Source organism: Lepidochelys kempii, chromosome 12 (assembly GCF_965140265.1).
Source record: "Lepidochelys kempii isolate rLepKem1 chromosome 12, rLepKem1.hap2, whole genome shotgun sequence".
In the NCBI taxonomy this organism is placed as follows: domain Eukaryota; kingdom Metazoa; phylum Chordata; order Testudines; family Cheloniidae; genus Lepidochelys; species Lepidochelys kempii.
The window spans coordinates 6,977,598-7,039,109 of record NC_133267.1 but is presented as its reverse complement, the minus strand read 5'-3'; the positions used below and the strand labels follow the sequence as shown (position 1 = coordinate 7,039,109).

General features: G+C 54.8%; 1 protein-coding gene across 3 annotated transcripts; it reads right to left on the bottom strand.

Annotated features, from left to right (window-relative positions):
- Nucleotides 1-2,322: 2,322 nt before the first annotated feature.
- Nucleotides 2,323-51,155, bottom strand: CCDC102A (coiled-coil domain containing 102A). 3 transcript variants are annotated; one of them, XM_073307414.1, is made up of 9 exons: nucleotides 51,043-51,155; nucleotides 30,022-31,041; nucleotides 24,381-24,598; nucleotides 23,140-23,248; nucleotides 22,344-22,460; nucleotides 17,773-17,982; nucleotides 15,785-15,955; nucleotides 13,577-13,680; nucleotides 2,323-3,742 (listed from the first exon to the last, which is right to left on the bottom strand). In XM_073307414.1, the coding sequence occupies exons 2-9, from the start codon at nucleotides 30,619-30,621 to the stop codon at nucleotides 3,616-3,618; spliced, it is 1,656 nt and encodes a 551-aa protein (XP_073163515.1). In that variant the 5' UTR covers nucleotides 30,622-31,041; nucleotides 51,043-51,155; the 3' UTR covers nucleotides 2,323-3,615. The 3 variants fall into 3 exon arrangements, with proteins under 3 accessions (XP_073163515.1, XP_073163516.1, XP_073163517.1); XM_073307415.1 differs by lacking the exon at nucleotides 51,043-51,155 and adding an exon at nucleotides 32,196-32,274; XM_073307416.1 differs by lacking the exons at nucleotides 23,140-23,248; nucleotides 24,381-24,598.
- Between the last annotated feature and the right edge of the window lie 10,357 nt (nucleotides 51,156-61,512).

Genomic DNA, 61,512 nt, shown 5'->3' with positions numbered 1-61,512 from the left:
CCCCAGAGCAGCACAAACACCCGCCCGCTCTGAAGCTGTGAGGGCGGAGGCTGGATCTATCCTCACTCAGCCAAGCACCATGGTGCTGGAATATTTGGGGGGAAGAGGGGGTGGGGCGGATGCACCCACTGAGGGTTCCCACCCTGGAGGGAAGGAGGACGAGGGAGGGGGCAGAGTTAAGGTTGATGGGGGAATCTGAGTTGTACATTCCTGCGAACAGGCTTCAGAGATGTTAGCGGGTTACAAAGAAGACAGGAACACACTGCTCTCCATGGCCACTGAAAGTAGGACAGCAGGTCAGCGGCCTAACCGGCAGCAAGGGACATTTCGGCTAGGGATTAGAAAAAGCTTTCTAACTATCGGACAGTTAATAGGATTCCCAGAGCTGGTGGAAGGAATGCCCATCATCAGAGGTTTCTAAGAACAGGTTGGAAAAAACCCCTGTCAGGGATGGCCTCGGGGTGCATCGCTGGTTTTGGCTGCGTACAGGGGGCTGGACGAGCTGACCTCTCCCGTCCCTTCCAGCCTTCGCCTTCTACGATTCTCCGAGATCATGACATGTAGGGATTTCCCCTATTGTTTCAAAAGGGCAATGGAGTCTCAGACTGAACTCTGCCATCCCTTCCCTTAGGAGTAATTTGGCTTCCTCAGACCCACTCACACCCTTCTCCCTAAACAGCGTCTCTCTCCTCCCTTCCTCTGCTCTCCCATCTCCAGGTGACAAGCGGGATTCCTCAGCGCTGAGCTGGCCCTCTGCAAACAGGGGCCGCAGGAAGACCCAAGCGCTGTAATTACCCTGCTTGCACAGACGCTATCTTGTTTTCGGTGCCAATGAGTCTGGAGCAAAATACCCTTTCATTCTGACTATGTCTGCTGTGTGTCTGAGAAGGGCCGGGCTGGGGAGGGGAGTTGCCTGAATGCAGGATGGTGGTGCAGGGGCTTTGAAGATTATGGGCTAGATTAATCCTGGAGGGACTGGGATCAGATTCAGTGGGTTTAGCATGTCCTGGAGGGGAGGGAGAAAACCTGGGGCAACCCGCAAAAGGCAGCTGGAGTTGTCTTTTCTCCAGTTTCAACTTCCCCTTTGAAAACAATCGGGGGGAGAGTTTTAAGGAGCGCCCCCAAACCAGAGCTGCTGCCCCACTCCCAGAGCACCCCCTGCTGGGAGAAGCTGGGAGTTGCCCCGCTCTGGGTGCTCGTGCAACATTCCCTCCCGGGATTCCTGGAAGCAGCCGACTCTGGAGGAAGTGAGCTCCTTGCCGTTACATCACACTCTGTTATGGGGGAAATAAACCCCAGGCTCCCTATAAAATTGTTATCACAGGCCATTACTGTTTAGGGTTTTTTTTACTAGCGTTTTAGGCCCCAAGCCAAGGCCCTTTTCAGCTGCCCTGCAGACTCTGGGTGTCATGGGAATGGTGAGAGCAGTAGTTTATTCATGGGGTGATCCAAAAGGAAAACAACATGGCCCCCACCAGGGCCTGTTAACAGCGATGTCACCCACCACAAGACACGGCGGAGGGGCCCTCAGCCCTCCAGTCATATCCCTCTAGCATCCCACCCGTACTAAGAGCAAGCCAAGAGGTCTTCTGCCCCACCCAGCCTCTCACTTCAGGGCCAGGCTTTTCAGCAAGTAGCATCAAACAAAGCCACCACCTTGCTCCCCCTCCTACGACTCTGAGATACCAGTCTCTCCTCTCATTCCTCTTCTCTCTTCCCATTGCCCTCTGCCCTCCCGTCAGGACACTGACCCACAGGGCCATGTCCCTCAATTCCTCACCCCTCCCTGGGAGCCACCAGAGGAGTGAAACCTGGCTCCTGCAGCTTCATCTCTCTTCTGCTTATGGCTGGGTTGGTCTTCTGCCTGACCACCCAACTCCCCCGCCCTGACTTATGGAAACTGCCCCAGCTGGGCCTGCTCCTCAATTGAGCCTGACATGCCCATGGGCTCTCAGGCACCCATTAACCCCAGTGTGGAGTTTATACTTCCCACCGAGGCAAGCCTCGCCTCTGGGCATCCCAGCATATAACACCTCTAGACACACACTTGGGTTTATCATAAATTCAGGTGATTACAATCCTCCCCCCGCCAGCGGTCAGACGGTCTGTAAACGTTCCCTGCCCAAGAAGCCACCTGCTTCCTGATCTCCTGTCTCCACCAGCCTCTGTTTCCACACCACCGGCCGGCACAGCAACAGATTGACTGGCCAGGGACAACCAGCCCAGCCCCAGCAGACGGGGCGCAGTACAGAATAGAGCAGAGCATTAACACCAAAGGGGTTAGGTGTGGGGGGAAGGACTGCACCATACCAACCACAGGGATCGCCTGGGCCCATAGCTCTATGTTTATAATATAAACCATATACAAATACATACATATATATAAAATCCGTATACAAAATAGAAGGGTTTGCTCCTGTGTACTTGGCTTCTGCTGTCAGTGCTCCAGGGGCCGGGCTCATCTGGGTTAGCTAAGCCTTGGATGCTCTCCGGTGTATTGTTGCAATGTCTGGTTATGCTGTGAGGTGCATGTGTTCATAGAATATCAAGGTTAGAAGGGACCTCAGGAGGCCATCTAGTGTACCCCCCCTGCTCAAAGCAGGACCAATCCCCAATTTTTGCCCCAGATCCCTAAATGGCCCCCTCAAGGACTGAACTCTCAACCCTGGGTTTAGCAGGCCAATACTCAAACCACTGAGCTATCCCTCCCACCAAACAGGGGTGAGGGAGAGGGGCTGTTGGTGGACAGGACACATGGGGAGGAAGCAAGACCTAGTGCCAGAGGTGCAGGCCTTGGAGGTCCATGATCCTGGGTAAGTCACTGCCCTGCTCTGTGCCTCGGTTTCCCCATCAGTAAAAGGGAGGTCATTGGTTGCGAGGCTCAGTTCATTCATGTGTGATGCTGAGGTGCAAACTGTTCCCAGGTTAGGCTGGAACCGAGGAAGGCATCCGAGATGGGGCCTGTCAGGCGAAAGCCATGTGCCAGGAGAGAGCTGGGGAGGGAGGGACTGGGCAGGCCAACTGCAGGGCGTGTGCAGGAGGCTGGAATTGCAGAGGGCATTCCGGGCAGGCATGGCGAGGCGGGGCGGAAGGGGCAGCGACTGCCCTGCGTACCATCCAGTGCACTGGCCTTCACGACCCCTCAGCTGTTGGCATCATTTATACAGAATTGGCCCCAATGCCATTGTTCTGCCAGGGTGGCTAATTCAGGCTCCGCAGCCTGGCCCCTCGCCCCTCCCCCCTCCTCTCGTTATCGTCTGGTAACAGCCACCTGGGGATTTCTCTTCATCCCACTCTTTGGCGCTTTAGCTCCCTGTGTGTACGAAACCCACTGGGGTAGAACCAATCCTGCCCCCTGGGATGGGCCCTTGGCCACGGGGTTTCCCCCTAGCACCCCCCATGACTGGTGGTGACACAGGCCAGCAGGGCCAGAGGCTCTATCCGCACGCATCCTCTGCCGGCTCTTGGCTTGTCTGACTGCCGATGCTGAGGCCTGGGACAGGGAGCGTGTGCGGCCCATGGAGCAGGCTCCTGCCAGTATTATCCTCCCCAAGCGTCCAGCCTGCCACTTCCGTCTCCTCCAGCCACAGTCTCATTGGCCCTGCGCGCCAGGCACTAAGGAACCTGGATCTGTAGATCTTCGTCTTCATCCAGGTCACTGGTCCCGTCGTCAGGGTCGTCGGGGCCAAACCGGGAGCTCCGGATCTTCCCAAAGAGTGGCGCGTTCTGCTGTCTGCGGAGCCTGGGCCGAGAAAAACCAGAGCAAAGGCAAACATAGCAGAGAGGGGGACCCAGAGACGCCCGCGAGCTCCCTGCCGCGCTGTCTCTATCTAGCCCCAGATGTAGACCTCTCTATACACCTATCGCCACACGTTCCCCTTTCCCTCTCTGTCTGGTTAGGCTCTTGTACGACATCCATCAACACGGCATTGGGGTCCACTCCCCCTGCCCCCAGACCTTTCTATTTTCCCCTCTCCATACCCCTCACGCCTGCCGGGGCCCCAGTGCAAGGCAGGGCCCCAGGGGAACAGCATGTGACAATCTAAATGCTGCGGGCTGTGCCCTGCCGCTCTAGGGTGGGTGCTGCTGTGTGCAACCTCGTCTGCGCTTTGCTGTTTCTCCCAGGCCAGGGTGAAAGCCAGGCACCAAGCGGTTGGTGTGGGGCAGACATGGGGCTGACGGGAGAGGCACTGGACAGGCAAGTCCCTTTGGCCTCGCCCTCATTATAGACCCAACCTCCCCCAGTCCCACAAAGACCTGCCAGAGCCACCCTTCTACAGACCCGCTCTCGGCCCCACCTTTCCTGGCCAGATTCCCCAGGCAGCCCCAGAATCTGGCAACGGAGTGAAACCTGGGAAGAATCACTGGCACTAGAGGTCAGTGCCCATCCAGAATGGATGCCAAGGCACAGCCCCTGGGGGAAGACCTGGCACTGGATTTCAGTGCCTGCAGTTTGATCCTGCGATCCACCCCCGGGGGTCCAGGGTCTGCAGATAGCTGTTACAAACAGCTGGAACCTGGCCATTCCCAGGGAGGGCTGGGCCTGGGAGAAGAACACAGAGCTGTCTTCTCTCCCCGCTAAGTGGGTGTTACTTGCTGATAAAGCCAAATCCGAACAGCCTTTCCCACAATGGCTCCAAGCAACACTTAATGGACTTTTGATTAAAGCAACCAAGTTCACTTAAAGCCTTTTTCAGATCCCGGGTACTTAACAGCAGCACATTATTGTCTGGAGCCATTTATCAGAGGGCAGAGGGGAGGGGAGTGAGGGCTCAAAGCTGTCATGACCTCCGCCTGCCTCCACCTGATTATCATCATCCAGCCTGGGCAGCACAGAGGTCTGGGTGTAACTAAGACCGAAATGGAGCCTGCATTGACACTGCTGGGAAAAAGGGTCTCCCAGCACTTCCCTGATCAACTGGGATGTCTCGTTGCAGCTCCCGAGTTGGATCGCTGGACCCCAGCCCCTGCCAGTCCCAGGGGAAGCTCAGATCCAGCTCCCAATTCCACAAGCCCAGGGCCCATCTCTAGGCCACGATTCCGGCTCATTGGGGGTGGCTTTGCATTTGGTTCTGACATTGGTTTGGCAGCGCTGCGTGTTAGTTAAAGTTGCACCCAGAGCAGTCAGAGTTTGGCTATTTTCTGAGATTTTTGTTTGTTTGGTAACAAACAAAACCAATCCCCGCAATCACAGTGCGTCAACTTCTCAGCAGCCTCCAGCTTCGGCTGATTCTAGGGCCAGTTCTCTGCAGGCTCCAGCCCCAGCATAGAGAGCAACTCATATCGCCCCCCACTGGCTGGGGATTGCAGCCGTCTCCTCTCCCTGGTCCTAGACGGGGAAGTGATATACATTGACTCACCACCCCCTGTGCTCTCCTAGGCCTGGGGAATCCCTGGCTGGGGAGATCTGGGTGCTTTACACCCCTTTGAGCTGCCTGAGCAGAGCTGATCACAGCAGCATCACATGGCCCATTAATATTAAAAACAGAGACTTTCTGGAGGAGGGGAATCCCTTGGATTCCCCGCCCCCCCCCCCCCCCCAGGTCAGACGTCAGGGCGAGCCCTGGAAAGCTGCTTCAAATCAGGCAGTGAGGCCAGGTGGTCCCTGCCATTCCTCCCCCGATGCCCTCTCAGCCTCGGGAGCCAGCGACTGAGCCCCATCCCAAACTGGATCTCCCAGGACTGCCCCCTAGAAGTTTCCAATGTGCCCTGGGCAGCAGTACGTGGTCTCCCAAGAGGTTTCTAACCCCTCCCTGGGTGGCAATAAAATATCCCTGCGTGGGCAGCGCCACTTAGGGCATGTCTTCCTGCGGAGTTAGCCCAGGGGATCGGTGCCTGGGTTAGGCTAGCCCAAGTGTCAGCAGCCACACTGCAGAACCCTGCCTGGGTTACTGGATCCTCACGGGTGCTGCACCCACCCGTGTGTGGCACTGGGATTTCTGGGGGCACATCCCATGGGTCTTTATGCTGCAATGTGCTGAGCCACTCTGTGAGTCTTTCCCAGTGAACTGTGGGAGAACTTCTCTCCCTTTCAGGGCACACGGTGGGGGGAATGTAGGAGGGCACTAGAGGACTATCCGCGCTCGAGAGCTTTGTCCTGTGTCCTCACTGCAGAGCAGGTGGGTTACCAGCCCAAGGGACAGTTGAACCCGGGATCCAGCCTCTATCCCCAGCTGGGCCCGTGAGTCTGGGTTGAAAGCACCATCAAACTCAGGTGAGAGGGTTTTGTGTGAGAATGGGAGAGTGGCTAGGGGCAACGCCAGGTAAGAGTCTGGGTTAACTCTGCAGTGAAGACAACCCTTCGTCACCGCCGTGATGGCACAGGGGATCGAAGGCGGGGAGGGGAGGGGTCGAATGTTCCCCACAAGGCGGCCCAAGGAAGCTAGAGGTTCAAAGTGCTGGAATTATTTCGACAAGAACCGGTTTTCCCCCGACAAAAATAGGTTTTATCCGAAACTGGCTGTTTTTTAGCAGGGAAATAAATCAGCTCTACTGGGAGAGGCTTCAGAGAAGCGTGTAGAGGGCGATGATGCCTTCTGAACCATCTCAGCGCATCCACAGGGGAGAATGGAGCACACCCTTGACTGAGGGAGTGCGGCAGCTGGAGCGGGGAGGAGGGTAAGGGCCGAGGTCTGTTATTGGAGCGATAGGAGGGAGGCCCAGAGCTGACTGGACATGGAGAACACAGTCTCATTGTGTGGCCTCCCACAGTATGGCCTAGTAGACAGAGCACTGGACTGGGACGCTGGAGATCTGCATGATATCCCAGTTCTGCCAGCAGGATTATATTACTGCTCCGTGCCTCAGTTTCCCCATCTGTAAAATGGGGATAATGCTCCTGACCTCCTTTGTAAAGTGCCTTGAGATCTACTGATGAAAAGCCCTGGGTAAGAGCAAGGGACGGATAGTAGAACAGTGGGTGGGAAGCCCATGACTGCTCTCACTGGTGACTCTCTCCAGGAGACAGGACCAAGGGGGCCTGTACCCAGCACTGCTCCTCAGAGATGGCTTCAATGCCCACTGAGGTCAAAGGGAGGCTGTCCATTGGCATCAGGGGGCTTTGGATTGGGCCCGTGTTCTCCTTGTCAATGGGAATCTCTTTGTATTCGTATCAACTCACTCTCCGGAGCATTCTCCTTCATCAGCTAAATTTATGAGTCAAATTCCAAGTCCAAGCCCCGAGAACGTGATGGAAGCAGCTCTCCCATCATCCTCCGGGCGAAAAGCACGACTTTGCTGCCTTTTACTGGAAAGCATGAATTATTTAAAGAGGGGGCTGGGGAGGCGGGAAGAGCTGAAGCCTCCATTATTCCTGTATGATTTAATGGAGATGTCCCAGGAAAATAAAATCAGATTAAAAAAAGGCCAAGCTGCCTCTCAGAGGCACTTTGGATGGTGCAGAATCGATTTGTCATGCGTCCATTTCAGTGTTTTATTGCTGGAGGAATGTACCCCCCGCCCACCTCCCCTCCCCCGCTGTCCCCCCCCCCCCCCAAAAAAAAAAAACTTTTTAAGAGCAATAAAACCAGAGCATCTTTAAGAGGACAATGCATTTCTCTGGCCCTGTGTCGTCCCCCCACCCCTTTCAGCCCTTCAGTCATATCACACACAGCACGCTCTGTCTCTCTGTCGAGATCCCCTGCTCATCCGGAGCTTGGTTTGTTTTCTGCTGCGTGCTCCTGTGCCTTCGTGTGGAATCCTCTCTCCGCAGCACAGTCTGGGGGGACTCCAAATTGCATGGAGGGAGGGTGAAGGGTCCAAGAACCTGGGAGCTGGTTGCCTGGCTGGGCACAGGATGGGATGGGTACTGCTAGATGGACCCTTTTAAGCCAGTCTAGTAAGAGTTGCTCTCTAGACCGGAACATCCTTCCGTGCTGCGAGCTAATGTCGCGGGCTAGTGAAGGTTCTTCCAGCTGTCCCAGGCTTGGCAGATTATAATCAGGTTAAAATAATAATTCTGAGCACTTCCATTGCCTAGTGCAGCCATAGATCTCACCCTGATTTGCACAGCAGGGTCAGTATAATTATCCTCATTCTTCAGACGGGGAAAGATGAACAGAGAGTCATGCCTCAAAGAGCAGAGCGGAGCCAAGGCCACGATTTTCCACCAGGACCAGCGATTTTGGGGGCCTGACCCGCTATAACGGAGTCTGGCTTCCAGAGGGCAGGTGCTTGGCGCTTTCTGAAAATCATGCTCCTTTAACGTGTCTCACGTTGGGCACCGATAGCTGAGGCACCCAAAAGCACTAGCCATTTCTGTTGATGTTGGCTAAACGCCTTGACTCCTGGCTTCGTGCCCAGGCCCTCACATCACACGTGTCCTCTCCCCAGGTCTGCCTCTGCTGGCTCAACACGGCTCCAGAGCTTGAAAGCTTCACTCCCTACAGGCCCTAAGCAGGGACTTTCTAGGTGCCCCGCAGCCCTCTGGCCTCGGAGGGGTTTGAAATCTGAACCCAGCTCTGAACAACGCACAATCTTCCCCATGGGCCAAGCCCGAACCCCGGAGCTGAACAGCCCAAAGCCGGGGACACGTTGGATCCATGGTTCTGATTTGGGCCAGTGTAAGGACAGGAGCCATTTGTGAAACCCTCCTCTGGGCCGATCCTCATTTACATAGCTCAAGTTGCGTAAAGGGGCCTTAGAGTAGGTGCAAATAATAGTTTATTCCCCTTTGAAGGCCCCTTTATGGTGCAAGAATGGGTGAGAATCAGGCCCATCACTTCCACTGAATTACCATCCTCCTGTGCAATTCCCATCGTCCAATGTCTCGCTCCTGTTACTAATCATAGGCCTTTCCATGCAGAAAATTAGTGCAGTTTCAGGGATCGCTCACCTGATGGAGCTCATACTACAGGCTGGTCAACACACCTGCTGTGGTCTCCCATTCGCCAGCTCCCCATAAGAGCTAGCCTGACCCCAGCATGGCCTGCCCTCGGCCCTACGCCTGGGCCAAGAGACAGGTGTAGATGAGTATCAGTGCTCGTCCCTGCCGTGTTCCATCCAGGCGTCAAACTGAGGAGGTACTCCAGGAGAACAGAGACAACCAAGTAAATAATGAATGACTCGCTCGACCCCTAGAAGTGACCCCTTGCAGGTTATGGCAACGGGGAAGATTGCTTCTCAGGGAACATGGATCAGCCTCGCTCATTACACTTCCTCCTCGGGCACTGCAGGTCTATCCCAGGAATGCCGGATCAATGGAGGAAGTACCCATGTGCTTTATATCATAATCACTTGCATTTCCGTCAGGCCAAACCCTCTGTTGACTGGTGCCTTCCAAATGCCAGTGATGGGTTAGAGACAACATCCTCCAAAACCACTGCGCGGCCTAAAATCCAAGACCTGCCACTGCAACCCTGCCTCTCCTGGGTGCAAAGATGCAGCTGCTGAAAAGTGCACAGCACCCTACCCAATGGCTCAGGGCAGGAAACGAGGAGCAAACGGACCAATGGAAGCAGTAGGGGAAATTTAGGCTAAGTCTAACTCCCCCAAGTGACTTTGGCCAGGACACTGGGGCTAGCAGCTCGGGAATCTCTCTCGACTACTCATTAGCAAGGCCTCATTTTGACATGTTGTCCATAAGACAGCATCTCCAGCAGCAGCCGGGTTCAGAGGGAAGAGCGTCCCCCTACTGAAGCCCCAGCACTACTTCCTGTCACACCAGGGTGCTCCTTGGAAGTCTCCCAGCCCATTTGGACCCTGCTGAACTTGGGGGTGCTGATGGGATCACAAGCCAGGTGGATTCAGTTGTAGACCACATGGGTAGTTCTAGGGGTTTATGCAAGAGACTCTTTTCTCTCCTTGGCTTGTGCTATTCAGTGGAGCTTGCTCCCAAGAGCACAATGGAGAGTCTGCTCAGGGTGTCCCAGGTGGCGGCTCTTGTGAAGCCAAGAGGAGAGCTAGATCTTGCCTAGAAAACCTGCCTGGTGGAGGGGAGAATTGGATCCTGCTTCGGAAAACCCTTGTGACAGGATGGCCGTCCCCAGCACCTCCTCCAGCGATGAACAGAGACATCCTTTCCCTTCGGGAAGCTGGTACCAAACTCCAGGCACTGGTAGCTGAGGACTTATTAGTGCCTTTCAGAGAAGGGAATCTGGGGGCTGGGAACCAAAGCCAGACTGAATACAACTGGAGCCTCACCTACACTCAGGGGTCAGGCCTGGGGCAGCCGAATCAAGGCTATGCACACAAGGCCTGGGCCCGGGCTAGGTGGTGTTGGCTAACACTTCCTTCGGCTGCTACCTGCATTCAGCCCACTGGCGGTGGCAGCAGAGAGAGGGTGCTGGTGTCTGGATTCCATGACCCAGCCTGTGGGGTTAGACTCAACCTGCTACAGCACCCTGAGGGGCTTGGCAGAGGAACAGCAGCCAGAGTCGAGTGGAAGTGTCACACCCACCTTGCTGGCCCCAACTTCAGGTCAAATGCTGCTCCTGATGGTGCCGGACACATGCAGCCACGGGGGCAGTGGGGAGCCACAGGGGGATGTGCCTTCCCCCCACCTTTCACTGGCCTGGCCCTACTCAATACAGCTGCAGGGTTCATGCCTTTTCACCTCGCCAACTCGTCTCATGTGTCTTCACCTCTGCAGCTACGGGAATCCTGAAGCAAGTGAGCAAGGACCCTCCCCTGCATGTGCTTCTCCCCCTCCCCAGCTCACAGCTATAACCTAGCAGCTACCAGGTTACATACAGTGCAGACCCATCCACATTGTGACCAGGTGTCATCTGGCCTGTGTGAACTGCGCCAGACCCATCTAATGCAGAGGTGGGCAAACTGTGGCCTGCAGGCCACATGCGGCCCGCGGGACCCTTCTGCCTGGCCCCTGAGCTCCTTGGACACTCAGATGTGGGTAGGTAGAGGTGAAGCTCAGCCACATGGGACATCATTATTGGGGTCCTCCAGAGATTTGGGCCAAGGTCCCCCAGCAGAGGGAGAGTGGGGAGGGTCCTGTTCCTAGTATAAAAATAGGAAGTCAAATGATTTGTAAAACCCTGGGACAGTCTCTGCAGAGGACAGTGCAGCTGCAGACCCAGCCGCGTGGTCTGACACTGCCAGGGCAGCAGGAAGACGCCGGAAGGTGTGGGTGTTGCTGCCCTTGGCTTTCCAAGCTGCCAGGACTGAGGGAGGCTTCCTCTGGTTTTAGCTTCCAGGCCTTTCTTGAATGAACGTGACAGAGAGAGGGAGAGAGCACTACCCTTGCAGATCCGTCACTACACACCGGCACTGGCCCTGCATTCCCATCATGACCCTCCCCTCTCCTCCCATCAGGAGCTGACAGGCATCCCCTGGGGGGACACTAAATGGATTAGCCCACTTTGGAAAGCAATTTATCACTGGCAGGAGAATTCTCTCCTGCTCCACTTGATAAATAATTCAGGGCAGATTCCGCCCCCATCTATGCACCCTGCCCTTCTTCGGTAAAATCCTCCTCCTTGTCCCCCACCATTTCCAGCAGACGGGCTCAGACCAGCATTAGTCCAGGGAGATTTGTCCAGAGTCCCAATTAACCCTCCCTTAGCAGCACTTAGTTATAGCGTCTGTGCCCATCTGTGGTCTAGACGCCACCTTAAGTGACTATGGGGAACGTGAGGTAGGTGGGATGAACGCTCCGGCCAAGCACCATGGAAAACAAAGAGGCAGAAGCCCTGGCTTGGCAGCTGTTCGCCTGAGCCTCCATCCCTTCTGCATAACACAGTTTAGCTGGGCAAACCTGAGTGCCTCCCAGTTTGGGATTTCTGACAATGCAAGTACGGTGACTAGTCGTCCTGCTTAATCAGTGGTCCTGATTTTTCACACTTGCTATCCTAGGTGCAGGATCACAGCCAGCGACGGTGGGGTGAAAGGAAACCCAAACCAACCCTGTTTCTCAGTGGCATCCCTTACGAAAGGGTAGCTGCCTTTCTACTACTGATTAGCTGCAGTGTGGCACCGATTTAATGGGAGGGGTGATTTTATTCCAGTGTAGTTAAACTGGTGCAAAAGGCGGTGTGGATGCTCTTATTTCGGTTTGGTTTAAATCGATTAGGAACAGAGTTATGCTGAACCGAAATAAGCCCCTCTTAAACTGAAACAAGAGTGTCCACAGAGAAGTTTAACTAACCTGGGGCATATTTGTATGTAAACAAAGCCCTAACTAAACTGGTGCAAGTCTGTGAGTAGACCACCCCTGAGTCTGCCATTTAGACTAATCACTGGGAATCCCAACTCCTGCTCCCTCACCATAGGCCAGTACCCTGGCCTATCCTCCCTTCCCGCTCATCCTCTCTTCTCCTTCCTTCCTTTCTGCTACTTCCCTTCGTCCACCCACTTCATACCTTTGTGATGCTGGCAAACCAGGTGCCAGCTCATGCCAAGGCCACTAGGTCTCAACTGAGCACTGACAAATACACAGTGGGAACCAGTCTGGCTCCTCCATGGATTAGTATCGTGAAAATAGGAATTAGAATTATAAAACTGTGTTTAGTGATTAGACTTTATGAAATGCCTGTAAACTGCCTCATGTATCAATCTCACTTATAACATCTGTAGCCCACGTGAGAAAGTAATATTTAAGTGTTTGCTCTGTAACTGTAAATCACCAGCGGAGAGAAGCATTACCAGGTGTGAAATACTAGCTTCCAACAGGAGATGTCTTCTGCCCAACAAAGGAGGCCCATGAACATCAGACCAACTCTTGTGGAACATCAGAGGACAAAAGACTTTGTTGATTCCCTCCCACCTCCACCCCATGAAGAGGAGATGAGCAAGTGAACTGCTCCCCACAGCTGAATTTGCAACTCGAAGCAGAAACCGGGGAAGGAACAAAAAGCCCTAACAAGGAGGAACTGTATCTTTCATGCTGCTTGGACTCTGAGGGCAGGGATTGCTAAGAATAAGCAAAAGATTCCCTGTGTTTGGCCTGGGTTAGCCCTAAAGGACATATAGAGCTTGCTTATTATAGAAGCTTCTAGTCCTTTTGGAAACTTAAAATTGGAACTCTGTGTGTGTGTGTGTGTGTGTTTACTTGCATTAACCTTGGAAATAACTCTCTTATTTCCTTCTCCTAGTTAATAAATCTTCAGATGGTTTATCATAGAATTGGCTACAAGTGTTGTCTTTGGTGTGAGATCTAAGGTGCAGTCAACTTGGGGTAAGTGACTGGCCCTTTGGGACGGGGATCAACCTGAATATTACTGTGATTTTTGGTGCAAGGGACCACCTATCACAAAGACAAACTGAGCTGGGCAGCCAGACAGATCGGAGCCCCCACGAGGACTGTCGGACTCCATGTTACGGCTGTTACAGTGCTTGAGGAGTTTACACTTGAGAATTAGTTGGTGAACTCTAAGTATAAAACTCAGTTAATTCGGGATTTGTGCCCTGCTTCCTAACAGTCTGCCGTGAGGTTAGTAACCGCGCTCTTGAGCCACTCCAGGTCAGCTTGACAGCTTCACCTTTCAGTCTTTCCACCCCAGCTTCCAACTTCATCTTGCCCATCTTTATTTCTGTCCTTCCTGTCCTCCCACGTTCCAATCTCTGTCCCTCCTCAGGTCTTGTCAACAGGGACTCCGTCCTCCCCAGCCCTGCTTCTCCTCACCTGGATTGCAGGTGCTCCAGCTGCACTTGGAGATTCTCGCTTTGTTCTGTTTGCTCATCCAGGGACCTCTGCAGTTTCCGTGCCTGGTTATGGGCTTCATCAAGCTGCAAGGCCAACAGAAACACAGCTGTCTTCGCCGTGTGCAGTACCCATCGTCCCCGGTCACTGCCACCCCCAGGGTTTGTAGGACAGCCCAGTGATCTGAGACGAGAGGATCAGATGTAGGGCATAACTGAACAGGATGGAGGCAGCTCTGCATTTCCTGGATTCTGTGGGTTGGTGTCTGAACATATGTGTCTTTTCTGCCATTCCCGCCTGACTGTTATGGCGGTGCTGACACGAGACTGGCCGTGAGCACAGACCATCTCTAGATCATTGGTTCAAATCTGACCCAGACTCAAAGCCATTACTCTTTGATGGCGGCCGGTGACAGGCCCATGTGACAAACTTTGCCTATACCACGTCAGCAGCAAAGCCAAGCTACCCTCTCACCCCTAGAAGTGGCCGCACCAGGCCAGCACTGCGGTGCACTGGCTGTTCATTCACAGAACAGGCCAGTATGGCCAGTGGCAATGGATACACAATGGGGGACTGCTCTGGGGGTGAGCAGGCAATTCATTCTTTATACCAACCCTTGCTAGCAGGAGAGGCAGGTAGCGACATGGACACTGAGTGACTCACTAGGAACTGGGCTGAGCTCCATCAAACTTGTTTCACACAAGGCCATCATCCATCCGATAGTAACTTGCAGTCACTTCCGACCTAGGCAGGAGATGAGCTGGCACCAGAGGTGGGAAAGGCTCTTTACCTCGTTAGCCTATCTCCTGAGCCACTCAGTCCATCACATTAATACTTAATCGTCTTTTCTGGTTCCATCTTAGCACCTTTGAAACGTTGCCAGGGACATGACTAAGTGCTTGGCCTGCCCTTTCAGTAGGCCAGGACCTCCCTGCGGTGTGTTTAGATGTCCCTGATCTTACTTGCAGGGGAGCTGCTGTGACAGTGCTATGGGAATGGGTTCCTCTCATTGGGAAAAGGAAATGCTGATAGTTTGAGAGGTTCTGATCGTTGGGCATCTATATGTCTCTCTGTGGGAGGCAGTGTGGCCTAGTGGATAAAGCACTAGACTGGGATTCAGGAGACCTGGGATTCTATCCCCAGGTCTGCCCGGGCCTGCTGGGTGATGTTGGGCAAGTCTCCGTGCCTCAGTTTCCCCATCTGTAAAATGGAGATAATGATCCTGACCTTCCTTGTAAAGCGCTTTGAGCACGACTCGTGAAAAGTGCTTGATAACAGCTAGGTGTTAGGCTGCCTACCTGTGGTTTCATAAAACCCTCTCACTGTGGCATTGCAGACATTATAAATTTATGAAGATGACAGGACAAGAAGTAATGGTCTCAAGTTGTAGTGGGAGAGGTTTAGGTTTGATATTAGGAAAAACTTTTTCACTAAGAGGGTGGTGAAACACTGGAATGCATTACCTAGGGAGGTGGTAGAATCTCCTTCCTTAGAAGTTTTTAAGGTCAGGCTTGACAAAGCCCTGGCTGGGATGATTTAATTGGGGATTGGTCCTGCTTTGAGCAGGGGGTTGGACTAGATGACCTCCTGATGTCCCTTCCAACCCTGATATTCTAGGATTCTATGAATTTTACCCTCCCAGCCCCTCTGGGCTGTGACCGACTATCAATATCCCCATCACTGGTCGGGGGATGCAAGAAATTAAGTGCCATGCTCAAGGTGACCCAGGAACCCAGCTCTCCCCCAGGGAAGCGGCGATTCCGCATCTCCAGACTGGCTGCCTTTCTGGGAGAGATGCTTTAGCCATGCGCAAGTTGCTGGGCTCCACACAGGGGTAAGCTAAGTGAAACTGAATGGCTTGTGAGACACAGGTCTGAGGAGATGGTCTGATAGTCCTTCCTTAACCTCTCTGAAACGACGTCTCTCCTGAGTCCCAGCTCAGTGCCTTTGTGCCGTTGCCACGACAGAGTCGCCGCATGCCAGCAACGGCCTCGCCATATTACCTGGGCTACTGCTCCATTTCCCTCTGCTCAGAGCAAGGAGCCCCCTGCAGCATCCGCTGGTCGATGGTGACATTTCAACGGCTGCCCTCCTCCGATTTTGGGCTGGGTGCTAAAAACCCTCCCCTTGTCCTGGAGGCCAGGGAGTGGACGGGCCGGGGGGGTGTGTGTGTGTGTGCCCCAGACTTGCCTCATCCTCAGCCTGGCCCAACTCCTTCTTCAGCTCCTCCACCCGCAGACGCAGCTTCTTCACCTCCCCCTCGTGCTGCTCCACCCGGCGGTTGGCATGCGCCAGCTCGGCCGCCTTCTCCTGGCACTGCTTCTTCAGCTTGCTGTGGATGTGCTTCAGGTCGGCCAGCTCCTGGAAGGGTCGTGGGAGGGAGTTAGGGTACGGGTAGGCTGGGGCACAGGTCATTCAGGGTGGGCTAGCCAGCCAGTATATTAATAATCCGCCCTGCTCTGGCCTCTTTAGCCAAGGAGCTGAAAGCACGGAACCAACACTAGTGCCTTAAGGCTCCTATCAGCCCTGCTAGAGGGTCAAGTATCGTCTCCCCTCTTTTACAGATGGGGGAAGTGAGGCAGAGAGAGGGGAAGTGACTTACTCAGGGTCACACAGCAGGGAATAGAACCCAGGAGTCCTGAGTCACAGTCCCCTACCTGAACCACTGCCCCTCCTCCATACTTCCTCTGAAAAACGTATTACCCCAGGACTCTCCAAGTTGGGGGGCGTGAACAGGTTTCAGCGGGTCGCAAGCACTAGGGAGAGAGGTTATTAGAGAGGGGCAGAGAATCATTAATATAAGGGCTTTCTTTATGGCTAGAGGAGAGGGGCACCCCAAAACTCTGTCTGGAAGAGGCCCAAACCCAATGTTCTCTAGTAAAGGGTACAGATAGGAGTGAGCAGAGCTCCCAACGGTGCTACTGCGGGTGATCGACCTACTACTGTTTTACACTGCCAGACTTGTCACTGAGGGGTTAGACTGAACCTTCACCCGCATCTCAAACCAAACTCAAACATTGATTTTTGAGATTCCTATGTTCAGGAGACTTCCCCTCCCACAAGCCCTCGTGTCTCTGCATTTCCCAATTGCTCTCCAAATACCAACGTAACATAAACTCCAGGATTTCCACCCAGCTGAAGCCAGAAAATGCTGATGTCCAGTCCCTTATCTTCACCAGAAAGGTTTGGGAGAATGGTCGTTCCAGGGGAATTGCTAGTGGGGGTCACAGCTACACCTGGACAAAGCCACCTTCGTTCCTTTCCCATCTGCCCACCCACAGGGCTGGAAATATGACTGACTCTCCAGGTGAGGAGGCACACGATGATGGGTGAACCTCAGACAACAGGGGATTTTGCTTCAGTCATGCACCCCGAAAGGTGCATCCAGAGCTTATCTGAGTTGCTGCTTATAAACCTCTCTGGCTGGAAACCTCAGGACTCGATCGTCTTGTATTTCAGCAGCTCCTCTCCAGAGGCAGCCAGGACCAGGTCATGCAGAAACACATGGACCTTGACCACTAATGGGGGAAAGGTTAATGGAGCTGTCTCACACTTCACAGCAGCAAAAGCCAGGGTGGATTTTTATTTACTTGGATCTAGTTCTTCCATCCCTAAAACCATGTAGGTTTTACATCCAAGGTAGCAGCCTCCTTTCCTCCCTCCCCCAGCAATGACACTGGGTGCCCAAGCCCAAGACGCACGTAAAGCAATGCCCAGAAACCCCCCATGATCACTGTGTCTACACCTAGCCTGACTCTGGGCAACGACCGGAGGTGTCACGGTGTCTCTCACTGGATGCAGGTGGCTAGGTTCCTCTGATCCCCTTCCCACCTCTCCCCGTTGTCCTCTTGGTGAGATCCCAAAGAAGCGGAGAAGCCCACAAACACCGTCTGGCCTCCTGAGCTTGACCTAGAACCTGGGCACCCTGCCCTGAGGTCTCTAAGGAGGACACGGAGGTTGGGATGGAGCATGGAGACGGGTTTTAATGGCCAGCAGCCTAGAGCCAACTGGGGTGTGACTGGGAGCATTCCTGGCCCCAGATGCTCTCGAATATCAAAGAGCCCAATTCATCCCTGATCAATGGGGTTTCCCGAGGCAGGAATTTCCCTCCAAGGCTTTCCCACCGCGGTTGCTTGCTGGGCCCCCACTGTTACTGACGCTCTGCCCATCAGCCTCACCTTGTTCTTCTCAAAGAGCTCGGCCTGGATGGTTTTGAGGTCAGTGTCCAGCGCGCTGGCCGTCTGCCGGCGCTTCCGGGCTAGCACCTCCTCCAGGTCCTCAATCTGCGCCCGCAGCTTCTTGTTCTCCCGCTCCAGGTTAAGCTTCTCTGTCTCCAGACGCTCGCGCTTCCCCCACTCCGCCGCGTTCTCCGCTTGCAGCCGCTCCATCTGGGTGATGGGGTGGGGACACACACACCATGTCAAACCAGGCGATTGCCGTGTGTCAGGTACCAAAGGGCATCGTGGGGAGCCCACAGCTATCCCCTGTCTGAGGGTGATGTCCCCCATGCCACCACGGCTCATCAGCAAGGCTAGAATCCAGGGTCTGCAATGCACTCCTTAGCTGAAGTGGCAGAGGCCTGATTCCCTTGGCTGGTGGCAGTAGTAGACTCTTTTCTCTGTGGGCCAGCCGGTAGAGGGAGATATGCCCACACCTCTTAGTCAGTGGTTAACGTAACATCCCGCATGGAGTAGCACAACTCCAGTCAGAGCTGGCCTCGGGGAAACTCACCAGGGGTTCCCCATTGAACTGGGTGTATGGGCGAGAGTGAGTAGACCCAGCCGGCTGCTGGTCCCCTGGGTACTGGTGTCAGTACCCAAAGGGTGGACGGGACTCAAGACATCTCAGTTTGGACACTGACACGGATGAAGCTCCTCGTCTCCACCCTGCTACGCCGCAGCACACAGGGCAGTCCCAATCAGAACCAACACCAAAGCAAAGCCCCCTTTCTCCCAGTGCCGGGCCCCTCCATACAGCTCCACCAGGGGTCCTCACTCCTGACTTGCCTCAATCACTGCGGGTCTAAGCCTCTGCACCCAGCTCTACCAAAGCCCCTCCATGCTGACCCACAGCCCTCTCTGCTAGCCCAGCCTGGTGGCTCCAACGCAGCTCTGCTGATGGATCCAGTCCTGACCTGCAGCTCCCCCTACTGTTCCAGCCTTGGGCCCGCACATTACTCTGCCAGCACCTGAGTCCTGGCTACACCAACCCCCATGGGGTTGCCAATGCATCTCAGTCTTGACCTGCAGCGCCTCCTGCTGGCCCAGTGCTCTGCCTCTTTCAGGAAGATACGGCCAACTAATCTATTCAGTGGTGGCTTTGTGATGTGCAGACTAGGGTGGGGATCAGCTCCTTTTGTTCCGTAAATTCAGCCAAGCTTCGCACCTCACTGCACTATGTGTCTCCCTCCCTCAGCTCTGTGCCTTTCTCCACACTCCTCAAATGCCTGGAATCCTTTCTGCCATACGCCAAGCACGCCCTGTCTCTTCCAAGAAACTATCAAAGCATTCAAACCCCACTGGAGAGATCCTGCTCTGAGCAGCTTGCCCTTGTCTCGTCCTGTTGGTGTTCATTGGTGCCTTTACATCATGCAGCCGTTGGGGTGGGGACCTGGGGGGAGGGATACCTCAGGGGTTTGAGCATTAGCCTGCTAAACCCAGGGTTGTGAGTGCAATCCTTGAGGGGGCCATTTAGGGATCCGGGGCAAAAATTGGGGATTGGTCCTGCTTTGAACAGGGGGTTGGACTAGATGACCTCGTGAGGTCCCTTCCAATCCTGAGATTCTAATAACTGGCACTGATCTGCTACTGCCCGACACATATAGGAGGCTCTAAAAATGATTGGTAGGAAGAGACCCAAAGCAGAAAGAAAGGATGTCCCAGTGGCTGGGCACCAAGCGGGCACTCAGGTGATCCAAGTTCAAGACCCTGCTCTGCCATAGACTTCTTGCGTCTCTTAGTCTGTCTGTACAATGGGGTAAGAGCCCGGCCCTATATTAAATGCCTTGGGGTGCTCAGACAGTGGAGGGCTGTATAAGTATTTGGGCATTTGACTGGTCCCAAAATAATTGGTCAATTGAGCAGCCAAACAATGTAAAAAATGGCAGAACGATGATGTATTTTATGAGAGATAAGGCATGTGAAAGGTCATTGAAAAGGTTATGATTTGCTGAATATGGTTATCCAGTTTGTATGCATGTATCGTTCTGGCATCTGAAGTTAGGAATATTGTCTCTGCATCTATTACAAATGTGTTTACACCTGGGGAACACCCACTAGGCAGAATGCAATCAGTCTAGATGGCTGGCTGGGAAGGGCCATTAGGGACATAGGTGCCAGCTTCTACTGGGGCTGGTGGGTGCTCGACCCCTGTCTGCCCCCGGCCCTGCCCTGACTCCACTCCTGCCCCGCCCCCTCCGCCCCCATTCCAACCCCTTCCTCAAAGTCCCCGCCCCAACTCCACCCCCTCCCTGCCCCTATTCCGACTCCTTCCCCAAATCCCCGCCCCGCCCCCCGCCTCTTCCCCGCCTCCTCCCCTGTGCGCGCCACGTTCCCACTCCTCCCCACTCCCTCCTAGAGCTTGCCACAGCTGTTTGGCAGCGGCAAGCTCTGGCAGGAGCGGGGACACGGCACGCTCAGGGGAGGAGGAGGTGATGTGAGGTGGGGCGGAGCGGGGCGAGGAGCTTGGCTGCCAGTGGGTGCAGAGCTCCCACTAATATTTCCCTGTGGGTGCTCCAGCCCCGGAGCACCCAAGGAGTTGGCACCTATGATTAGGGAGAACAATAGGTCTTAGAAGATGCTAATCTCCCACCAGGAAACCTTCCTGGGGAGCCTTCCCGAGGATGCTCCAAACAGCCTCTGACTCATGGCTGCTACGGCCCTACAGAGACATGTGACCTGGTACTGGACTCCATCATAGAATTTCCACTGAAAGGCATGGGAACTAAAGTAGAGACAAAGGATTCCCGCCATATGCAAAAGGTATTTTAGGCAGGGGAGTGACATCATTGTTGTTCTCCTTCACTGACTCCCTGTCCAAGATGACTGCTGGAAAAACCTGAGAAACAAGGACTGAACTGGGGGAGAAGTGCTGAACCCAGGCTAGAGGGAATTCTAGCCTGTGAAAGGAATACCTGGGGTTTTAAGAGCAAGCAAGTGAAGCTTGCCCTCAAGAATCTCTGCAAACTGCCTAAATGAACAATTAGGGTGAGAATTTGCTATTCATATTCAATTTCTTGAGTATGTCAATCTTAGATTGTGTTTTTGTTTTATTTGCTAGGTAATCTGCTTTGATCTGTTTGCTATCCCTTATAATCACTTAACACTGATCTTTTATAGTTAATAAATTTGTTTTTATTTTGTCTAAAACCAGTGTGTGGAAATCATAACTTGGGGCAGAAAGCTGTGTATATCCCTCTCCACACTGAGGGGGTGAATTTCATGAGCTTGCGCTGTCCAGTTCTCTCTGCAGCACAAGACAGTATAATTTTGGGTTTACCTTTCAAAGGGGGGTGTGCACTTGGGTAACTGGGCAGTTCTTTAGCTGAGCCTTCCCATACAGAGCGGATCTCAGCATCTGTGTGTGTGGCTGCAACTGATGTGTTCCTACCTGCATGTGTGCTGGTAAAGTGCAGTCTGAAGCCTGGGAAAGGGCTTGGCAGGTTTGCCACCGCAGTACAGTGTATAGGGAGCCCAGGCTGGTGGGTCGGGGGGGCTCAGTGGTACCCCATTTCCAGGTGGCACCCAGGGGGGGAACCCGTCACAGCCGCCTAAGGGATGTGGCTGCCTGTGACAAAGTGCTGGGAATCAGCAACTGAACCAGCACTCATGCCTCTGTTTAACCAATGAGGATTTCGGGAGGGAAAGATTAAGGAGAGGAGTTCCTGATTACCAGATCAAATTGCGGCTAGGTAGCTAGTGAGCTAATTAGCCCCTTAACAAGGAGACTGGATAAAAAGAGCACAGGAGGAAAGTGCAAGTGGGGAGAAGCACAAGAGAGGGAATGGCTAGGAGGGCCTGAAAAAAGGGAGTTCTCTGGGAAGAGACACCTTTTCAGAAGGGGTAATAAAGCCAGATAACACTGTGACAGCACTAGTGTGTACAAGGTGGTGGAGTGTGACCCTGTAAATCAGGGGTGGCCAACCGGAGCCTGAGAAGGAGCCAGAATTTACCAATGTACATTGCCAAAGAGCCACAGTAATACATCAGCAGCCCCCCAGCAGCTACCCCCACCCCCAGTGTCTCCCACCTGCCAGCAGCGCCGCTGATCAGCCCTAACCCTCCTGCCCACTGCAATCAGCTGTTTTGTGGTGTGGAGGAGGCTCGCGGGGATGGGGAGGGGTAGGAAGAGGAGCAAGGGCGCAGCAGACTCAGGGGAAGGGGCGGGGGCCTTGGGGGAAGGAGTGGGGCTGGGCCTGGGGCAGAGCTAGGGGTTGAGCAGTGAGCACCCTGGAGCTGGTGCCTATCCAAGGAGCCGCATCTTAACCACTGAGGAGCCGCATGTGGCTTCGGAACCACAGACTGGCCACCCCTGGTGTAAACAGACGACACAGTGGTATCTGCATGAGGAAAGATCTCAGAGCGCTCTGTGCAGAGCCAAGAAGACGGGAGCCACGGGTACCCCGTCACAATGCCCAATTCTCATTCATCTTCCTGCAAACTGGGCTTCCAGAGATCTTCCGGAAGCTTTGAAAATCTCAGCCATATCTGGGAGAGGCTGCATTCCTCCCGCACACCCCGCTCGCTCTCACCTCCGTGCGCAGCTCCGCCAGCTTCTTGTCCATGCTTGAGCGAGCCCCCAGCTCGTCCTCCAGGTCCTCCGAAATCCGCCCTAGTTCATCCTGGTGGAGCTCCTTCAGGATGTTTAGCTGTGGGGAGACAGACGCAGAGCGGTCACCACAGCCCCGGGGCTGTGAACCAAGCTGGCACCAAGTGGTGGGCTCACACAGAGCAGGAAACAGGAAGCAGCTTGGGACTGATTTAGACCCAGAAGGGGGCAAGGGGTTAGTTGTACCCAACGGCATTCAAATCCACTTCTCAACGGGACCCACCTGTGATGCGACAACCCGTGCTGGCAACCCTCCCTCTCCCACACATCTGCCATGGCCTTGCGCAAATAGCGTATGCTGGTCATTGGCACCTCAGACTGGGCTCAGAGTCACTGCACATGGCAGCCAGGAACGTCCACTGCACTAACCCCGTCTGTCCCGCCCCGTGCCTTGCGGCTCAGATACTATGGGCATGGCCGGCTACATGCCTGGCCAGATTGATGGTGAGAATTCACTAGGGCAGAGCATCCTTGCAGCACGAGGAGGTTTTCCTGGAGCAGGGGCTCCCCCTAGTGGATATCAAGTACTAACGGTCGCAGGGCACGCAAGACGGAATGAAGGGTGTGATGGAAACAGCCCCCCACCACCTCGCAGCCCGGGCTGAGTTTTCGGCCGTGTCGACGGGGCGGGCCTGTGCGCGATCGCTACACACGAGCGCCCTTCGGGGCGTAAGGGGCCCCCCGCTCCTCTCCAGGGTCACAGAGCCGAGCTCGCCCACCTGCTTCAGCACTTCCTGCTTGTTTTTGTTCAGCTCCTCGTACTTGATCTTCCACTGGCTGAGCTCGCCCTCCAGCTTCTCGATGTTCTTGCTGAGCGACAGCTTGTCCCTGGAAGAGACAACAGGGAGCGGGCTCTAGCAGGGCTGAGGCAAGGACAGGCTCCAGCCGCGGGAGTGTCCAGTCCATTCCTGGAGGGGAGGGGAGGCATCTTTTGGAGGACACCTTAAAACCACAGCTCTGGCCTCTGGTGGCCACGAAAGGCTGCACTTGCCACCACAGGGTGATTCCACTGCTGCTCAGTGACTTGGGGGGGAGAGACCATTTTCTCCCACAGGCCCCAGAAAGCTTTCAGCTACATGGGCTGAGTGCTGGAGAAATCCTTTGGCTCTTAAAGCATTCAGGTAAGATCCTCAGCTGGCATAAGTCAGCCAAACTCCATTGATTTCAGTGGAGCTAGGTGGCTTGAGAGCAGCTGAGGACCTGTGTTCTGAAACTGAGCTGGGGCATCGGACAGGTGGGAGGGCCATGAGGACGAGTGACCGGGGAGGGGAGGGGTGTTTACGCAGAGAGGAGAGAGCAGGGGACAGAGTCTTGGAGGGAAGAGGTGGGGCGGGAGCAAGGCTTCGGGGGAAGAGATGACACAGGGGTGGGGCCTCATGGGGAAGGGAAGGGACGGTGCGTGGGTGGGACCTCGGGGAGAAGAGAAGGGAAGGGACGGTGCAGTGGTGGGACCTCGGGTGAAGGGAAGGGGTGGCGCGGGGGCGGGACCTTGGGGAGAAAGGGTGACAGGCAGGGCCACGGTTCTGGCGCTGGTGACCGCCCCACTTTTAGGGAGCTTCCACCGCTCTCATACTGAGTGCACTGCAGTCCAGGTGACGGGGTTAATATTTTTCCCAGACGCCTGCTTCGATGCTGGGTTTGGTTTGCACAAACCTGCCCTTTGGGTTGATCCATGTGGATTCACACCCTTTGCGTTTTGGGTGCAAATGGCTGCCCCAGTTCAAAGCAAGACTCTGGAAAGCACCAAGCGTCCCCTGATCTCAGGCTGAGACCATGGACTGGGCAGCCGGGCCACGTGGGGATGGTTTGAAGCTGGACTCAGATCCTCTCAAGAGGTTCACAAACTGTAGGGAACCTGAGGCAGGTTCCAAGTCCAGTGCTTAGCTGCCAAGGCTAAATATGAGCCCCCCCGGCCTGCCCTGGGTGAGCGGGCAGGAAGTGATGTAAGAGGAGCACTCACTCCCGCTCCTTGAGCAACACTTTCTGGGACTCATCCAGCCTCAGCTTCAGTGCAGTCACTTTGGTGGCATCTTCCTCAATGACGCTCATGTCCTCCCAGAGCAGCCGGTTCCTCTCCGGGCGGGTGAAGGACGTCCGGATGCTGACTGAGCTCCGCTGGTCCCAGCACTCGGGCCCGTCCTGTTTGCTCTTCAGGAGGTTTTCCATCAGCTCGAACTCCTGGAACGATGCGGAGGGAGAAGGAGGATCGTCAACAGCACGACCACGCTCCCGAGTCGTTCGGGTTTTCAAACATCCAGGATAGATCCTGCGATAGACACAGCCACCCAGGCACTTCCTTCCCACCTCCCCAATAGTCTGTCTCCTCGGGCCACCTTAGCCCAGCTCCTACCCGTCTGGCCCTGGCAAGCCCCTTTTCTGAAAGAATTGGCCCACCAAGGTCCTTGCTCAACTGGGTCAATGCCTCCCGCAGTGTAGGAAACCCAAGGCCAAAGGAATATGGGCACCAGGCTGCAGGGGGACATGTGGGCTGTGCTAATACCAGGGATATAAATAGTGCTTTGGGGGCCAGATCCTCAGCAGGTGGAAATGGGGGCGGCTCCACTGAAGTCAGTTGAGCGACATCAGTTTACACCAGCTGAGGATCTGGCTCCATTTCTTCAAAGCACCAGTGATCGCATGAATCCTCCCAACCACCCGGGCCAGGTAAGTCCCATCCCTGGTTTATAGCTGGGGTCCACAGATGTCACCTCTGGGACTTACCCAAGGCCAGTGAGGGAGTCAAGTGTCCAAGGAGGGGGTCAGCACTCAGGAGTTCCTGCTCCTACACTCCAGCAACTGGGCCACACCACGAGGAAACACTTTCATCCTTGCCTGCTATACGTAGTGGCCTATAACCCTTTCCCCCCCACCTCCCCCCAAATCTTTTGGGCTGACATTTTGTCATGCTTCCCCTGCCAAGAGATGGACTTCTTTTCTTCTTAGAAAGGTTAAAAAAACAGTTTTTAAAGTATCTGACCATGAAACACGAGAGTTCTTCAGCAATCAAGAAACATCTCAGAAGCATTTTCTGTGCTCGGGTAACCCGCAAGGTTTGGAACGAATACTTCAGACGTGGCACGCATGTAGCCTTCAGCTAAGGGGCAAAGGCCTGGTCTACGCACAAAGCTGTCCCGAGATACCCAAGGGGTGATTTTATATGTTGTTAAAACGGGGCAGCTGTGTGTGTGGACATGCCGATGTCAGCTTGAACCTTCTGGCTTCTATTGGTTTATCACGGGAACAAACTCCACAGGGTGCGTTTAAGAGAGCAGGCTGGGTCGGATGTGGAGCTGCTCTGTAATAAGTTACGAACACCGTACACGGTGTTGCCAATCTCAAGGGAACAAAACCCAGGAGTCAGATCCCCCCGAATCATGAGATTGGCCCCACAAATCATTAGACTTTTATATTATCATCAAACCATGTTTCTTCAGGCTGTCTTTTGACTGTTTAATTCCCCTCTACTCCGCCGGCTACGTGTGTCAGGTAATATCAGACTGAGAAGTCAACGCACAATTCACACCTCTCCCTGCCTGCTCATTTACCCTCTCCTCACCCAAGCTAGGGGAACTGCCATCCGTTTCCTATTACTGTCCTGACTCCCCCATGGCTTGTCCCCTTCCCCAGACCCAGCAGCACCAACTCCCTGTCTCCCCCTCTCTCCTGCCCCCCAGGCTTCTCCTCTGCCCAGATCCCGAGTCGAGACGTCCCAAGGCAGCGGGAGCCAGGGACGTGTTGTGACGGGGACCAGGCCGCTGGACCCAGCAGCAACTTTTCCCCCCATGCCTCCCTCGACTGCCTCCTGCTGCCCCAGGACCCTCTCTTTGCTTTGGGGTCATGCATGAAGACTGGGCTCAGCTGCAGGGCAGGTCTGTGTCCTCTGCCCCAAGCCCTGAAAATCAGAGGAGCTTCTTGTGCCTTCACAACAGCTCCCGCTGCAGGGCACCAAACTCTCAACATTTATATTTTGAGCACTTGTAATCCTGGAACACTGTCTTCCCCTGGCTGCTCGAAGGGACGCCTTTTCCCCACTGCTCCCCCCAGCCTGGGGGAGTGGCCATCTTATCTCCTCCATCTCCCACCCCAATCCTCCGCAACCCCCCCAACCTCCCTTCCGGCCCCCCACATCCTGCTCAGCCTTGCCTTCGCACCCCACCCCCTACCTCCCCCGCTTCCCTGCACCCCGAGCTTCCCTTCTGGCCCCACATTCTCCTGTCCCCAGCCTCAGAAGGGACTGTTTATGATCATCTAGTCTGAGCTCTTGTACCAGCTTCTCCTCGCAAGCTGCCCCTATTCTAAAGTCCCCCTTGAATCTCGCCTCAACCCATCTTAATAATGGCATCGTAAGGGCCCCAGGCTGCAGGCACCATCCATTCCTTTCCCGGGGGCATGATAGACACCCAAGCAGCTCTGGCAGCCACTCCGCTGGCCTCCAGCCCTGCACACTCTATGGAGCACCCCTGCTCCTTGAGCTCACAGCCCCAGCGCCTGGGAAACCTGAATGGAAAGTGCCCAAACACGGGCATTTCTTTAACGACGCCAGCCCCGCCTAAGCCCATCTGTAGAGCTCCAAGCGCTTTACAAAGGAGGTTAGCTTCATTATCCCCATTTTACAGCTGGGAAAACTGGGGCACAGGAAGGGGAAATGACTTGCCCGAAGTGGCCAAGCAGAGAGTAGAACCCTGGTCTCCTGAGTCCCAGCCCAGTGCTCTAACCCCTAGGGCTAGTAGTTTTCAAAAAAAATTTCTGGCGACCCAGTTGAAGAAAATTGTTGATGCCCGCGACCCAGTGGAGCTGGGGCCGGGGGTCAGGGTGCGGAAGGGGGTCAGGGCTCTGGGCTGGGCATGCAGGCTCTGGGGTGGGGCTGGGGATGAGGGGTTTCGGGTGCAGGAAGGGGCTCTGGATTTGAGGGGAGGGTCTCAGGTCTGGGGCAGGGGATTGGGGCACAGGGTTGGGGGCATGAGGTTACCTCTGGTGGCTCCCAGTCAGCGGCGCAGCTGGGGAGCAGAGGCAGGCTTCCCACCTGTCCTGGCACCGCGGACCGCTCTGCGCCCTGGAAGCGGCCAGCAGCAGGTCTGGCTCCTAGGCGGAGGCACGCAAGCGGCTCTGTGTGGCTCTCGCCCGCAGGCACTGCATCTGCCCACCTCCCAGCTCCTAGGAGCGCAGAGCCGGTGCTCAGGGCGGGGGCAGCGCGCGGAGCCCTCTGGCCCCACCACCTAGGAGCCGGACCGGCTGCTGGCCACTTCCAGGGCACAGCGTGGTGTCAGAACAGGCAGGGACTAGCCTGCCTTCGCCAGGCAGCACTGCCGACGGGACTTTTAATGGCCCGGTTGGTGTTGCTGACCAGAGCCGCCGTGACCCAGTGCCTTCCATTCTGTGACCCAGTTCTGGGTCACGACCCGCAGTTTGAAAACCACTGCACTAGGCCACATTGCCTAAAATGCATATTTTTGGATCCTGCACTGTTTGACTGTACAGAGTCCAATCAACGTATTGGCTTCACACTGTTTGAACATAAGGAAATTAAATGCAAAAACCTACGTTAACCACACGTCACGCTTGAGATTTTACATACCCAGGTGTCAGGCGATTCTAAGTTACGGTCGCCACACCCTTTGCATCTCTTGTCACATCACTCAGATCCAGAAAGGCATTCAAATGAACACCCCACCCCATACAGAATTGGAGGGGGAACGCCGGGGCAAGTTACAGTTGCTGTGGGAACTATATCGTTGAATGTTGATTTTTGCGGCTGTGCAATCATCAGCTCAACGATCCATTCAAACAGGCCTTTGCGTCTAATTCACAGCACCCTGCAAGTGCATCTCTTTTGATCCAGGCCATCTGGCCCTTTGAAGAGGGACAATCCCTATTAATTTTCTTGAGCAAAATATCTATTATTTTTCACTCTGCTTCAGCAGGAAACAATCCCAACTGAGTGCATTTCAGAGGAGTGGTAATGATTTTGTTTTTTACCCCGGATACCACTATGAATAGCTTCCAAACGTTGGCAGATGAAACCCGGCAACCCACGCATTCGTGGCAGGGGACAGCAACTGGAGATTTGCCATCCGCTATCAGTATCACAGCCCGAGGCTGCAGCACAAAAGAGGAGACAGCAATCTGACAAGCAGGACACACAGCTGGACAGCTGACCTGATCCATTTTTGTAGATCCCTCCCTGGTCTCTGGAGGAGGAAGGAACCGGGGCGGGCGGGGAGGCGGGGGTGTCTGGTAGACTAAGCAGGATGGTGGGATTAATCTAAACTCAAAGCAAGGGAGCATGCTGAGCTGTCCTGCCCCTAACTGGCCACGTGCTCTCTGTCTGCCCAAGGGTGGAAGAGAAGAACAGCCAGGATCTGTTTTGCAGAGGCACAAAACTCCAGCCTGGGGTTTCTCCTCTGGCTGCCCTTCCAGATCTCAAGATACTGTGGCCGTTTGTGTCAGCCTCCAGCTTGGAGTGGCCTCCCTTATGGGCGAGTGGGTTATGTGGATGAAGGGGGATAGTTTGGATCAGGTGTCTGCCCCCCCACCCCCGGGGACGGGCTCAGCGATACAGCCCCTGGCAGAAGGAAAACCCGGACTGGAGGTCTTGCTCATTTCGGAAGGGACTCGGGGCACAGCATTGCCTCTGGGAGAACTTCATTTCTACCCCCACCTGGAATAGGGTTTATGTTTCAGGGCTGAGACAGCACGGTGCCAGGTGCTATGAAAAATGCTAGGTGCACCTGCCATGGTGCAGACGAACCTGGAGCAGGCTCCGGGTAAAACCATTAGGAGACCTAGTCCAACACAGATTTCCTCGCCACGTGTGAGTGGACTCAGAATAATCCCCAGCCGGTGAGGATCCTGAATTTGGTCTCTCTGGCCAGCTGGGTAGAGAGGAGAATCTCAGGTGGGTCTTCTTAGCGTAGACGTGGGGCACAGACATCAAACCACCAGCTCCTCTAGCAGGGCCAGGGCTGGTCCCTGATGACCACAATGAAAATACATTTGTTCCTCGACTGGAAATGTTACAGCTTGTAAAATCCCTGCTGGTCCCACCCCAGAGCCCCCCAGCTAGCCAGGGAGGAGAGGGTCCTAGCACAGGGCTGAGCAAGGGGGAGACTGGGAGGGGAAACAGGGGACAGAACCACCAGGGCGCGCATGAGTCTAGCCTGCTTTGAAAACAAACATGCCCAGTTCTGAGAGCGAACGTCACTCTGAAGGCCTGTGGAAGCTGTTTGGGGGGCGGGGGGTTAGTAGCCAAGGAGAAGGGGCTGGTTAACTAACTGGTGATGCTGTGTTCCACACCCCCATCGCTGGCAAGGCAAAGCTTGTACACGGCTCTGTCCACAGATCTCAGGGTGCTTTACCCACAAGCTGATCATACAGACCCTCCTAGTCACAGATGGGGAAACTGAGGCACGGAGTATGGCACGGACTTGTCCAAGACCACCCAGCTGGCCAGGGCCTGAGCCCACAACAGAGCTCTGGTTCCCAGTCCAGTGCCTTGTCCACTGGATCATGCTGGGTCAACCTGCGAGCGCATCCATTTGCACATGAAGGTGCCCTGCATGCGTTGGGGGGTGATGGAAACCTGTTCCCTTCTCCCCCCTCACCTTGTTTTTACTCAGCTTATCGGAGCCCACATCCCGCACGGGTTCCTGTTCCTGGGAGCCCTCGTTCTCCTTCTCTGAGGCCACCCTGTTGTCCAGCTCCTTCTCCCGCTCCTCCTCGCCCTCCCCTTTCAGCCGCGCCACCTCCTTGCCGAGCTGCTCGTTCTCGTTCAGCACCTCCTGCCGCTCCCGCTTGAGGCTGGTCAGCTCCTTGGTCAGGGTCTCCAGCTTCTGCCGCAGCTGGCGCACCTCCTCCCGGGCCTTGTTGCGCTCCGCCCGCACCTTGCTCCACTTCTCCCGCCAGTTGGCGGTGCAGTCCGACCACCAGCGCATGGTCTTCTCCATCTGGGCCGCCCGGGCCCGCGCCTCTTCCAGCTCCCGCAGCCGGAGCTCCTCCCGGCTCTCCCAGTCCCCGTCCAGACACACGGCGCCCAGCAGGGGGAGCTGGGGCGGCCCCGGCGAGGGCGTGCCACTCTTCGGGGTGGGGGGCATGGAGTCCGGCAGGCTCATCGTCTCGGGCTGGGGGCTGCCGAGGATGTTGAGGAGGCTGGCCCTGGAGAGCTGAGGGGAGTCTGCCAGGCGCGAGCTGGTGCTTTGACTCATGGCGGCCTAAGGGCAAGCCCACCTCTCAGATTTTGGGTTACAACAAATTCTCTCTCATCTACTGCCGCTGGGCAAGCGGTGGGGACCCAGACTCGCTGTGCACAGACATGCAATGGGGAGCAGTTACAGCGTTGGATCAAGGGGAGCCCTATCTATCCCAGGTCAGAAACAGGCCAGGCATGACGGGCTGAGCAGCCAGACCCCCTCCAAAAGGTGCCTCAGACGAAGAAGGGCAGACATGATCCAGCCTCTGCTGCCTAGCCCCTGAGAGGCACAGCAGACGGCACCCCAGCGGAAGGGAAACGGCCTGCTATCTCCTCACTGAGAGGCAGCTGAGGCCCGTCATGAGCTTGCTTTCTTGCGTGGGAGACACTTTTCTTGCTGGGCTAGTTTCTCAGGCGACGAGATGATCCTGGAGCCCTGAAAGGAGGAGGAGAAAGATGAGACGTACAAACAGCTGCTTGTTCCTCAACCCAACCCAGGACTCTGCACTTCTCATCTCACACCTCAAGCTCCGGAAGCAACATCCCCAATGCCTAGCTTTGGATTGACTGAAACGGGGGCCTATTGAGGGGAAGGGCAAGACGCCACCTAGCACCAAACTGGGCATCATGGAAGAGAGGACAACTGGGAAGGGACACACTGGTGCTTTGCTGCTTCTGTATTATTAGGGTTGGAAGGGACCTCAGGAGGCATCTAGTCCAACCCCCGGCTCAGAGCAGGACCCATCCCCAACTAAATCAGCAACTAGTCACTGCTTCGGGTCTGATCCCGGCTAGCTGTTCACTAAGACCCCAGGCCAGAAGTAACTGGTGATTCTGGTTGCCTCAGGTTTTTGGAGCCCCAACTTGAGACATCTTGAAGGAGGCTGATTTCCAGAGGGTGGGTGCTCGGCCCTTTCTGAAATTATGCCCCTTTTGGGAATCTCAAACAGGGCATTCCTGATTGCTGGTCATATTTGAAAACCACATTTTCAAGCGGCTACTAAATTTGGATATCCAAAATGAGATAACTAGGGCATCATTGCGAGGAGGTTCTGAGCAACCACAACTCTGGTGGAAGCCAGTGGGAGTTGTGGGGACTCAGCTCCGCTGAACACCAGCCCCCAGGGGTCTCCAGCTGGACACCGAAGAGAGGCCCCCCAAATTGGGAGCCCCCTGGTGAACGCGTTGATCTAAACTCTCCTGGGGTTCTAATAGTATGGAATGGAATTTGGTTTTGTCTCACACTCTTCACCCCAAAGGTCTCCTGCAGCAATTTCCATAGGGATGATACCACGGTCTAGGTAAACTTTATGCTGCTTCAGCCCCGGGGCTGGCCTAGATGACCTCTTGAAGGCTCTTCACCCTATGTTTCTATGATTCTATACAGGACAACGTGACAGTATTAACATTTGCTCTCTCAGTAATTTCCGGTGTACACGTTAAAATGTGCCAACCCTGCCCACTCTGCCTGGAATCTAGACACCCAGCTGTCTCCTTTCTACCCCTTCCACCATCAACAGTAAAGATTCTCCAGTCAGAACTGAGCCTGCAATTCTACTGATGTGCAAACCAGAATAGAACCTTACTCACCTTCCCAGGCTAAGAAGAGTAAAAGTTTATGTCAATAGAGTAGACACAAAGGGAGATGATCAGTCGTAGATTTCAAGGCGGGAAGGGATCATTTTGATGATCTATTCTAGTCTGACCTCCTGCATTACACAGGCCAGAGAATTTCCCCCAGCGATTCCTGCAATGGAGGGAATTATTCTTCTCTCCAGCAACTTGTGGTTAAGCTAGAACATGTCTTGTCGAAAAGCATCCCACCTTGATTTAAAGACTCAAGTGATGGAGCATCTGCCCCACACCTTGGCGAGCTCTCTCACTACATTGCAAAAGATTTCCAATTTGAATTTGTCTCTCTTCCAGCCGTGGGATCGTGTTTTGCCTTTATCTGCTCCCTAATATCATAGATTTTTATAGATCACCATCAAGTCGCCTCTTGGCCTCCTTCTTGTTAAGCTGCTGCGTAAAGAGGTGTCTTTTCTGCACAGTCCCTTTTCTGACCCTAGCTGGAATCTCACAGTTTGCACCCATCTGCCAGAGCTTGGCCACCGAGCTGCAAAAGTTTCTTAGAAACGCCTTCGCAGAGCTTCCAGCGGCACGTGTGTTCAAGTGGAGTCGTACTACATTCCACTGTGCAGCCAGGACTGGGGGCCCAGGCCGGGAGCTGGATCGAGCTCCAGGGGGCGCAGGGAAAGGAGCACTTCGGCGAAGAATTCTCAGGGCGTGCACACGCGCACACACAGCGGGCTGGGCGAGTGAAGGCAGACGGATATAAATAGAGCAAGCGAGAGAAGCACACATGTACAGGAGGAATTGGCAACACCAAGGTGCAGTTTGGGTCTAGCAAGCCTGTCATTAGAGGCAGCCTTACAGCATCTCTGCTGGCAGGGGTGAGGCAGGGACAGAGACCTTGCTCTTTAAGGCAAGGTGGGCTGCAGCTGGCTGGCCGTGACGTGTCTCTGGAGGGTTGGGTAGCCTAGCCCATCTGGGGGCGAAAGCCTAGCTAACATGCTGGAAAGTGGATTGCTGCAGGGGGCCCCCACCAAGCAGAGATCTGTGCTTCTCTCTCTCTCTGTGGCTGGGCCCCAGGACCGGTGCGTGTATGCATGTGTGATGGGGAAGGGGGACAGGCTAACCGCAGCGAACGGAGGGGCCTTTGGAAATGGGAGTGGGGGAGGGAGGCTGGATTCACGGCCAGTTTGGAAGCATCACTCCAGCCAAATGCCGGAATCTCCCCTGACCTGGTGTGGGGGGACGCAGTTCAACATGCATGAGTGAGGCAGGGCAGGGGTCGGTGGGGCTCAGCCAGGACGCTGATCATGAACTCTCTTGCCTTCCCTCCCTCTTCACCTCTCCCAGCCGACCCCAGCCATAGTCTGGCATTGCTCTGTTTCACTGTGACCGGGCCACGGATGAAAGCAGCCCCCTTTTCCCTGGCACCGCAGGGACAGGAGCTCTCCGCGCCAACCCCCTGACGTAGGCCTGCACCCCTTTACCAAGATGCCGTGTCTCCTGCTCCCCATCTCTGGTGGCTGCCCAGGTGTAAGTTGAAAAGCTCATGGCTTCAAAGGGCCCAGAGGCCATAAACGGTCCCACCCCAGGGCCATACAGCGACCGCGCAGGGTGCCACGATCCCTTTGCAGTGCGCTGGTGCAGCAGGAAGGTCACCGGAGCGTGATCACAGGTTTGCGCCCACCGGAGGGTTGTGGAAGGGTGTCTCCTTAGGGGGGTGTCCTGCTGCGATGGGGAGGCTGGGGTCTGCCTGGGGAGAAGCCACCTGTGCGCTGAGCGACTGCTCTCGTGCAGGTCATCCTCACCCGCCCGAGGGGGCCATTTCTGCACTGCAAACCTAGGGGTAAGTGATGGGGATTGTGGTGGCTTTGTGAGCCCGCTATGAAGGGAAACAAGGATGCTAATTCCCACTACAACAGTCAATGGGCCTCACCCCTGCTCGGCCTGCTCATCCCCAGCCAATAAGTGCCCTTCACCCGGACCGCTCCACCCAGCTCACCCACTGAAAAGCTGGGGATGCCATGGGAAAACCCAGCAGCCTGCTCCAGAGAACTTGGGTCTCTCCTCATGGCTCCATCGCAGTGCGCTGCCCCCACCCAGATTCCTCATGGGGGGCACAGCTGTTGCGCAAACCTGCCCTTCCTGCAACGAGTGTACCCTTATGCTGCTCCTCACGCCCAGTTCTCCACTCTGTGCGACTCCCCAGCAAAGCCCAAGATGTGTGGTCCATGTGGCCAAGCCCTGAGGATGCCACCCATTAGCCATATTTGATCCCCTTACTATGTCCCCCGCCCCAATGTGCCCGCCGAACAGCACAGGACGGGACCCCAAGGAAGTCACTGTTCAGCAATGCCAAGTGCTGCCCCCCACCACAGTGCCCTTAGGCCGGAGCGCTCCATCTCCACAGCATCCCAGCCCTGGCCCACCCTTTATAGGGAGCAGAGTCCTCAGAGCCCCCGGGGCCACACGCTCTCTGCTCTTCCCGTAACCACCACCGCTGCCCCTCTAGGCCCCAGTCCAGCACAACCATCCCCCTGGCTGAGAAGAGATGGCCAGGAGCAAGCTTCTGTGCCATTCAGGCGAGGGGAGGGATCCAGGCTCACCCGCCCTGGGCACTGAGAGAGATGTAGTATTTATGTAGCTCTCTCAAACCCCCAGGGCAGCCTCCCTTATATTCCAGGCCCCCCCCAGCCGCCAGTTACACATGCCATTGAGGAAATCCAGCAGCAACCCCACACACCGTAAGGGCAGCTGAAGGGAGCAGAGGAAGCTCCTTGCCCTCCCTGGACAGCACTTTGTGACCCAAAGACCCTCCAGGCCACCAGGACCGAGCTCTTCCAGACCGGAACAGGGGAGGGGAGAGCGTTCCAAAGGGAAGGGGTCTTCATGGAGAATCCTAGTGTCGGCACCCCAGCTGATCTCAGCGTGCTGGGGTAACGGGCAGCCTCTCAAGCAGGGAGACCTAAGCCTCTCAGCGCTCTACAGGTCGGAGCCAACATCTTGAAGCCACCCAGAAGCCAACAGCCAGAGCAGGTCACAGAGCACTGGTCTACATACTTGCAGCAGGACAGTGCTTCCCACGTGGGCAGCGGCGCTCTGCACTAGCTCGAGTGGCTTCAAGGCACATCCCCAGGCAGAGCACATGACCGGGGCCTAGTCTCCAGGTGCCAGACAGAAGCAAGGAGCAGTTCCAGGCTCCTAGCCAGCCAGAGACAATCGCCGCCAAACTTGGCTGCAGCTCCGGGCACATGACCCCTCTCTGATCCTTGAAGCCACTTCCACTGGCTCCTCACCCCTACTTACTGAGAAAACCACAGCTGCTTCCCGCTGCCCTCAGGAATCTTGCTTCGCGTTTACAGCCAGGCCCGGAGACCAACACGCTGGAGTTTGCTGCAGAGTCCCTGGCTCCTCATCCCTCCCCGTAGCTCACGGCACAGGCCACCGGGCCATTGCTGCGGCAACACGAGGACAGGCAGAGTCAGAGCATCGCAGCCCGGCTCCATCCGCCAGGGTCCCTCTGGTCACAGGAGGCTGGCTGCGCACATGCCCTCAGCTTGTCCTACAGCATCTTCTGGGCCAAATCCTGGCCCCAGGGGAGTCGGTGGGAATCTTGCCATTGACTGCAATGGGCGTCCATGGCATTTCCCTCAACACTAACTCACTCCTTTGCTAGCCCCACCTCCACAACTTGTTTCCATGCCCTGGCAGCACCTCACCTCCAACACAACCGCTTCTTCCTCTCCGCCCGCCCTGGCTCCCGGCGATCTGTCCAAACCACGGCTGACCAGATCCGCTTTCCCCAGGTCAGCCCGCGGAATCTCTGCACTGGCTTCCCTTCCTCTTCCTGCGCTTTGGAAAGCCGTCAGGGCTCTTCTCTCAGGTCCCCCTTTGTCACCTCCCACGCCCCAGGTCCCAGCTGCGCCCCTCTCCTCGCTGCTCCCAGCGTCTCCTTCTCCCATGCTTGACTTCGTGCCTCCATCCCAAGGCCAGCAGGAACAGGCCAGATCCTCAGCCAGTGTAAATTGGATTGGCCCCAGTGAAGTCTACAGAGGGAAGCGAAGTCAACAGGTTCACACCACCTGAGGGTCGATGCCGATGGTCTGTGCTGTACGTCTGTGCTCCCTTACCTGCAGCATCCAGTTCCGGCGCCAGATGACTAATGACCATCGGCTTTCCCCAGCATCTTCTTTCCTTTACCTCCCTGCCTTTCTCCCCAGTTTGCTCTTCCCCTCTATTCCCCTCTCTCACCCCCTTCTATTCTGCATACTGCCTCATCACCATGGCATCTGAGCCCCCTTCCCCGCCCCCTTCTACTTTCACCATCTCTTTGCTCACGCCTTGGCCATAAAGTTCTTTTACAGAGTTCAGCTGAACCAGGCTCTTGTATGTGGCTTTCACCCTGCCCCCCGCTCCCTCTCTCCCCCTCCCCGTCTTCCACCGCCCCCAGGATGCCATGGGAGGGGCTGCTAGGGAAGGGTGCCCTTGTTAAGTCTGAGGGCATAAATCACTAGAGGTAATAGAGCAAGGAAGGGGCAGCCGGAGGGCGAATAGGCCTCATTCAGAGAGTGGAGATGGCAGCAGATGGCTGCGGAGGGAATTGCAATAAAAATGAAGCCATATTCTCCCTAACAGGAATGTGCCCGAGGAACATCAAAGCCAGGGATCTCCTCAGAGCAGGGAACGTGGCTCGCCAGGGCACTCACGCAGGGAATGCTGAGGGGAGCCAATCTGGGCTTACTAGCCTGTGGGTTCAGAGGCTGGGAGAGCGACTTCTGGCATGAGTGGATCTTCGACACTCAGATGTTGGGCACACGGATCCAGACGCTACATCCAGACTCGGGGGCTGAGTGCGAATCCTGCCACTAGTGGCCCAGGGGATGGATACGCCTGCTCACAGCATCTGGATACCGGTGCTCCAGTGTGGATCCCTCACCAAGCATTTACAAACCAGGCTATTGCTGACATGCCCCAAGCTGCTCTAGCTGGCGGTTACACAGTAATGCTCAGAACAGCCAAAGGTTCATCTGTCTCCACCTCCCTCCCTCGCTGCCCCTGGCAGGCCCTCTGATCTCTGTCATCCCTAGGCAGAGTGGGCTGCACTCCCCTGCCAGCCCAGCGGCCAGGCACACCGAGCACCTGACTGTGCTCACACCGCAGAGCCGGTCCCAGTCCCGGGCTGGGGGCTGGCGAGCTGTTTGAGGGGTGAGACACCACCTGCAGGACACCCCAAATGCTGGCCACAGTGCCTCGTCCAGGGAGAGGAACCCGCAACTTACCTGCAGGAGCTCTGCTCCAGCCTACCCCCTCTCCCCTTCTCACCCACTTCAAACACTTCAGTAAGTTACTAATTAATTCATTAACTCCTCCCTCTCCCCAGCTCTCCAGAACAGCTGTCACAGTACGGTCTGCCTTTGTCCAAAGAACAAACCCAGATAAACTCTCCTAACCTCTGACCCCCGCTCTCCCCACCCCATTAAAGCCGGGCATCTGGCCACTCCCACAGCAACCATCCCCAAACTAACTCTATGCCCTCACCTATGACTCGTGCAATGAGCTTGGGGGTTCTCTGCTCAGCTTCTCCCCCAAGGTCCTGTCCTGCTCCCCCTGAGACCAATGGGGCTTCTGCCTTCAGTGGGAGAACGGGATGAAAGCCCAAAGGCAAGGGCACAAGGATAAGGCTTTTCCTTATTTATAACAGGTACATTGCCTTGTCATTCAAGGATCTCAAAGCGCTTTGCACATCCCCTGAGGGACAGCTAAGGTCACCAAGCCCCACAAGGTCTAGGGAGATTATCTGCCTAGTGCATCCTAATTATCGGATCTCTGGATTGCCCCATCATCCTTGGTGTTGCCCAGATAGCTCACACAAGTTGATGCTACATCTTTATCCCTATTCTACAGCTGGGGAAGCAGAGGGTGAGGATGATTTGCCCTGGACAACCCAGCAGGTGAGTGGCAGAGCCAGGAGAGCCAGCACATATGGCACCTGTCACTGCAGCGTCTGAGTGCATCTCACAGAATGTAGGCCAAGAGCCTCACACATCCCCCAAACTAGGAAGAGAACCCAGGAGTTCGGTCTCTTGGGGCCTGCTCTGTGATTGATGACGGAGCGGGAAATAATGATCTCGGAAACATGTACAGCCTCATCCCACCCTGAGGAGCGCAAAGCCCATTACAGATGATAAGGAACCACGTTTCCCTACCCGCTGATGCATTGGGCATTATGATCCCTATCGTAATGGGGAGGAAATAGAGGCACAGAAGGGGGGAAATGACAGCCGAGGGTGACGTGAAGATACCGTGCAGCTTGTGCAGGGAGAGGACACGGGGTTTAAATCAAACATCCCGTTTCCTGCCCCACGTCAGCGCAAACATTCAGCTCGCTAACTAAATCCAACATGCCAGCAGCAGATGGGAGTTTGTGGTAATGCCCTATGAAGGGATGAGCGTCTGCTGTAGATTAATGCTTAGGACTGTAGTCAAACAATGGAGGGCGCAGGAGGAACATGCGTGTGTCTATGGCATATTATCCTAATTGTACAGTGGGGGAAACTGAGGCAGAGAAAGGCAAAAAAACGGGCCCAGGGTGAGGCAGGGAGTCAGTGGCAGGGTCAGGAAAAGAACCCAGGTCTCGTGAATCCCCCCGAGACAACGCAACCTGTCTCATGAGGGCATGTAAGTGAGCATGCGTTGCATGGCGGAGGGGAGCAGACGAGTACTCCAGGAGGAAGCCAGGCAGGAGAGGGAGCTGGAGAAGGTTCGAGGTAGAAGCTCTGTAGTGAAGCTGAGACTGGGAGACAGCGGAGTTTTAGGGATAATGGGAAAGATTTCCAAAGGTAGTTAGGCACCTTATTCCTATTGAAAGTCAATGGGCATTAGGCACCTATGTTCCATTGGGGCCACTGAATATCTCCCCAACACAATTTTCCTGATTCTAACAGAGCAACTTGTTCCGTCCTGGAAGAAAGCGACTCTCTCTGGGAAATCTGCCGGTGCCGTACAGTAGGTGGGGAACCACTTTTTGGCTTGGTGGACAAGAAAAAGAGATGAGCATGTTGGAACAAGCTGAAGCTACTAGAGAGGGTTACAGCAAAGATTAGCAGGACCATCAGAGGAGCTGGGATTCCCACAACAGAGAGCAAGCCAGATGTTCTAACACCTGCAAGCTTCACTTCACAGCTGGAAATTAACACCGACGGTGCACTTACTGTATAGTCAGGGCCTATTTAGATTGGAAGCTCTTTGGGGCAGGGACTGTCACTTCATTATATGTCGGGAAAGGGCCTAGTTCCACGGGCCCTGGATCCCTGCTTGAAGCCTACAGGCACAACCATAATAAATAGCAATAATTCACAACGTCCCCTGGCAGGATACATTGCTGTTGCCAACTCTCGGGGAGCTAATTTTTAAAGCCCCAGCTTCTGGAGTCCTTGGGAATCTCAGCTTTCCATTTATAAAAAAGAGAGAAAGGTTCTAGCTCTCATGGTTGCGGAAAAAAACATAAAGGGATGAGATGGAAAGCCCCAGAATGGGGCAGCTTCTCTGTTGCACTGCAGTAACAATGTACAACCCTGGGGAGAGAAGGGAGGGGAGAGAGGCAGAAGATGTGTGTGTGTGGGGCACACGTGTGTATACAAGGGGATGAATTGGGGGGGGGGGGGAGGAAGCCCATTGGAAGCCTCTCTTGGAATGGTTCTGCAGTGGATCAAAGCCCAAAACCACAACATAGTTTCCTCCTTGATACTCGACTTGGGGAAGAGGCAAGGGCGCTCTCCCAATGTTTCCACTAGAGCCGTTAATCCCATCACTAAAGCTGGAGTGGGGCTGGGGGGAGGAGGGCGGGCAGTCTGGCTGGCTCTGGCTCTTCCTCCTGGCTCTGGGCTCCATCCCTGCGCGGAGGGGGAAGCGAGCTACCCGCAATTCACACTAATTAGTTGCAGATCTGCCCATTTCCAAGTAGTTTTGCCCACATGAAAGGACATTGCCACGAGCAGCCAGACAGCATGCAGACATGGAGGAGGGGGGCGCCTGGCCTGGGAGGGAAAGGGGGTTGTGCCAATTTTCCACTGGGCTCTTCTGACATTTCCACATTGCTTCAGCCAAGTGCCACAACACAACACAAGCCCCCCACCGCTCCCACCCAGAGGGAAGGGAAGAGGAGAGAACAGAGGTCTGCTGTTGCTCTCTCCTTCCTCCCCGCTATAAAGCCCTCTTTACACTCTTTCCCCAACCCAGCACAGCTGGGGGGGAGGGATAGCTCAGTGGTTTGAGCATTGGCCTGCTAACCATAGGGGTGTGAGTTCAATCCTTGTGGGGGCCATTTAGGGATCTGGGGCAAAAATTGGGGATTGGCCCTGCTTTGAGCAGGGGGTTGGACTAGATGACCGTCTGAGGTCCCTTCCAACCCTGAGATTCTGTGATTCCCCAGCGCGCACACAGGTGCTCCCCATCACTCCCAAAGGCTGATCGCCAAAGACAACTTCCGAGCTACAGAGCAGGAAGCTTGTCCCATCCTCTGCACTTAGATCACAGAGCAAAGTGCTCAGCTGGCATAGGAGCTGTGTAGCTCCACAGACTCGAAAAGCTTTACACTAGCTGAGAATCTGGCTCCCTGGTGGACTGGGGAGATGGAGGAAGCTCAAGGCCCAATGGACATGAAGAATGAATCCTTTGGTCTGGTTTGTCTTCCTGAAGCGTGGCCTCCTGTAGCCAGCCAGCATCCCCCATGCAGAAGAGAAGTGATGGGTTAGATACAGAGACAGTACAAGAGTGGGATGGCATTCCCTGGCCTGATCCTCCTCTTTCCCCTGTGAACGCAAACCGCAGGAAGAGGGAGATCCCATTCCTTTTCCTCTCGCCCTGCAGGCGTGCAAGAGCCCTCTTCTGAACGGAGCGGAAGCAGAGAGGAGACAGAGTTGGCACGCAGTGCTTACTCCCACCAGCACAGCCCTGTGGGCCCCACCACTTTCTGCAGAACTGGCGTGTTCGTTCTTTAAAAAGCATTATCACATTCCTAGCTTTTATGGACACAGAGGAAAGCTTCCAACTGTGGCCTGACCGAGCCCCGTTTGCCTGAGTCTGCAGACAGGCAGCGTGAAACAACAGCTCTGAGAGGTGCGATTGGCCCATTGAGGTGTATCCCTGAAACCGTCCCAGCACAACCTAACCATCAGTCCTCTAACCCAGTGGTTCTCAAAGCCGGTCCGGCACTTGTTCAGGAAAAGCCCCTGGCGGGCTGGGCCGGTTTGTTTACCTGCCGCTTCTGCGGGTTCGGCCGATCGCGGCTCCCGCTGGCCGCGGTTTGCCGCTCCAGGCCAATGGGGGCGGCAGGAAGTGGCGCGGGCCGAGGGATGTGCTGGCCGCCCTTCCCGCAGCCCCCATTGGCCTGGAGCGGCGAACTGCAGCCAGTGGGAGCCATGATCAGCCAAACCCGCGGACGCGGCAGGTAAACAAACCGGCCTGGCCCGCCACAGGCTTTCCCTGCACAAGCGGAGGCCCTAGTTTGAGAACCACTGCTCTAACCGATCTCCCTGCCAATGCTGAAGAAACATCCAGCTACGCTGGTATCACGGGCAGAGCTTGCCACTGTGGGTAGAGTGCCTGACCCAAAAGCACAAGGGCAAAGTAAAGAAAGCACTTTAACACTGTATTTTTGTCCCCATTTTGAGGGACTACTTTTGCAGCATAGGGGGAAGACTACCAAAATAGAAAAAGCCATGCACACTGGCTCTGCCATCCCAGAGCTGAGCCAGAAGACAGGTCACCTGCCATGGGCAGCGACCCCTGCAAGAACGCTCCGACAGCGCCGACCCCTTCAATGCCTCCACCCCCCGCTGTCCTTGCCCGTTCTGCACAGTCTGCCCTGCTGCGCCAAAGCCTTCCTTCAGAGCCTGACTGTGCCACTTCAGGGCGGATGCCTGCTGCCCCAGGAGCTGAACGGACTTCTCAGTCCAAGAACCTGTGACCACAGCACTGTGGCCGGTGGCTCTGCTAAGCTGGTAAACCGCTTCAGGAAACCTCAATGGGAGGGTGCTGGAGAGTCTTAATTGGATAAGTACAGGGTCCCGAGGACAGTCAGCCCACAGCTGTCACAGTCCCTAATCACTTAAAGCTGCTTAACTGCACAGGGCAGCCCAGAAGCAGATGGACACAGCAGCCAGCTACAGGTCTCAGTCCTCCATACGAATGCCAGATGAGGGGATAGGGCATTGAGATCTAGCTATGCTCATCCCCCAATAAACACCAGCCTGCACCTGCTAGAGGGCCCTGCTCCACCCTACAGAAGGAGACCAGGCCTGCCGATGGGGTGGGCAAAGGGGGCAAGTGCCCAGGGGCCTAGGCGATTTAAAAGGGCCCAGAGCAGCCGGGAGCCCCGGGCCCTTTTAAATCACCTGGGCAGGGCGCAGGGCTCCTAGGTGCGTGCGACCGCTCTGGGCCCCATGCTTTGGGGGACCCCTGGGCCGGTGCGATTGGCCAGCGGGGTTGGTCCCGGAAGTGATGGGTCTGTCCCAGAAGTGACGGATTTGTCACTTCCGCCCTGGACCCCACCCCACCCCAAAAGAACAGCCCTGGTCCCGGGGCCCAGAATGGCTGGCGACGGGCCTGAAGGACACACAGCGTTGCATAGAGTTTAAGGCCAGAAGGGATCACCTAGTCTGACCTGCACATCACAGGCCATTGAGTTTCACCCAGACACCCCCAGACTGAGCCCAAGGACTTTGGTTAGACGAAAGCATTTCAGACCTCAGGAGACTAAACTGCAGTGGGCCACAAGCAGAGAGCAGGCGGGACCAAGGTGCCAGCAATACCCAAGGCCCCTGCGTCAGCAGGGGATTGATTAAGTCGGCTATGCCCGGATGATCCCAGCAGGAGAATCGTGCCCCATGCCGCAGAGGAAGGTGACTCCATCCCCCACAGTCCCTGCCAATCTGAGCTGGGAAAAAATTCCTTCCCGACCCCCCCTTGGATGGCTGGTTTACCCTGAGCAAGACACACTAGGTAGGCGTGTGAGAAAGGATTCTCTGCAACCCCGCAGAACGCTGGTCCACCCTGCCCAGTGCCCCAGCCGGTCTCTCCAATACGGGTTCTGCCACTCAGCCCAAGGAGGGGAGAATTCCCGTCTGGCTGCATAGCCGGGGCCAGTCTGTGGAGCCCTTGCTGACATTGGCGAGCACTTACTCATGTAAGGGGTCTCATTGGTTTCAATGGGGCAACCTGTGGAGTAAGGGGCTATTCAGTATGTCTAGTCCCCGCTGATCAGTTTAGTTCTGTGCACGCGAGCAAGAATCATCCGCATCCAGCTCCATTTACAGCCTCAGATTCTGTCGGTGTCCAAGGTCATTAACCCTTTGTTTCCTGAATCCTTGTGTCTGCAGGGGCAGAGAATGAAGAAGAACAGGATCCTAGTCGGGTTACTGAAAGGAAACAGGCACACCCCATTAGGACAACAACCCCACCCCCACGGGAGAGAAATCAGGATTGGTACCGGGTCTCCAGGCATATGGCACATGAGGGGTCAGAGGATCCTCACTGAGGAGTTGGGAGACTGCTCCCAGACATCTCAGCCACTTGTTCTGTGTGAATGAAGTGCTGGTACCGTACGACTGGGGGTACCAAGTCAGACCACTGGTCCACACAGTCCGGTACCCTTCCTCCAGCAGGGGCTGGGAGAAGGGCTAGAGTTAGGAAGAGGAAGCTGATAAAACATCCTACATCATAACGCACCCAACCAATTGTGCAATGCTGAACCCAGGAGGAAATTTTCCTTCAGGACTCTCTGGCCCGGGGCATTAGTTTACTCCCTGCAGCATGAAATTAGATGATTTGGTATAGTGGGTTGGTGCACTAGCCTGCCACCTCTGGACAGCTGGACGGAGATCCTATGTTGGATCTTGGTTCTAGTCCTAACACCCCTAAATGTCATGGAAGCTCAGGGACATCCATAAGAGATGCAAGTGGATGGAGTTTGGTAGGGCTCAGCCCAGCCCAGCTCCCATCTGTTCACATCACAAACTCTCCTTCACTCAGAGCAGGGTTGGCCACAAGAAGCTGATAGCGTTTAGTGGTTGCAGCATGGAACCATGTACCCGAGAGCTCCAAATCTAGCTCTGGCATCACTCCCTGTGTCACCTTTGGCAAGTCACTTTACCTCCAGGCCCCTCAGTTTGCCCATCTGTAAAATGGGGGGATAATACTTCCCAGATCTGCTGTGGCAATTAACTGGTTACTCGCTGCATAGTGCTTCGAAGAAGTAAGTTCTCTAGAAGGGCAAAATACAACCCTATGTGAGGCCAGTCCCAGATTGGAACAGGAAGAGGTGGTGTGGGTCAGAGCTGAGGTTAATTGGCAGAACTGTGACTGGCCTGGAAAACGGTGCTTTGGGTCAGGACCGAGTGCATTGACAGAGCTATGTGAGAGCTGCCACAGCCGGGGCAACGCAGGCCAGAGCAAAGGTGCATCAGAAGAGCTGTCTGGGGCTCTAGGACTGGAATAGCGGTGGGAGAGAAGGGCTGCAAGTCACAATTCAGGTGCATTGGCAGAGCGGTACGGGAATCAAAGACTGGTAATGCAGATCAGAGCGACGGTGCATTGGCAGAGCGGTGTGAGGATCAAGACCTTGAATAGCCGAGGTTGACTGTGCCTTGTGTGAAGAAATACTTCCTTTTGTTTTAAGCCTGCTGCCTATTCATTTCATTTAGTGACCCCTAGTTCTGGTGTTATGAGAAGGAGTAAATAACACTTCCTTATTTACCTTCTCCATACCAGTCACGATTTTATAGACCTCTATCATCTCCCCTTAGTCGTCTCTTTTCCAAGCTGAAAAGTCCCAGTCTTATTAAACCCTCTTCATATGGGAGCTGTTCCATACCCCTCAGCGTTTTTGTTGCCCTTTTCTGAACCTTTTCCAATTCCAGTGTATCTTTTTTGAGACGGGGCAACCACATCTGCACGCAGTATTCAAGATGTGGCCGTACCATGGATTTATATATAGAGACAATAGGATATTTTCTGTCTTATTATCTGTCCCTTTCTTAATGATTCCCAACGTTCTGTTCGCTTTTTTGACGGCCGCTGCACATTGAGTGGATGTTTTCAGAGAACGCTCCACAATGACTCCAAGCTCTTTCTTGAGTGGGAACAACTAATGTATGTACATATTCCAAGCCGAGTAATACAGAGCCTGCAGCAGGTCAGAGCTGAGGCGCATTGGCAGAGCAGTAAGGGGATCAAGGCCTCGAATAGCTGGGGGTGCTGTGGGTCTGGATTCAGGTTCATTGGCAAAACTGACTAGGATTCAAAGCCTAGTAACGTAGAGAGCGCTGCAGTCAGATCTGAGGAGCGCTGGCAGAGGTGCCAAGAGGAAGCTCACGGTCAGCCTTCCTACAATACGTCTCGTTCTGCCCAGCGTTATGCCCAAGTACCAAATTCTACTAGCAACCCCCCGCTAGACAAACCGAGGCTGGAAAATACAAACTCAATAAGGAGCCTTTTCCACTACCTGCAGCAAATCGATAAAGACCAACCACTGTAGCTTGCAAACAGAAAAGAGCTGGCAGAGCCACCTGGCTCTCACGTTTAATGCCATTCCCCCCGCTTAGGAGCGGACATGTCTAGGGCTGGCTCCCAGGTCCCCCAGAGAGTGCATTTCACAGGCCTACTCCGTGTGTTTCCGCACACGGGGATTTGCATGGAGTGCAGAGCACGACACACACCTGGCAACCCCAAGACTAGCTTGGAGCCATTCTGAGCAACCTATCTGGCTCCAAAACACCGCTGCATACCGTACAACTCACTGCCAAATGGAGCCCATTCTTGGCTCTGACTTCCTGCCTCTGTGCCCACTCAGGATGCTATAAACATGACATGTTTCCAGATGTTTCCCTTTCCTTCTTTCGTTCTTCTTTTCTAATTAAATAAGGAGCTTATGAGAGGTTTTTCCACACTGTTACTAGACGTTGCAAGCAGGAGCATTTATCATTCATATTGCAGTAAAACGCACAATTTGCTGGGTGCTTTCCAAGACAAGAGGAAGATGCGGCACGAGACCCAAAGAGGGAATTATCTAGGGGCTCATTTTCAGTGTTAAGATCCAAATTTTCCTAATCTTCAGGGGGTGCTGTGTTGGTTTGAGCTCATCTCTAAAAATAGATTAGATGAATTTAACATGGTGATAGAAATATGCAGGCAGAAAGCGCGGCAGAGATGGGACAGACATAGGGCAAAATCCTCAGCCCTGCTCCGAACTCTGTATGCCACATGTAAGGGCTGAAGTGGGCTAAAAGGCTGCTGAATGCACAGGGGGAGGATTCTCCCACTGTGGAAGTTACCTGTCAAGTGGTCTTCCAAGGACCCCCTGCAAGCCCCTTGTTACTCCTGGTGGAATTCTGCACCAAAAAGTTTAAAATTCTGCACACCATATTTTAAAATTCTGTATTTTTTGTCAAAATAATGCAATATCATCAAGTTGGTTTCAATTATTTTAGTAATTTATTTAAACTACAATACAATGGATGGCGAATGGGAGTGGGGGGCATTGGAGGAAATCACCGACCCCCTTTGTCTACTAGTAATGAAGCTAGTATTGACCCTTTACTTCTAGTTAATAGTCAAATATATGCAGCCATCTGCTGTGTTGCATCATAGGCAACTGAGGGGCAAGTGAGGGCTGGGGACTCAAACTCACAATTTATATTGGCTACAGACCACCTCCGGAAAGGTCAGTAGCAAACAGTTCACGGAGCAATTTTGACAGGAATTCTTTTCAGTCCAAAAATGTAGACCAGTTCTAATCACTAAAGCACCATAAGTTTTATAAGGCCATACTTTACACCAATCTGGCAATGTAAGGAGCCTTAAAATGTTTTACACCTGTTTTATACTCCTGGGGGAATTCAGCAAGAACAATGGGAACAATTCACTCATCAGGCAGGCTGTTACATATTCTGCTCTGCCTGAGGGAACAGAGCCAGCCCCACACCTGCTTCCTCAGAAACACCCCAAAGTCCTGCCCCTCCAAGGGACAGAGGCTCTCTCCTCTGTCACATGCATGACTCGCCAGCCCTCCACCCCCATCCTCAGGTGGTCTCTACTGGTTGCTCTGGGTGCCCAAACCAACCTGCCTGCACTGCCGGGGAGGGGGTGCATGACCGCTCTTACAGCTTCCCTTTGCTTCCCCATCAGAAGTCATTTTTCTGCAGGGAAGCAAAGAAATCTGCAAGGGCCTTGAATTCTGCAGAACCGCAGTGATGCAGAATTCCCCCAGGAGTACTTTGTGAAAGACATGCAGAAGAGATTCCAGGGGAAGTTCAACCGGGGCCCTTTTCAACCCCTGAAGTAGCCTAGAATTGGGATGGTGCAAAGGTGGGTTAATGATACCTTAGCCCCCTCTCTCACTGGGCTGTCAGTTCTTTGCTGTGCTTCTTGGCGGGACAGCACAGAATCTCACTCTTATGAAAAATTCTTTACACACGTTCTCTCGTGCTCAACTTCCCATTTAATCCCAGTATGTCTAGTACCTACCAAACCCAATACAAAAAGAACATTCATGTCGCAAAGTCAAGCACTCAAAAGTTAGGAAATGACAGAATTAAGGCTGCCCAGAGCCTTGTGTGCATGCATCAGGCTGCAGCTTTGAATTACGGGATCTCATGCTACTCTTCCACAGTACCTCTGCTTCATTTAGTGCCCAGAATGGATGATGCTCACTGTAGGGGTAGCTATTCAATATTCCTTTTTATCATCCTTCTAAGAGTGGCCGCAGGACCTGTTTAGTGCACACCATCCATACCCTGCACTAAAGACAGAATTCTTAATTTCTTAATTAATTATTAATTAGCTGGACGTTGCAACCGTAACGTTCTGTTAATGTAGTTTTGTGCATGTAATTTCCTAGGTTTAAAAAAAAAAAAGCAAACTGAAAAAACAAATTCCCTCACGTGGAACTATCAGCAGGAGTCACACCTTTAGAGCCACAGCACAGCCTGCTACCACTTGAACCAGTAGCAGTAGTAGGCTGTTATTCTCTAAGTGGACCAGCCGCTCGGGGGGGGGCAGGGGCGGTGAGAAAAATCACAGCTTTTGCCACCGGGTGTCACAGCTATTTGCTGATAGAAGAGGAATGGTGAGCCTCGGAATCCAGGGTTCAATTCCAGGTTCTGGAGGGAAATGTTCTCTAGTGGTTATAGACCTTTCTTTCCTAGTCCCACATTCTTGTGCCATCCCATAGCATATACCCCACCCACCCATCTCTGCCCCCTTACTCTAGCCACCCCCACAACCTCTCTGCTTGCTCCCTCCCTACCACAGCATGCCTCTTCCCCCCACTTCTCCCTACCCTCACCCCCCTTCGTCTCTCTATGTTCTCTGCATTCCAGCCAGGCAGCTTCCTCTTTCTCCTCCCCACTGTCTGGGAGCTAGCAATGGGAGCTTTGAAAGAACACACAGGTATGGTGCCACGATTGCCACTGACGGCTCACCCCCAGTGGCCCTGGGCTAGAGCCTGCTCAGTGCGAATGGAATGCACAGAGAATTTAGCTGCCAAACTACCAAGTCTCCATCGGGTGTACATGAACTGAGATTTTTCAGAGGCTTATAACTTGGCCAAATTTGGGCCAGTTTTCACAGGGAAAGCAACAGGCACATCCCTGGCACGAGGGTGAACTCACCCTGCCAAATTTCAAGTTCTTGCCATAAAACATGGGGGGGGGGTGGAGGGACTTAGGGCTTCTCAAGGAAAGCGATAATTGTTTAGCCATTAGTTAATCATGTATTTTTCTCTAACTTCACTCTCAGAAACAGCTGCATTTTTGTTGTTGAAACTTTCCAAAAAAATTCAGTCCGAAGCAGGCAACTGGTATGGAAAATCTCAGCCTGAATGGTTATAGTTGAGGAAAAATTTGTGTGACTGAAAACAGGGTCTTATAATGGAATGTGTCAGGCAACCTTAACTATAGGCAGTGCTACCTGTTCCACCTACAATTTACTTTTTTCATCTATCATAATAATGCCTAGCTCTTATACCAGTGGTTTTCATCCCTAGATCTCAAAGTGCTTTACCGAGGAGGTCAGTATCATTATCCCCATTTTACCAGAAGGGGAAATGGAGGCACTCTCTCCCCCCACCATCTAGACAGCGTGACACTGTGTGGATGGAACAGACAGAGGTGGGTATTCCCCCAACATTAAAGTATAAATTACGAGTATAAACACACTCACGCATTCTTTCTTCGGGAGTTGAAAAGATCTACATTCAGGGGTTTAGTTGAATTTTAACTTTTTCCTTCAACAGTGACCAACATTTTGTTCATTTTGAGGAGGCGGGGAGGGGAAAACTGCCGGTTTGTGTTCTTCAAACATCTTTTTCGGGTTAAGGCCAGAAGAGTCCACCTAGGGTTGGCAACTTTCTAATTGCACAAAACGGAACACCCCTGCCCCGAGGCCCCACCCCTGCTCTGAGGTCCCGCCCCCACTCACTGCCCTTGCGCCCACAGACGCCACCCCCCACAGCTCCCATTGGTCGCGGTCCCCGGCCAATGGGAGCTGCGGAGCCAGCCCTCGGGGCGGGGCCAACGCACAGAGCCTCCTTGGCCGCCCATGCACCGAGGGGCCACAGGGACCTGGTAGCCACTTCCGGGAGCCACGCGGAGCTAGGGCGGGCAGGGAGCAGACTTTTAACGGCCCGGGGGGGCGGTGCCGACCGGAGCCGCCAGGGTCCCTTTTCGAGGGGGCGTTCGGGTGGTAAACCGGCCGCCTGGCAACCCGAGGTCCCCCAGATCTAGTCCGGTGGCCGGTGTAGCACAAGCCAGGGGCGCCCCCCAGAACCCACATGCTAAACCCAGCGACCCAAAGGAGACCACATCCCCCCCCCCAGCTGGTGAACACGTAGCCAAGGGCCCCCAAGCAGCAGCTGGCGGCGGACACACACACACACAGCCCCCCCCCAGCTCCCTGCTGCGCCGGGCGAGTGCGAGATCGAGCCCGGGCGCCCCCTCTCCGAGCCCGGCGCTGCCCGAGCCCGGAGCTCGCCCCCGCCCGGGTGAATGAGACTCGCGGCGCCGCCGTCAATGGGAGCCGGAGCCCCCCCACCCCGTCCCATCGCGCCGCCCGCCCCCGCGCTGCGCCCATTGGCCCGGGCCCCTTCTCCGCGCAGTTCGCTCACAGCCCCTTCCCCATTGGCCCGCCGGGCTCGCCAATCCTCAAATCACCATGGTGACTCCCCCTGGGAGAGCTTCAAATTCCTCTGCAGCCCCCCCCCCCCCTTCCCCAGCCCCCGCTGGCGAGTGTAACCACAGGCCTCCCCCCGCCCCCCACCGAACTGGGTCGTCCCGAAGTGGCAGGAGAAGCCCGCCGGCCCCACCCCTGGGGAAAGCCTCCCTCCAGCTGCCTGCAACCAGGTCCCTTCCTGCCCCCCTCCACGCTGCTGCCCGCCCCCGGGGAAAGTTCTGCTTAACTCTGCAGCCGGGACCAGTTCCCAGTTTGCCCTTCACCCTCCTTCCCCGCCCCTGCACCGCATGGAGCTCCTGCACCAGGCTGCGGGCCAGCCCAGGGGCTGCCCGGGAAACTTGTCCGGGGGCGAAGGGCTGATCCCCTGGGGCAGCCCCGCCGACCCCGCCTTTGGGGCTGCGGCAGCCCCGGCTGGAAGGGGTTCCCATCATAGCCAGGGTTTACAGTTTGGTTCAATGGCTCTCAGCACCCCTGCTTTAGGGCGGGTGTCACCCAGAGGCCCCAGCCGGGATCAGAAGCTATTGTCCTCAGTATTGTACCCACAGATAGGAAGCAGCCGTCCCTGTCCCAAAGAGGCATGGGGGGCGGGGACCACCTAATAAGCCCTGAAAGGCTCCCACTGAGCCCAAGCGTCACTCACCTCCTTTCAGAGTGTCGCGCCCCCCTTTGCAGCGGGACCGAGCTGGCCGGGAAGCCGAATTGTGGAGGAACCAGGGTCTGCACAGCCAGCCCAAACAGATCCGATTGCTGTGGTGGTGGTGACCTAGGAGAGAGGCATAAGAGAACTTAGTCTCCTCCTCCTCCTCCTCCTCCCAGCTGGTTACAGAGCTGGGGGAAGGGAAGTGGGAAAAGACTGGCACAGCCCCGACAGAGAGGGGAGCTGGAATGGCCCAAGTTACACACCCCTTTCCCCGCGCGGTGTTGGGGCCATGAGAAGTCCCCCAGGGTGAGTGGGGGTCGGAGAGCAGGGAGCGTCGGAAAGTGGGGGGGGGGGGATCTTAACTTGGAAAACAGTCCTGGAGGAGAATGGAAACAGGCGCACAAAGCTTGGATCAGCTTCTCAGCCTCTGCTTGCTGGAGCGGGGAAAAGGGGGCTCTGCGCTGGACTTGGCACTGCATCCTGTTCACACTCGCAGCAGGGAGTGCAAGACACTAGTGAGCATCAAAGCCCAGGAATGGGAGCCCCAAAGAAAGACCCATCCAAGGCCCCCAGGTTTGCTCTGTGTGTCTTTGGCCAGTCTCCTCTTTTCTCCTCAAGCCTCCTGGTGTGCAGACGAGCCCTGAACATCAGCAAAGAGCTCTGCACTGAGCCAGATAGTACAGAAAACAGGCTGATAGCAGCAGCAATTCCCCTGCTACAGCAGAACTGAACCAGGCCAATAAATCACAAAAACCCACACAAGTAAGACTGCAAACCCCAGAGAGGTTTGTTGCAAATGTTCAGATTCTGACCACTCCCAAGTTTTTCTGTGCAGGCGTATTTGCGTGCGCACATCTCAAATCTCAAGTTTGGGTTTGATCCCTTATAAATAATAATAGTACCTAGCTCTTACTTTCATCAGTAGATCTCAAAGCACTTGATAAAGGAAGTTGCTGTTGTGATCCCCATTATAAAGAAGGGCCATTTGCTAAATTCAGATCTGGACCTTTTTTCAGATTTCAGGCACCCCGAAAGCTCATGGGTGTTTGCATGAGTGGAAATTTGGCCACAACATCAGAGCAAACACCCCATGATCTAGAAAAACACCATAGGATCATCAGTGGCCACGAGTGGTAAGGATCCATCTCATCAGAAAGGTGTCACCCCCAGAGCCCTCTTACACCACATGGGACTACTGGTTCAGGGCTACTCGGGGAACATGCTACCTACTCACTCAAGAAACCAAGACAACTTCCTACTTCACTATAGGTTCTACTGAAGGCCACACCATTCAACACTGACCAAGCGTAGCCTCTGTGATGGGGCGTGGCACCCACCTCTCGCAAGCACCCCCTTCTGGTCAGGTGTGTCTGCAGTCTCAGTTTATGGTGACCCATCAGTGGTTTCTCAGGTGGTTTTTCAGTGACTCAGGCCTCCAGCCGAGTCACATGCGGTGTCTGAATGTGAAACAGAGCAAACCCCTTCTGGGGTATACAGTCTTTAACTCATCCCAGCCCTGATATGGGGCCATACCCCCAAGGGCTTCCTCCCTGTCTTCTTGGAGCCCTCCCTGAGCTCAGTCCTTACTCACTCCCAGCAGCCAGCCATGAGCTCCTGCTTTGCTCCCTGCTGGCAACCATCTTGGGCTCAGTCCCAGCGGCCAGCCAGGAGCGCCTTCTTAGCTCTCGCAGTCCTTGCCCACACTGAGTTATCAATGGTCCTGCTGCTCTTTCTTTCAGCCAGCCAGGAACATGACCCTCTCTCCTCCAGCTCCAGGCAGCAACTGACTGTTGCTTTAGTCTGCAGCTCTCTTTATATGGCCCTGATTGGCTGCTCCCTGCAACCTCTCGCATTGCCTGCTACCCCGCAACCACGCTAGGCCGCTTGGAGGACGTCTCTTCTACTCCTCTGTGGAATGAGTGTGGCAGGGCCCTGAGGCCTCCAGGAGGGGACCTTTGGGCCTAGTCCACCCCACCACAGCTCCTGAGGGATTTGATGAAATGACAGCCCCAGGGAGCAGGGCCAGTTTCAGTACTGGACCCTGGGGAGCTCCAACCCCCGCCCCGCCCAAAGGCTGTCGGGGAAACTCGACCCCAGCTCCTGCACCATGTGTATTTAATACAACCAGCCTCACGCATCAGCGCCTGGAGGGCTACGAGGCGCAGTGCTACCAAGGTGACCCAAGTGCAGCGTTTGCTGCTGCAGTCGGATCACTGACATCATCTCACTCACACGTACCCCTCTGGCTCTGACTCTGCGCCCAGGGGATTTGCTGGATTGTCTTCACCTCACCACTCCTCTGTCATTGCCAGCACCGACTGCTTATGCAGGATGGACTGCGGGCAGGCTAGAGGCAGCTTGATGCAGGTTCTTGGGCATCATCTGCCATCAAGATGTAGTAATGGTTGGATTAAGAAGGTGACTAGTGATGGGCTAAGGAACCTTTAATCTCTACGTTGCTGGCTGGACCCTTGGCCTGATCCAAGAGTGACAGGAAGGGCTGGAAATCAGACACTGTAGAACAGTGGCTCTCAACCTGTTTACCATTGTGGGCCCCAGCTGCAGCTCTCTCCGTGTTATGTGGGCTGCCCCCACACAATATTCATCCTACCGGTACGGCTCTGAGGATGCCACCTGGGCCGCAGCTGTGTGATGATTGCACCCGCACCAACTTCCTCTCTACCCAGGGGGTGCCCCGCCCCAGGCCTCGCCCCCCACCCCACCTCTTCCCGCCCTCGCTCTTCCCCTCCCCCGCCCCCCCTTCTCCTCTTCCCCCCAGGCCGCACTCCACCCCGCCTCTTCCTGACCCATCTCTTTCCTCCCCAGAGCGTGCCCTGTCCCCGCTCCTCCCCCTCCCTCCCGGCACCTGAGGCGTGAGGTCCTGGGCGGGTGGGGGAGAAGTGACCAGTGGGGCTGCCGGCGGAGGGGAGCTGGCTGCCGGTGGGTGCTAAGCACCCGCTAATTTTTTTCCATGGGTGCTCCAGCCCTTGAGCACCCGCGGAGTCGGAACCTATGGCTGATGGGGTTGCAAGTGGCCCGCGAGTTGAGAACCACTGCTGTAGAGGGACAGGAAAGGCCAGGGGGACATCCTGAATGGAAGCCTCCATGAGCAGCCTTTGTGGAAGCCCTAGTGAAGAGCAGTCACCAGCTTTACTAAGCAGGGAGAGCCGGGGCTGGAAGCTGGGGGAGTGCAGGGGCAAAGAGAGGCTCTGTGGCATGATGGTAAGGTCATAAAGTGACTTGCTCCCACTGAAAACAAATTCCACCCTGGTAAGCCAGAAGCTTTGAGTATATCAACCCCCACAAGAGCAGCCTACCACCTGGCTCCAAGTGACTTGGGTATGAAAGCAAAGGAGACGGAGTCCTACAGTGGAAGCAGAGACCACTGAAGCAATCTGCTCTTCCGAGGGTCAGGATGCTCCAAGCCAATGCTGCGGAGAGCCTGGACTGGTCAGTGCTGGACCTGGTGTCAGTCACTCAGCAGGAGGTGTCCTTCCACGGGAGTCAGAGGTGCCAACTTCTCCTGGTGCCGGTGGGTGCTCGACCCCTCCCCCAGCCCTGCCCCGACTCCACCCCTGCCCCGCCCCCATTCCAACCCCCTCCCCAAAGTCCCCACCCCAACTCCGCCCCCTCCCTGACCCTATTGGACTCCTTCCCCAAATCCCCGCCCCGGCCTCGCTTCTTCCCCTGAGTGGACCGTGTTCCCGCCCCTCCCCCCTCCCTCCCCCAGCTTGCTACACCGCAAAACAGCTGTTTTGCCGCGGCAAGCTCTGGGGGGAGGCAGAGGTGAAGTGAGCTGGAGCGGGGGCAGGGAACTTGGCTGCTGGTGGGTGCAGAGCACCCACCAATTTTTCCCTGTGGGTGCTCCAGCCCCAGAGCACCCATGGCGTTGGCACCTATGACTGGAGTCAGTATCATGCCGGGTCCCCAGCACTGTGGGAGGGGCCGCTTGGCCACTGGATGAAACCCTAAGGTCAGTAAAAATCCCCTGGCCCTGGCTGAAAGAGCCAGAGTATCAGCCTAGCCAAAATCCCACCCCCGCCTCCCCCAATTACGTTACCTCCCTAAATGTCCCTGTTGGTTCAAAAGGGATAATGTATTGTTCATCTCCTTTCCAGCTGCGGTCACGCTCCTGAGCTGGACTGGTGCGTGGGTAAACACACCAGTGTGCTCATGTCAGAATTCCCACTGCCAGTCCCTAGGTGCGTGCACCAAGATTCACCCTCAAGATTTACACACTCCAAGATTCACACTCCAAAGCACAGAAGGGTACACAGCAATGCACTTGGGCCATGATGCAAAACCGCCGTCTTCGTGCACACAAACCAGCCCGAGCCTGATGCAGGGGATTGCGAGCTCATAGGACGCCCACTGACTTCTGTGCCAGGATGCCAAACCCCTGTCTCCAAGTGCAAGTGGATCTTCCCACAGAGGCTGCTTTTACGGAGCTCAGGAGGAGGGAGCTGAGGTTTTGGGGGAACTGTCAGCAACTTCCGACAGTGTGGGCAGAGACTATAGCAAAACAGCTTTGAAATGCAGTGCAGCGGGGGCCCCACCCCACTGGCAACCCAGGGGCACTGTCTCGGCATCAGACTAAAGGAGACCCACGTGCTCAGCACTAGCCAGCCCTTTATTTATGGAACGCGCGCGCCAGAGATGGAGGGAATGCAGAAACCAGAAGCCGCTTGAAATCTCTAATTTAACATCTTGTGTTTCAGAACATTCACCCTCCCGCTGCAGACGTGGGAACGCAAGGCCCGACTGAAAGCGCGTTTGCTGCCCTGGTTTTATGGGTTTCTTTTTTCCATTTTTGATTTTTGGGGACCCCTTCAGTGTGGGACACACAGGGATCCCAGAACTGCAATTCCCCTGAACAGGGAGGGGCCCGTCTAGGCTCTGCAACACAAACATTGCCTAGTTCAACCCCACGGCACTCCCAGTAGTTTGGGATGGAGGGCTTGTCCAGGAAAGAGAATTAAGGGCTAGTTTTTTGGCAGCCCTCCTTTCCCCAGGGTGCATGATTTGGGAGGGACTCTGTTATGCACACACACACACAACTTATATTCACGTGTGCAAAGGCTGGAAGTACATGTGCAAAACACCAGTTTGTGCACACACAATGACCCATTCTGTGCGTGCAAGCTAGTTGCACTGGGAAATCTCGGCAGGTGTAGGTACAGAGGCTACAGAGAACATGGCTCTGAAAATGTGACTTCTGGCTCTGCAAAGCTCCACACAGCTTCAATTCACGCAGCATGCCTGGGTCAGCAAGAGGTCCCCAGCAGTAGCATTGTCAGAGAAGACCTGCACCTAGGAAGGTTCCCAGGTGGGAAACTGGGGAGCTGGGCTCTTCTTCTTAGTCCATTAAAGGAGCAGTGTGTGACCAAACCTAAGATTGACTGGATATGGACTGTCTCACCTTCTCTCTCAGGCGATAGTTCTTCCAGGGTAGAATAAGGGCACGCTGCTCCGGGGTTCCCTGCTCCAGGGCGGAATCGGGGCACGCTGCTCCGGGGTTCCCTGCTCCAGGTCGGAATCGGGGCACGCTGCTCTGGGGTTCCCTGCTTCAGGGCGGAATCGGGGCACACTGCTCTGGGGTTCCCTGCTTCAGGGCGGAATCGGAGCACGCTGCTCGGGGTTCCCTGCTCCAGGGCAAACTCGGGGCACGCCGTTCCAGGGCAGCATTGGGTCACTCCTCAGCTCTCTCTCTCTCCACTTGCCTTTCCCAAAGACAGAACAGAGGGGCCATATCTAAACCCTGCCGGTTCCTGACTCTTTCAGAAGGAAAACTAATTTATTGCAGGAAAAGTTTAAGTCAAACATTTGTGCCTCATTTAGCAGGTCTCCCTTGAACGTGCAGGATGAGATCACTCTTGGAGTGTGAATTTAGAACAGTATCTCCTCCTAAACCCAGCCTTCCCTCTTGGGGGGCCAGCTTTTCACGTGCTGTCTCTTCTCATTCACCCAGGACCACCAACGATGCCTTTGGGCAGGGCGCCAGGGTGATAATCCACTCCCACCCCCACTTCACCCACCACCTCACTGCGTTCAATCAGGATGTATATGTAGAGAGATACAGAAATCAATTCATGCAGCGCTGGACTCCACCCAGAAGGATGCCAAGCGGGGAAGGAGAAGTGGAATGTCTGATACTGGACTTCCCTGCTCTGGGACTTCCCTGCTCTTCCCTCCCTTTCGGACACGGACTGAAGCTTCATGTGGCCCAGGTTTACTAATGCAGGCCCCAGACCTGCTCATGTCTGGGGGCAAACAGGGGGTTGCTAGATGCAGAGGTGGGGGGTTCTTAGGAGCATGGGGCTCGGGTCCTGTTTTCACCTGGGTGCCAGCAGGATTTCTCCAGTGACAGCTCAGGACATTCGGGAGATCATGACATCATTTCTCCTCCCCTCCCTGCAAGCCGCAGGACACCTCCAGGAGGCTGTCGGACCCAGGCCAGCCAGCCCTTGTGCTGCCCCATTGCTGTGTCAGATTGGTGTCCTCCCATAGGCAAACTCCCTGGCCCACCTGCCCCTAGGGGTGCCTCATCGTCCCAGCTCAGTGGGTTTCTGCTCTTCCATTCTGCCTCTCCTGTTTGCCCAGGGCCATCCCTGGCGCCCGGGACATAGGCACCAAGTTTCTATCTGCTGTGGGGTGCTCCTCTCTGGCTCCACCCAGGCTCTGCCCCACTCCACTCTTTCCCCCAAGTCCCCAGCCCCACCCTACCCAGTTCTGCCCCCCCCCTCACTCTTTCCCCCTCTCCCCAGTGCCTCCAGAGGAAACAGCTGATCCACGGTAGGCATTGGGAGGGAGAGAGAAGCGCTGACTGGCAGGGCCTGCCAGTAGGTTACGGGCGCTGGGGGGAGGGGGAGGTTGGTAGGGGGACTCCTCATCACCCCCCTCCATCCGCCTCTTCATGAAGCCCCCCAAAGCACGGGGCCCAGGGTGGTCGTCCCTATTGGCAGATGGCTCTGTGTGTGCCCCTCCTCCATAGGGGAGAAAGGAGAGGAGAGGCACACCTGACTAATCCCTCGTCGAGGTCGAGGATGATCTCTTTCACGGGTTTTATTTTTCATGGGTCCTTTGGGTGACCAAGGAGTGTGATCCATGAGCCAGAGGCTCATTGGCAGACATTGCAGGTGGGGCTGGAAGACAGGGTTGGGCCGCGATTGCTGCGTGACTGTTGTCTTCCCTTTCATTTCTGGGGTTTTTCTGCCACAGGGCAAGGCGATTTTCCTCTACGGTGCACGGTCCCTCTCTGACAAGTCTTCGCCAGGTCTCCCTATTCTGGGTGGCTGTCTCCCAGTGTGCGGTGTCGATGCCACATCTCTTGATGTTTCTCTTGAGGCTGTCTTTAAAGCGTTTCTTTTGAGACAAAGACCCTGGCTTCCCTAGCACACTGCTGGAATGGCTCTGTGCGCCGGGTAAGGGCCAGCACCTAGGGACTGAAGTGTGAGCCAACGCTGTGCCTACCCCCTGCATGGCGTGCCCTTGCTCTGTGGGGCAGTATGCTGCCCTGGCTGGCATGTTTGGGGGGCAGGGTATGGAGACAAGCCTCTGCCCACTCCCCACCCTCATGCATGGTAGGAAAAATAGAGCAGAGGTCCTGTGCTGTCTCTGCTTTCCCGCATGCTGTGCCCCACACCATGGGGAGCCCACACCGAGGCATCAGGGGGTGGGCGTCCTATGAGCTCGCAATCCCCCCGCCTGGGCACATCAGGCAGCTCATCAGGGAGCCCTTCCTGCACATTCAGGGCTTGGGGTTTTTGCACTCGCATTTGGGAGAAGCAGCAGATTCGATGTAATCAGCCCAAGCATGTGGATTTCCTGCCAGCAGAGCTGCATAGGAACCGGAAGTGGGTCAGACGGGAACTCTGTGTCTTCTCCAGGAAGACTCCAGCTGGCCTGCCAGGTGAGTGTCCCTCAGGTAAATCTACACTGAGGTGTGGTCCGAACTCCTTGGGCTGTGAGAACCTCCAGCTAGATTTAAATGAAGTGGGGGATAGGGCAGACAAAATCTGATAAGACGAATAAATAAAGGAAACGCACAGTGGCAAAACAAGCCTAAACTTCTCATACACCATTGTACCATGATTGTACCATTGTCACCAGCAGTGAGGATTGAACCTGAGACCCCAGGGTCTAAACACATGGACCTCTACTGCCTCAGCTAAAAGACTTACTTCTCTTAGGCCACAGGCTGTACAGACTCAAACCTCCTTACACGGTCAAGCCACTGGAAGTTGAAGCTAGACACTTTCACACTGGAAAGAAGGTGTACATTTTTAGCAGTGAGAGTACTCTGCCACCAGAACAACGTACGAAGGGCTGCCCATGGTGAATTCTCCATTGCTCACAATTTGTAACTCAAGACTGGATGTTCTTCCAAAGGATCTGCTCACGGCATGATTTTGGGGCAGGTCTCTGGCCTGCGCTATACAGGAGGTCAGGCGAGAGGATCACAATGGTCCCACCTGGCGTTGGAATCTCTGAATCTATGAAACCAACAGGCCTGGTGGGATCCAAATAATGGTGTTTACACAACATGCAAGGCTAAGTTACATATACACACAGCTGCTCTGCGTGGCTTTTAACATACAGGGCACAAAGCACTATGAGAGGGCTTGCCAGCTATTTAAAGGGATACCCACCCCATTCTTGTACACCACAGCATGGACGCAGACAACATATTCTTCTTAAGCCTCATTTTTATGCACTCTATACACAGAGTTCTTGTTGTCGTTGGACAAAGACAAGCAGTAAGAAAAGCAATAGTGGCAAAGCTTACTTACAGGTGGCTGCACTAGACCTTCCGTTAAATACAGCTGTAGTGTGTTCCAGTGCCAAGGCGGTCCTGCTGGAAGTGACCCTGTCCCCTTGCCCCATCTCAAACATGCTAAAGAACTGGGGCCAATTCTATGTTGGTGTAACGCCACTGCGATCAATAGAGCAGTGGATCACAGATGCTCAGGATGAGCTTCCCGTCACAGAGGAGGTATGTTGCAGAGAGTGTGTTGTGTCCCAGTCTAGTGGCTGGTCTGCCAAAGGATAATAGCTTACTACTGCTACTAGGTAATGGAATTATTCCCTTATCTCAAGGGATGGAGACTGGGGCTGAAGATCCCAGGTTCACGCATCAGTGGTGACCCAGGCAAAGAGAGCATTACGTGAGCGGCACCATCCCTATGGATTGTATAGCATGTTCTCTACCTCCGCAGGCTGGTGCTGGGGAGAGGGAAAAGGCCATGCCCTGGCTCTGTCGGGATGGTATCGTCCCCAGGAGGAGAGAAGGGCGCAGCCCCTTGAATTCAGGGACTGTGATTGTGCCCTGTCCTGTGAAGGAATGCAAGAAGGAGCTAGGGAGAGGTGCTGAGCTCTCCTCCACACACTGTATGGGAACCTGTCATGTTCTATTCTGTGTGATGTAGCACTCTTCTGGGTTAGTGTCCCAATAAACTGCTGGTGAATCTAGCCAGACACAAGCAAGGCTGGGTGGGAATGGTTTTCCCGTTGTGGGAGAACTTTCAAGATTTCCAAACATTTCCCATCTCTAGTCGGGAAGAACAGTTACTATCGCAAAAACTTTTGCAAACAGACAAACCAAGAACATTTCAGATTCAGTCAATCGAGACGTTTCACTGCGATTGTTCTGACATTTCATTTCTGACCATTTTTTGGACCGTAAATTATGTTACATTTCAAAGGAAAAAGTTATTTTGAATTTGAAAAATGAAACTTCCCATTTCAACTATGTCAGAATGGGACATTATGACAATTTCAAAATGTTATGGGGGTGGGAGGGGAGTTGGGAAATTCATCGACACTGATCCTTTCCGGGGAACAGTTTCGGTTTTGACAAATTGGCATTTTTCATCCAGAAATATTTTACTGAAAAATCCCTGATGGGTTCTAGTTACCAGCCCTCCAGAACCAGGGCGAGGAAGGGAAAGGATAGCAGAAATGGTCTCCTGACTTGTTCTCCATCCAGGGCACGTATCACTTTAGTGCTCAGGGCTGCAGTTCCTGTAGCAGGTCTAGTGGCAACCCTCCCCCACTAACTCCCGCAGCTGATCCCAAGGGGTTTCATGGCACTTTGGCTGTTTACAACACTTGTCCCAGGGATGGCCGAGTGTCAGGTGCCCATTAGCAAGAGGAGGTTGAAATGGGAGTTATGCAGATACAGGGTGGCTATTCTGCTATTGCAGATCTGCACAGCAGAGGGTGCTGGAATTATTCTATGGATTTGACCGCCGAGTTAATATTTAGAAATACAACTGCAGTCTTGCAAATGGGTGTCTGCTCAGGCACACAGATCGAATCACTTTCCTTTTCCTTTGCTGACAACAAAGAAAAAAAAACTTACTTACCCATCAGGAAAAGCTGCTGCAAATGGGAATTCTGCAAAGCCGAGCTAAAGAGTAATGAAGGAATAATGAAGACCCCGTCTGACCGTTCATGGATGCTGTCTCCCTT

Coding starts and splice junctions, on each gene's coding strand:
- CCDC102A (XM_073307414.1), bottom strand. CDS start 30,621: ATGAGTCAAAGCACCAGCTCGCGCCTGGCAGACTCCCCTCAGCTCTCC. Junction 22,461..23,139: donor AGCAGGAAGTGCTGAAGCAG/GTGGGCGAGCTC, acceptor GTCTCCCCACAG/CTAAACATCCTGAAGGAGCT. Junction 15,956..17,772: donor AGCTCTTTGAGAAGAACAAG/GTGAGGCTGATG, acceptor CGACCCTTCCAG/GAGCTGGCCGACCTGAAGCA.